This window comes from Boleophthalmus pectinirostris, unplaced genomic scaffold (genome assembly GCF_026225935.1).
Source record: "Boleophthalmus pectinirostris isolate CB_2022bp ecotype Guang Dong unplaced genomic scaffold, ASM2622593v1 HiC_scaffold_23, whole genome shotgun sequence".
Taxonomy (NCBI): Eukaryota; Metazoa; Chordata; class Actinopteri; order Gobiiformes; family Gobiidae; genus Boleophthalmus; species Boleophthalmus pectinirostris.
Window position 1 is genome coordinate 21890115 of NW_026571207.1, and position 57887 is coordinate 21948001.

At 39.5% G+C, this 57887-nt stretch overlaps 1 protein-coding gene across 1 annotated transcript; it reads right to left on the reverse strand.

The window, feature by feature from the left end:
* Positions 1-945: 945 nt before the first annotated feature.
* On the reverse strand, positions 946-55348 carry nexmifb (neurite extension and migration factor b). Its single transcript, XM_020927868.2, has 3 exons — positions 55237-55348; positions 9503-9633; positions 946-5200 (listed from the first exon to the last, which is right to left on the reverse strand). Exons 2-3 carry the CDS (start codon positions 9582-9584, stop codon positions 1068-1070), a joined length of 4215 nt encoding a protein of 1404 aa, XP_020783527.1. The 5' UTR covers positions 9585-9633; positions 55237-55348; the 3' UTR covers positions 946-1067.
* Between the last annotated feature and the right edge of the window lie 2539 nt (positions 55349-57887).

Genomic DNA, 57887 nt, shown 5'->3' on the forward strand with positions numbered 1-57887 from the left:
GAGTGGCAGACTACCACTGCTAGCTGTTGGTGCCTTTCAACACAGACGAGTGAAGTGTCCCAAATAAAATACTCTTTCAGTCTTTGTAAGGATTTCTAACCCGAGCAGCCAATATTCCACTGGATAGAAAAGAGAGGAACAGCCAATATTCACACATATATAAGAGGTCATTTACACAGCATTGTTACTTTTGGCACATTGATTTTAAGATTATAATCATCTTTTTTGCAAATATTGCATGTCCCTGTACAACAACATTGACAAAAATACTCTGAGGGTGGAGCTTTTATGAACTTGCAAGGCATAAAAATGTAAATTTAACCAGTCCTCTAAACTCCAAAGGAAAAAACAACAACTGTTGAAAAAAGAACAGTAGTCATTCCAACTTTGAGGGTAAAATACATATAGGTCTGATATGTCGTCATTACAAAATGGTCCCATCTTGTGTTTTCAAGATGTCTTGGGCTTAATATTGGCTCATTTGCGGTTGGTTTCCCTCTTGAAATGAGCCAGGCAGTGTATGAAGGACAGCAACAACAGGACATCCATATTCTGCATACAAAAACAGATGGGGAGGGGGTGTGTAGATGTCACTTAATGCATTTGTGTAAATAGCTACATCTTTAGGGAAATGGGGGAAAATACAGAATTGAGGGGTGCTAGTTCTGCTGAGAAAATATCAAAACAAAGTTCCTCCAAAAAGGCGACAAAACTGTTATCAAGGCTTAATCTTGTTTTTCTTTTCAGACAAAATAAAAACAAACAACTATAGGAACAAACAAAGCAGAAACAACAAAAGCAAGAAAAATGCAGCCATGGTCGTTTCAAATCTCAATCAAGCTCGACACAATCACTCGATAGGTAGTTTGCAAAGTACAAGAAAGTTTTTCATGCAGATATTAATTTCTTCTTCAGGGGGTCAAAGGAAGTGGGAGTAGTCAGGGAAAGGAAACGTAGTAGTCATGCAGCTCTGGCATAGCGTTGGTGTAGGTATGCATTGGGAGGAAGTTTGAGCAGGTACTGGAGGGAGAGTGAGAGGGGGTGCGACAGCCGCTGATAAGAAAATATTACCTCAGTTTCTCAAAAGAGGTCATCAGAGCTATGTCCTTATTTGGGTCTCTCTCAGCTCGCTTCCCCTTCAGTGTTTCAATGCGAGGGAACTTGGCACTGGTCTTATGGCGGTACAGTTTTTTGTGTGCGGGACCAGGGTTAATAAAGTTGGGTTTGTCAAACATGTTGCAACCAAGAGCGAGCTGAGGGAAAAGCGGGTGGGAGGCATTGAACTTAGCTTGGTTTTTACCCCCTTTGCCCCCTGACTTTCTGCCTCGACCAGCCCCAGCAAGCACCGCTCCTTTCTTTTTCAGGTCGGCCTCAGTGCCCGCCAGGATTTGGAGTGTTTTGAGGTTGAGACTATTGGCCTCAGGGGGCATGCAAGCCTCAGACATGGGGTCCCACAGTGGCTCTATAGAGGCCATCATGAACCTCTGGACTTCTGCCATCCCAGAGACGATATTTGACAGAATATTGGATGGCTCCTCAAACTCTCTCTGGTCATCCCCCACCAGACTGTTGCCCTCGGACCAGCCTGTTCCAGACCAGTCCCCGGTGCTGCTTTCTGTCAGGCCTGCCCCCTCTGCTTGGTTCTTCGCTGCCTTACCCTCTAGCATGGCCTTTATCTTTTTTGTGGAACGTGAGCTCTGTTTAGAGGTTTTGACCTTGTCAGACTTAGGAGCTCTAGGGGTGCGGGCTTTCTTTGGGCTCTGTCCTGCAGGCTGCTTGTAGTTACCTTTTCTCTTTGACTTTATACTTTTGGCACCTGTCTGTTCTTCAAATTCTTCCCCTGGCATCTCTTTTTTGTCCAGGTCCAGGACGTCCTGACTGCTGAAGTTGTGCAAAGAGAACTGTCTGTCCTCTGTTGGATAGGTGTTTGTTGTGTGCTCTTGTTGCTGCATAACTTCACAGTTCCACTTTACATCTCTATTACAGTCCATATTAATGTCGTTCACATCCTGATATTCTCCACCATTTCCAGGAATCTTCATTTCTCTGCCCACCACCTGCGGGGAAAGGTTTGGAGTCTCAGGAGGAGACAGTTCAGATAGTGACGAGTGTCTGAACTTGTCAGGGGTGAAGTTGGAGATATCCAGCAGGTCGGAAGATTCCCTGAGCGGGGTTAGAGCATCCACACTTTGCTGAATCACCACTTTAGGACTGCAGTGAGCCAGGAAAGTGTCTCGTCCCTCCTCCTCCTGCTCGCGCTCACAGGACTTGAGGCTCAGGGAGCTGTAATTGCTAGAGGACGCTGACAGGGAGCCCACTGAGTCATAGCTGATGAGTCTGCCATTGTCTGTGCAGAGAGAGCCTCTCTGGTATTGCACCTGGCCCTCTACGCAGGCTGACTGACACACTTGCAGATCTGCCCCAGGCTGCAAGCCAGCCTCAGTCAGGTAGCTCTTGTCATAAACCAGCCTGTCAGCCTGTGGGCTCAGCTGGGTGTAGTTAGACACTGGCAGGTTGTCATTCAGTGGCACAGCGGCAGGGAAGTTGTTGGGTAAGATTGGAGTCTCGGGGGTCTCGGGCCCAAAGCTCTGGCTGTGACTTGCACAGAGCTGTGGGTGCCACACGGGAGTGAAGCTGGAGCAGTTTTGTGGAGACTGCTGGAGCTCTGACTCCGAGGGAGGGGACAGGACACAGCTCTGTGCGAGCTGCAGAGAGGAGAACTGCTTCTCCTCTAAGGACAGCCCCAGAGGATACTGCTGCCTGGAGGACTGCTGGGGGAAATAGGGGAGGCTGGTGGCAGCAGAGGAGTCTGTGGCATCTAACAGGGTCTGCAGGTAGCCCCCCGGGATGACAGGGACACCCGCCTCTGCCTCGTCTGTAGAAGAGGCTTTGTCAGGGGAGCATGAGGACGAAACAAAGGGGAATTTCTCTTCTCGGGATGTTTGAGCTGTGCTGCTATTATCAGGGAAATTGGGTTTGACTGTAGCTGAGCTCTTCGCTTCCTCCAGCTGAGCAGTGAGCTGCTCTGCCTGTGCTTCTACAGCACAGGCATCCGATTCATTTGTCATGCTCCTCCCCTCCTCTCCTTCTGCCTCTTTCATTTTCAAGCTCCTCAGCCTAGCTTCACTTTTGAATTTTCTTATCCTGATTGTTTTATTTGGTCCCAATCGCCTCCTCTCTCTCTCCTCTCTCACCTGGGAGCGGCTCTTGGCTGTGACTGTGTATGTGATAGGGCTTGTGTCTATTGTGGCTGTGAGGTCTGGTGCTGCTATTATTCCCGCCAGTATGGGGGTGACACGTCCCTGGCCCTGATCAGAGAGACAGGAGCCCTGTGCAGTTACTGATTGCTCCACAGCATGAATTCTCTGAACCTTAAGCCTGTTTGCTATCTTGTATTTCCTTTTGAGATGACTAGAATTAAAAAGACGATGGCGTCCATTTAGATGAAAACCACATTGTTGTTTATCTCTGCCAGCCAGCTTAAGCTGTTCCTGTCTCTCTCTTTGCTTCTGCTGCCAGAATTCCTTCAGTGGAGCGAGTGTCTTATATTTGTTTACCGTGTCTGCATCTAAGCTCACAGTAGCATCTACTGGGGCCAGCTTGCCCAGCTTCACTGACATGAGCCTCTCTCCCTTAAACCTGTTAATTATGATGTACTTAATCACAACTGGAGGCTCTTTACGACAGGATTTCCGTCGCTTTTTGGGACACCAGTCTACATCCTCCTCCTCTTTCTGACCTGCAGGACCTTTCTCTTTTTTCTCAGCATTTTTCTCACTTTCTAATGAATCAACATCATATAAGTAATCATCACTGTACCTAACCTTTCTCTTAGAGCGTAAGCCATAATTAAGAGGGTTCGATGGGCTAAGAAAACTTGAATGACCCTTTTTATATTTTCCTTCTTGCAGCGTGTCAGAGGAAGAGGCCGTGCATGAGCTGTCGTCACTGAACTCCCCTGATTCCTCTGTGGAATTGAAGTCCATTAGGTAGTTCACTTTGGGAGTGGACATGGGGGACCCCTGGGACCCATCAAGAGGGCTCCTACCACTGCAGTCCCCCAGCTTGGCTTCCTGTACGGACTCCAGTATAAGTTCATCACTTTTAGGCTCATCGGCACTCCTCCTCAAAACTGCTGCAGCCTCCTCTTTTTTGGCACAATTGGCCAGGACACTTGGGAAAAAGTTAAACTGGGTCTCCTCTTGGAGCACATTTGTTTTTTCCCTCATGTTATCCTGGAAAGACTCGTAACGAATCTTTAGAGAACAAACATCACTGCTTAAAGTAGAGTCATCATCTTCATCATCAAAGAGGTTGTCAACATCTTCTTCAGAGAAGAGATTGACAGACAGTTCATTTTTTGAACAAAGGTCGAGCAATTCCATCTTGCTCTCGCTGATGAAGGACTCAAAATAGCCCCAGTCCTGGCCTGCATTAGCCAAGAGTACCTCCTCTCCACTCACTTTATCTAACAACAGTCCTTCGTACAGGTTCTTAGCTGTTGCCTCATCCTCTGGGTCGTCACAATCCTCTGTTGTCTTATTTCCATCTGCCCTCTTGCCCTCACCTGAGGCCTTAGGCAGAGGGAAGTTAAGTAGCTGGTCAGAGAGGAGCTGTTCTCCGTAGTGACTCACAGCCTCCCCCGCATGGCTCAGGCACTGAATGTTGATGTTGTTTATGTCAGAGAAGTCCTCCCGGCTCACATCGCCTATCCGCAGCCCTGTGTCTGCATCAGGGCCTGCAGTGTGCTCGTGCAGTGGGTTGGCTATGGGGGCAGAGTCAGCAGCGTCGCGTGTCTCTATGAAGCAGCCGATGCAGGTGCGTGCTGGCTGCAGCAGACACTCCTCTGTGAGCGTGGGGGCACCTCCGGGCTCCATCATGGCAGCAGTCATAGAAAGAGCAGCAGGGACAGGGACTTTACTTTTCTGGGACTGTCCTGACAGGCCCCAGGAGCTGAGAGCAGATGTGGAGGGGGGAGTGGGGTTTAGGTGGGGGGTCACACTTGGAGCGTCATGAGTGGAGGGGCAGGTGGGGGGTGCTGTCAGGCTCAGGGAGGACTCAGTGCCCAGGGGCAGGGGTGGGGACGCTGCAGTCCTCTGGTGCGCTGGACCCCCTTGTGAAGTGGCAGGTGGAGATGGAGGGAGTGCAGCAGCATCAACAAGTCCACACAGACTCAGATCACCACTCTGCTCACATACCCCTGCACAGAAACACACACATTTCACACTTTTAGAGAAAAGCTTTAACAAATGTCAAAGTTTAATTTCATTGTCTCTGTTCTGGAGTTTTACTGACATTTCTTCAACACTGCTCAAAACATTTAGCGACAATTAACCCACTCTCACTCAAAATGTCAATTTCAGATGCCAACTTTAGATGGTAATTATTCTGGTTTGGCTTAAAGTTAAGTGATTTTAGCATGGGCAGGTTGTAAAATGGTAGCTTTAGAGTAATTGATAAAAAGACAACCGCCAATGCTATTTAACAATTATACAAATCAAAAGGGCATACGCACTGCATTTGCTAGTCATCTCTAGTTTAAACTAGAAATAAACACATTTCCTCCCTTTTCCGATAAACCACAATAAAACTACACAAATGCAAGTGTGAGAAAGAAATGCATTAATTATGCACAGGTCAATTGTGACAATATCTTAATCAGTTGAAGATGTGCAACAATCAAACCCCACAGAAGCAGGTTGTAGCAGCAGGCTCATAGCTTTGTTTGCTCTGTATAATTAGACGAGAGCAGCCGAGGCAGGTACGTTACACATGGGACATGGCAGCCCCATATGTTGGAGACTGAATCACCAATATCATCTACACCTGCCTTCTCATACACTGAACAAACTGCTACTACCTCTCATAATCAGACAGAACTAAATACAAAAAATATCATAAACAGGCAATGTAGTGTGCAGTGCTATTACTTTTAACTTCATGATGTGTGTCATCTAATTAAGCTATTCCTAAAATCCTTTACTGATTAAATGGTCTACAAACACACAGAACCTTCCACATAGAACAACAACAACAAAAAACCAAGCAGTGGCATGCGATTGTGCCACTGCCATCTCTAATGAAGAATCCCTCCAGAGAAATAGATCTCTTTTTCCTCTCAGTCAGAAAACTGTTAGCAGCGAGTTGTCAGGGGCTGCAGGAGCATCACAGCGAGGCGTTAGAATCAGCTCTCTGTGTCTGTGAGCCCAAATGACCCCGAGCTAAAGCGTGTTAGTGGCACACGCTCAGTCAGCACTGAGACAGGACAACCAAGTCAGACAAAGGCCTATGATTAACATTTACTTGTGTAATTTGTTGATTACATTTTCACTAGTTTCATACATAATCTGCTTTCAATACTTTATTTTTATCTTTATCATGTTGTAATTTTTATATGTTATTACATTTCTTTGTTTATTTTAGGGAAAGAGGTGAATTTGTTTTCTTTTTTACCTTTTGTCTTTTATGCGCGATTTTAAACAATAATAAAATACAGTTAGTACGACAGCAGTTGACTAAATATTTGTAACTAAGTATAAGTTACAATAATTCTACCAAAGAGGAAGAAAAAAACACTTCTCTTGTTGCCTTAAGCTTGAATGAAATAGTTTGGCATGTAATCTGGTGAAAAAATAACATTACACTAATACCAGCATTAAGTGTTAATTGCTGAGAAACACAAAACCCATTATAAGAAATGTGCATCCCCTGAGGATTTACAAATAGATAAACAAGTATCTCTGGTTTGCACCGTGCACGCTCACAAACTCGTGCACGCTGTAGTGACAGAGTGAGAGTATTGGCTCGGGGGTATGGTGTTATGGAGAGGCCATCTGTCTCCAGCTGGACCATTAGCTCCTCAGCTGTTCAGAGTGTGCCACAGATCAGGCAGACAGATCAGGCAGGTATACACACACATGGGCCCTTACAGTCATGACAAATCCAGCTTGACATCAGAGGTCAAAGGGCATCTGCAGCCTCATATACACTAACATGCCGCTTAGAGTGTCATATCTATTGGTACAGATTCTGCGCAATATATAGAGAATTTATTGTTATTGCAATATCAACAGAGCCATCACAATATCCCCCCTCTCTTTCTTTCTGTCTCTGCCCTTTCTGTCTCACTATCTCTCAGATATTTAGCCTGTTATTGCATCTATACACTATATTAAGGGGCTATGATTCCAATAATGTATTAAATTGGGTCTATAAAATGTATACCAAATTATTGTCAATCATATCCGTTACAATGTTAAGATTTATTACACATTATTTTAGATTTAGCTCTGCCCTAATATCTACCGTATCTGAGTTGGCAAGCCTTCACAATAAACAGTCATAAATTCGCTGCCAAATTTTCATTTCTCACTTGCAGAAAAATCACAGCCCATCTCCTGTTCAAAGCCTCACACATCAACATGACACAGTTGTAGTCGTGTCTCTACGGTGAGCCCTCTTGGTTGGACTCGACCGGAGCCTGGATGTGACACTGCGAGTATGCCCAGTCTGCGAGAAGCATATGGAGGGACCCTGGCTGCTGGCAGGTGGTGCTGATCTTCTGATGATCCCAGGACCCTGCCAAACGCTGCAATGCTAGACAGCTCCTCCACTGCCAAACCAGACCCGACTAGACTGGACCAGTTGCATTCGGGTCTGTGGACTCTGTGGACTCTGGTTTAGCTGCAGTGAGCGTGCTCTACAGTGCCAGGTGGAGTTGTGTGGTAAAATGACATGGATATGAGAGCAGAAGCCCAAAGAACTGCACCTGCTACACTGAATACACAGGAAAAATGACCAAGATTTGGATTTCAGGTATCATGTTTTTTAAATATTGCATTTCTCACAATCACAAAATCTACATTTTCCTTGACCTTACGTCTTTGTTACAAGGTCTATTTTCTTGGTGAATGGCATGTTTGTTAGAGTCGATTAATTCTACAGATACTTAAAGGTCTTACATTAAACATAATTTAAATTGTGAGCTTTAAGTCATGTTAGAATGGTGTTACCTCATCAAAAACATAAGCAGAGTAGTGTTTTGGTTCATTCACAAATGTTTGAATAATCCTGATGTATAAGTCTGTGTACAGCTCCAAAGATCAAAATGCTCTGTTCCTCATTGTGATGCCATGTAGTGGTAGTTTCAAGTTAACAGGGACTTTTCACCTTAGTAGAGACTGGTAAGTACAGGGTTGAAATCATCCAAATGGAGCTTAAAAACCCAGTGGAGCATTTACTACTGCAAAACATCACAAAGTGGAATGTTTTCCATTTGAGAAGAAAACTAAACTAAACCTAAATATGCAGGATTTGTGGGTTAAACATGTGTCAGTTAAACAAAACAACTCCAGATATGTTTTTGATGAGGAAACAACATCATAACATTGATCAGAAAACATTGTTATGTGAGCCCTTTAACAGTTATAACAATCCATGATGATGCCAATGGTCAGTTAAGTCAATGTTCTGATTAGCTGTTGCATATTAATTGCTGAATTATTTATTTATTTATTATTCTCTACCTGCCATTCAACATTTTCTGTCAGTTGTCGGTCTTTATGTGTGTGAGTGCCAATGAGGCAAAGTCTACTCTTTTTAATTCCTGGTTTGCGTGCCTCTTCCTCTTATTCAGTCTCTCATTTTAAACTCATGATATTATCCCTATCCTATCTCATCCTTGTTACAGGCTATAACCTCCATAAACTGCCACCCTAGCTGCAGTAGAGACCAGGCACCTCAGGCGTTTGCTGTCCTGGCTGCAGATGTGCTTGCTATTGCTCTATCTTCACTATATGACATTTTGTGAATGGTGGGGGGAAATCAATCCGGCCAGCACAGGATGTTCATAATAAGTGGTGAGTAAGTGCGGCATGATTCATCGCTGGTCTCTTCGGAGCGCAGGCAATGGAGCCGGCCTCACCTCTGATACTGCAGCTTTTTATACATTACTCTCCTTTCTTTTATTATCATACCCTCCCTCTTCCCCTCTCCTTTTCTCTCTGTCTCTCTCCCTCTCTCCTTCCACTGGCTGCCACAAGAAAGACTAAGCTGCATCTACTCAGCATGACCACAGCTCAAATAAGATAAACCGTAACCAGAGATTATGGAGGCAAACTATAGGGGGCAGCAGGTAATGGCAAAAGACATACACTATTCTCCTTAACAACTGTGGCACTGATACAGGCCCATTGTAAAGCAGGAGAATTCAGGTGATAAAGCAGTTTATGAAGAGATGTCAAGAGATGCCTTTAATGTGACAATGGCTCTAAAAGATATGCAGTTTCTTTTCAATTTTTCTCTTAATGGTAGTAATGCATTTCACGTCCTTGATAATCTTTTTCAAGAGCTTAAACCTGAAGATAAAACATTAATTAAAAGTTCTGCCACAAGTTCTAATGCTATTTACCTTTTAAGGCACACGCTGACAGAGCATTTAATTAAACTATAATTTCACCTGGTATTACTTCAGTTGTATGCTTTATTATGTTGATTTTTTTACCTGTGATTTGTGCAGAGTTAGCAGTCTGTGATTTTGAGGTCTTCACGATCAATGTGAGACTGCTGTCGGTTAACACGTCCATCAATACAAGCTGGAGCTGCTCTTCCTACGCATCATTTTGACTGTCTCACCTGTGGAGGGTAGAGAGGAGACAGAGGTTAGTACAATAGAAATATTCACAGTTCAGGATAGTACAGTTAACTTTAGAGTATTGTAACTAGGCCTGTCATGATAATTACTAAATCAACTTATAATTAAAACAACTTTTGTGCAGTTTATAGTAGGGAGTTAAAGTTAAGCTATTAAAGCTCTAATAATTAACACATATTTGAACTCTATTTCATTGTGCTATGTATGTATTACTCATGATTTATTTAAGGTATTTATTTAAGATAATGTTCAGTTGTTCTGGGGTTTACTAGGGTTATCATGTATTGTTCCAGTGTGTTCCAGTGTTTTTTGTAGTAATATATCACACTTGTGATTGGTAACACTGTGTGGTTGGTTTACAGAAATCACTGAAATCAAATCTCTTTTTTCTTGCTGCTGATAACAGATATGTATCGTAGATTAATTTAAACTTTGCAAACTGAGAAAGTACACAAAGCATCTGGAGCTGAGATTGCTATAGCAACTGTAGGCCATTCTCTCCTATTTTAAGCTTCGTTACACATTTATAGCAAGAGTTGTTAACCTGTGCAAACCTTACATAGGTGGCTCTAAGCATATTTGTTTGTCGTAATTAACTGACTCCATTCGTGGTGTTCAGTGGCGTTAAGACAGAAATATGTCAATGGTCTATAATTTTAAATGCAGCAGGGGAAATGGGGTGTATATTGAGAGATATGCTCCAAAAAAATCCAAACTTTTTTTTTTACTTAAAACTAAGAATACTGATACAATTCAAAACAATACTTGACAATTAATTCTGATATCACAACAATTTCAAAATGTGTTAGTATTACCATAGGTCTTATAGTAGTTCTGATATAGGTTTTTTTTATATCAGTTAGTATCTGGTAACCCTGATATAACATCCTGTACTGTCCCTGATTCAGTGTTTAGTGATTCATCTTGAGTTTTATGTGAAAGCTCCTACTATCAGGCTTAGACTTAGATTTAGACTTTGACAAACTATTGACCCACAAGGGAAATTACTTAAACACGGTAGCTCACACATCAAGAGAAAGAGAAAAAATATAAATGGTAATAATAAATTCTAAATAAGTAGCAAAAATAGCAAGAGACTGGTGTCAAATAACGCATAATTATATAAAGGCTTGGGACAGGTACAATGAGTTACCCCCTGTGGCCGGATTAAGACACAGTACAACTATAAAACACACTTGTGCTTGGCCCCTGGGTTGCCTATATTGTTTTCTCTTCTTCCTGTCTTCAGCTCCATCTCGGGGAGAGACGGGGGAGCAGAGAGATGACAAACGAGGTGGGGGAGGGGATCTAATAACCTCTGCTTGTGCCATGAAAGGGTGAGGAGCGGGAGATTAAGCCCCACAATAAGACAAAGGTAGAGTGCAGCTGACTATAAGAAACAACTTCTGCTCTTTCGACCCATTTCTTTGTAAATGTCATTAGCTGCTCACTGACCGCAGAGGAGAGCTACCTGACGGGCACCCTGCTTTAGGTTACACACAAGAAGCAGATCAGTGGGTAATTACCTTATGAGGCGTTGAATGTGCTCATGTGTGCAGCAGGTACAAGAGGCCTGCAGCGCCACAGCCTTAATCTCAACCTGCTCTTCAACCCAAAACTGACATGCTGAGAAAGGCAAGATTTGATCTTATTTGGTATTATGAGTGCATTTTGGGGTGGGGTTGCTTTTTCTATAATGAAACAATTAACTGTTGTGGACAGAATCTCACTTGCAGAACAATCACAGCTCATCTCCTGTTCAAAGCCTGACACAGCAGTATGACACGGTTGTAGCATAAAACCTGAGTTCTAATAACTTGGTTTGCAAATTTGACTTTGATATGTGATTTTTCCATGAGCCACCATCAGAATCCCCTCATTTTTTACTCTGTGGAAGTGGAATGCTTCCAGACTAAAGGATATGTAATAATATGTAATATATATAATACTATGTCTCACTATTTCCAAGAGGTACTTACTGAAGGAAGACAAAAATATGCTGCACCATCTTTTAAAATGGCACTTTTCAAATAAAATCTTTCACAGGTCACCTCTTGCACCCATATATTGATTGAAATCACATGTTCTCTCTAACAAAAGCTGGTTGAATTTTGTTTAGTTCCTCCTGACCCAGGTGACCCAGTTGAGTCCTGTTTTCTAAATGCAGCATTCCTCTCACAGGAGCAGCCCATTAAAAGGAGCTGCTGAGCAGTGCATGTCCCCACAGCGCCAGTGACAGTTGGACTATAGAGGACCAGCCAAAACCTCAGCACCCAGAGCACAGTGTGTGCATCCACAATGTTTATGGCCAAATGTATGTGTTGGACAGAAGCCCCAAGGCTGTGGCCAAAGCATCCAGGAATCAACAGTGCATAAGAAGTACTCCACACACACCGGAGAGAGAGAGCAGGAGAGGGAGAGAGGGGGAGAGACAAAGGGAGAGATTGAGAATAGAGAGAGAAGGGGAGCAGAGAGAGGCTGAAAGAGGGGAGAGAGGAATGGGGAGAAACAAAGGGAGAGGGGAGAGAGGGGGAAGCAGAGAGAGGGGGAGAGAGGAATGGGGAGAAACAAAAGGAGAGAGGAGAGAGAGAGGGAGAAGCAGAGAGAGGGGGAGAGAGGAATGGAGGGACACAAAGAAAGAGAGAGAGGAGAGTAAGGGGGAAAAGAAGAGAGAGATGGGAGAGAGGCAGAGAGAGAATAGGGAAAGGGAGAAAAACAGAGGGAGAGAGCAAAAGCTCAAATGCTTTTATTTTGCACATTATTTATTGTCCAGCCTCAGAGTGTCCTCAGCAGACTGCAGGAGAGTGCACAGACATTGGAGCAAGGAGCACATCATAAACCTGGTGCCATGAGTACAGTGTGCTAAGACCTGCCGCAGTCACTGTGGCCAAATGAGAAGGTTGTTAAAATACAAACAATATCACTGCTACAACTTCTAAACAAATACTTATATTTTCAAACAATAAACATTCAAATGCATTAAAAACTATAATAGTAGCTGTTTTCTTCAATCTGCCCCAGGACATCTATGGCTGCTGTCAGTCTCAATGTTAAGTGCTTTGGGGATCTTGAAATGCACTATATAAATCTGAGGCATTAGTGTGAGAGAATTCATTATGAACTTAATAATATCTAATTATAATCAAACCTTGATTGTGCATACTACAGCAATGTATAAGATCATGCATAATAATTTTACATGTAACTCTTTAGTGCCCACCTCTGACAGGTTTGTGCCAGCCCTGATTCATATCCACATCATTAGCACTCCACTGAGGACTTGGGTATTTAACTCTACTAGAAGAAACCACTGTTTAAACACTAACATTAATGGCCATGTAAACACTGCATACTCGTATAGAGGCTTGGGCAGGTGTAGAAAAATGACAGCAATACCCTGGTGACCCTGCCATTGTTCCTGCCTGTTCAGTGGGGTCTCTTTGTGCACAATGAGGTACAGAAAATGCAGCAGGAGGGGGGGAAAGACAAACAGAATGATTAGGATTTGATTTCGGCCTTTTTCAATCCACCCCTCCACCTCCACAACGTGTTAATGTGCAAGCTGGATAACAAGATAAGAACATGTTTACCACGCTCTATATGGAACTTATCAGCAGCAACAATCTAATTCCTCCAAGCCCTCTTCCCAGGTCGCCATTTTTTATTTATTTTCCCTGCAATGCCTCTCGATTTGATTGCGTTTCCCTCCAGTGAAGAGCGATGGCTGCAAAGGGATTGGTTGTAATTGTAGGAAAATACAAATCAAGGTGCACTACTGTACGAGCTACTGGAGTATATGTGCTTACAAAAGGCCCATTGTGTGGAAGCTAGGGACAAAAAGGCAGTGGATACACAGCAGACAAACAGCACTGCACCACAGGGACCTGGGCTGATCCAAACAGACAACAGGCAAAATGGGGACTCCACTTTTCAACACAGGTGTATGGTTACAGTCTGACTCTAAGGGGTTTCAGCAGAGAGACCAGGTCAGAAATGGAGGTATGCAGTAAATAGGCTATATACTAATCCATCGGTTTCAGAATAGCAATTAATAATTAAAAATATATATCTTTTGAATGGGAAGAAGTCCTAAAAATGTTGCAGATAACAGGGAGCTACAACCCATAACTATTATTATTAATTAAGAAAGAGACAACAATTTTCATTAGGCTCCTGGTAGTTTCAGTGGCTGCACCTGACTTTTTTCCAAGTAGTTGAGCAAAATATGTTTTGTACAGTACAGATAATTGTAAAAACTGCACTTAACGCTTTAACTAAGAAGTGCACTGTTAGCATGTTATTTAATGTTAGCTTTACTGTGATGGTCTGCAGTCTGGACTCTGGAAATAGTCAAAAGTGTTTAGATCTTGTGATGAATAATTAGGATGCTAGGAATGTGTTCAGAAAGTGAGGAATAACTTTTGACAGCTGCAAACCGTTTAAAATAACTAAGTAATGAACCAGTTTTGTTTTTCATGTTTTAAAAAATCTGGTACAGTGCCAAGTGTATTTTGGTTAATTTACCTGATTTGCCATAAAACTATTTTTGTGCTGTGTTTAGATCAATTTTACACTAATCATGATTCATCTAAATGTAATATCAGCCAACCAAATGACAGGAGACAGGTACGAACAGGTACACCTATAATGGGTCTAGACAACTTATTTCAAAAGCCAAATACAGATTTACTCATTGTTCAAGCTGTGTGCATCCTGTCATGTGTAGTTATGAGTAGACAATGTGGACTCAGCACTGGTGGAAGTAATTATGTACAAATACAATGTTTTATAATACAGTTTCTTTACGACTCATGCTCATGTCAAAGAGGTGCAGTGTGTTAAAAAGTTGATTGTATGGCAGTGACTACACTCTTCATCACAACATTTCTATTTTTATTATTTTAAACCAATCAGACAAATTAGTTATACCAAATAATCTTAAATTGCTAAATAAATGACCAAAGTTCAGGAGTACAGTAGTGATTTGAATAGTGTGTAACTGTATATTTAAAATCCCCCTCTTTGTTATAATAACTGACTGATTAGTGTAGTGATGCCATGATGCTGCTCTTTCTTTGCTTCAGTTAGGTTTTCCCTTTCCTCCTCCTCCTCCTCTTCCTCCTCTCCTCTTCCTCTTTCACAAACATGAGCATTGTTCTACTGAAGGTCAACAGCCATCCTCACTGCTGATATGTCACTGCTCTCCTCCTCTGAGGGCCTGACACATCCAGCCCACTGCAGACGCATGAGTCTAGCAGATAAAACATGTATCATCGCCACCTCATAACTTCGGGGAAATTTTTCATCTTTTGGTAAATATCCGAGGGCTATGTGGCAAAGAGATTGGTTATTATAGACAGATTTAGCAGATGTTCATTTGAAATACAGTTACATTTGTAATTTTTATTTAAGAAAAAAAAGCACATTAACTTTATCTTGGATCTGGACTCAAACTTATGTTTCATGTTGCTGTTTATAGTAGAGGCTAAAACTGTGTCCAGTAATAAACCAATGTGCATTTTTAAATTCACTCAAAAGCATTTGTCAGAAAAATCCAAGTGATCCACAACCCAGGTACTAATTGCTACTAAAGCTAGTTACTCATGTGAACATAGCATTAATGTGCAGCACAGATTCAAATTCTTGACATTATTCATCTGGAATAGCTCTCACTGAAAGTGATCAGTAAGTTGCTGAAAATTTAAATAAACTATTAAAGCTGTTTGGACAAAGTGTCACAACAGAGGATAAAATTTTAGAGAAAAGCACATTCCATCTAAATGCACAAAGAGCCTCCATGTAGGTTTTTGAAAACTAAATAGTTCATAATTTTTATTTAATTTTTTCTTATTTATGTCCATTGATGTTGCTATGTTTGTTTTGGATTGCTGCCCTGTCATTGGACTGGTCAGAGAGTTGCACTCACACATTTTTTATATTGTCCATAATTAAACCGTAATAAAAAAAAATCCATAATTAAACCATAATTAAAATGTGTATTGTCCAAACTTCTAACCCAAGATCTTCTGGCCACACAGCCTTATGTCTCCCTTTGGCTGGCCCTATCTCACAATAACCCAAAACAAACAAGCCAATACCACTCTCTCCTTGTAGCAGCTGAGGATTCTTTCAATGATTCTGTCCCACAAGTACAGCCCAAAATCCCCCTTCTTATCGGTATATCTTAATTCACGATGCTTCTACCTGCGCCTGGCCTTGTGCACATCTTCTGTCAGCTGTTTGCCTCTGTATTTGATCAAACCCCTCACCCCAAAATCTCTGACACGGCCACACCGATCTCAGAGATACACTATCCACTCCAGATAATCATTGTCAATCATGGCCCGCTTAAGAGCCCGGGAAGCGTCTGATAGGTGGAGATTCACTGTGGATCAGGATTAGAGTAGGATTTTTATCAGCGCTGCACAAACCAGCAGAGGTGATGTGAACGATTAGAGATGCTGTTAACTCTCAGACACTGGCAGCTTTCAGCGCCCGCACAGAAACTACATTTTAAACTGTAAGCTAAAGGTTGTTACTATTTTGTAAGTAGAGAGTTGGATATATTGTTGTTTGGAAGATATACAAAATAGTGCTGGGAATCACAGGGTGCTACATGAGTCAATACACAATACTACTACTAACACACAGGCCTGTCATAACACATTTTGAAGTACAATATATATTGCTATTGAGATGTATTGAGATAAATGGTAATACTGAAATTATATATATATATATATATATATATATATATATATATATATATATATATATATATATATATATATATATATATATATATATATATAAAATATTTTATGCCACTAATAAAATTAAAATAAAGAAATATGATCCCAGTAAAATCATTGTTAAATATATGATATCAATAAAAGGCCTGGGCTGCAAAACATAAATAGCCGAATGAAGCAAGAATTAGCCATAGAAGTGACTTATTTAACCCTCTACAGATCAAATCCTTGTGCATGACAACAAAAATAATCTCCTCAATTTTGCAAAGAAAAAGTCCCCACAATAAATATTGAGCCCCAAAATATATTGTTTCAGCTTTCATATACTGAGCCATTGAAAAGTTGTAGTAATTATTGTGACTGGCCTACTAATACTCACAATAATATATCACGATATGGCAATAAATGTGATAATCATTAGATTGCACATACTCTGCAATAAATCCTTGTTATAAAGCGAACAAGTAGCCTATTTGCAACAGTGGCAATAGTAAATATTCTGACTGCTTTATAATAAATATAAACAAGAAACTAAATTGTAATGCCGCTATCATCAAAATATGCTCATGTATTGATACAGCAATTTGATTTATTGATACTCTATGAAATAATTAAGCATTTAACTAATAAACTAATTAAATATCATGATATCTAGATTTTTTGGCACACCACTCAATGCAAAATATTGTCTACAAAAAGTGAATATTCAAAATATACTAAAGGATCTCAAAAAAAGTGTAGTGCCATCTCTCAAACAATCGACCCACCATGACATGTAATGCCTACAGGAAGGTATTAACTACTTAACTATAAGATTTCTGTTATAATTATTCATTTTTCAACACAGGATAATGTACAATTACATCTGCTCAAGAAAAATCATTCTAAAGAATTTCTGCGTCTAAATTAATTTCTTTTTAAAGTTAATCCAACATCAGAACATTAATTATATCTTCTGAAACTAAACTATAAATGAAAAAACAAAAAAAATAAATAAAACTTTTATTAAAAATAGCAGTACTCTGAGGTTTCTATAGCGACAACTTGGTGTAACTCCCTCCTCTGGTGCTGGTGTTTTCAGGGTTGTATGCAAGAATATAAATAGTTGGCCTATACTAGGTTGACAGACGGCACAGTATAGACTAGAGGAAGTGGATGGGAGTTTCATCAGTCTGCAGTATGTGGGTGAATTGGTTATTAATTATATGTATCTTAATCTTCCCAAAGAACTCACTGTAAATGTCCATGGTTTAGAGCTCGAGATAGAACATGTAAAGGTTCAATATTACGCAACATTGACTCTTGTGAGCTTTGTTGCCTCATCATAAACATACCTGTGGTGTGTTTCCTGAGGTGTGTTTTTGTCTCATTCACACATCTTTGAGTAATCCTGCATTATAAGTCTATCTACATCTCCCAAGCTCAAAATGCTCTGTCCTACCGTGTGATGTCATGAAGCAGTTGTTTTCAAGTTAACAGCTCCTTTTACCTTTTGTTCAGTAGAGATTCCAATTCCAGGCTGAAATCAACTAATTAATTTTAGTGAAGGAGTATGGAGTTTAGACACACAGTGGAGCACTTCCTGTTTTACCACATGACATCAAAAGGAGCGTTTTCAGTTTGAGAGAATAACTCATCCTAAATATGCAGGGTTTATGTGTTAAATGTGTGAATGAAACAAAACACAACTCCAGGTCTGTTTTTAATGAGGAAACAACATTATAACATAGATCAGAAAATAGCATAATATGGGCCATTTAAAAGCAACCACTATTGACTAAATGTTTGTAGCAGCAGTGCAAAACATCCATAAAGACGCTTTAGCCAAAACAACAAAACTGAGTGAATAACTTTGGAAATAACATTGGTGAATTTCATAGGTGAGTGAAACAGTGCCCTACTCAGATGTGACTTTATTCAGGCAATTTATTGTCTTCAAGCTTTTATTTTTAAGGCAAACTAGAGGGACCTATCAAATAAGTCATTCACAATATTATAATTATTTTTCTTTTCTCCATTAGATACCACATCATGTCTGCTCCTCCCACTCCCCCTGTGACACAGACATGCTCCTCCTGTGTGCAAATGCAAAATACAGAAGTACTGCAGACTAAATTGACATGAATGTAGTCCACAGAGCAGGAGAAGAGCCGGAGACAGCATGCAGATATCACCTGGATCTGCTGTTTGTAAAGGTCTTAAGCAGTGGTTACGATTGGACTGCTTTATTATGGAGAAAAGTAAAACAATCACAATTAATAGAAACAAAATGTAAATCATGGTTCATTAAAAAAAATATTCTGTATTGTCAAAAGCTAGCATGCAGAGAAATAAAATAGTCTTAATATCATTAGTAATGTTTTGTAATTCATGTTTTAAAACCACCGTAAATTTGTGACTTGTGTCTTCTTCCATGTTTTATTGGGCAAAACGAGCATCCATCGTTCAGAAGAGGATTAAATTAATTTGTTTAGCTTTTTGTTTGTTTTGTTAATTTATCTTAATCTTGGTAAAAAGCGAATAAATGCACGACCTAAGCTCCAGTGCTGTAGTGCATGTATACAAACTAATGGTGGTAGAACTAAAGGTTGAAGCAGCTGTTAAAGTTGTAGTAGAGTAATTGTACTACATGAATTAGCAGCAATAACATTTGTTTCCCTTGTATGATTCGTCAGGTTTTAAATTCTATACAACCAACAGTTTACCTTTATGCTCCATGGCAACATGTACAAAACTCAATCCAGTGAAGAAGGCCATTAATGAAAACAAATAACTTAGACCTTTTATGTGATTTTTCTTCAAGCTGCACTTCATAAGGACAACCCATTGGCACTGCAGAGATTTCAGGGCTCATGCAACAAGAGCTTCTATGTCTTCCAGACTATACAAAAATACATCCACTTTTGTTCAATTGCACACTTTGTACCGATGTAGAGCAGCTGTATTATGCCAAGAACTGTCACATTTTAAAGTAACATTTTTTAGCTTATTCTACATCCTGGAAGCACAAGATAAACAAAAATAACAAAAGATCAAATAGAAGATGGAAAAAATACTTTGAAATGCTATGGTTTGTCAGTGCTGTAAGAAATTGGGAAAGAAAGGAGGAAAAATGATCTTCTCACTTTCACTATGCAGATTTGGGTTTTGGTGATCAAGTAAACAAAATGTTGCTGGGCTGTAGGGCTATCCTGTATCAACTTTAAACATAGTTTTTATAAGCAAATATGTACCTTTATGTAGGTCTATAAAAGCTAATTATTTCATCCACATTGTTACAGTTGAAAAGGTAATTTGCTTTTTTGTTACATGACCTCTGTAACATGATTAGTTGCGTATAATATACAGTGTAGACCTACAATATATGTATCTTGTCATATCTTATCAGTGCACAGCCTTGGCCCTCACTGTTCAAAACCGTTTCAACAGAAGTCATAAGATTGGATTGCATTTTCTTTAAGGTCATGTTAAACGGCCCCATGTTAATGCATCAGTTGCTGTAATTTACTAAAGGACAATTTCTTCAGGTTAACTGCTTCCATTAAATGCCAAAGATGTCACTTGGAAAGAAAACAAAACAATGCTGCCAATTCAAGATTCACTCTGTTTAATCCATTGTAAATTAATCTATTTTACAACTGCGTATAGAAACACAATTTGGGTGCGTAACAAGCTTGGTGCTGGCTGTGAAATCAACTGCAGCTACTGCTGCTATTGGCATGTTTGTGTTTATATTTGCATAAGTCAAAAGCAGAATTAGGAGAAGAAAAGAAAAGGGAAGGTCAGGAGGGAGCATTGAGACAGAGGAAGATAATAATGATGTGCCTTAAAAGACTGCGGCTGCCGTGTGTGCGATTTACAATCAGGCTTCATTTAGACGCATGTTACTGAAGAGCATCTAAAGCCAGGCTCTTGTCTAAAACAAAAGGCTGATGGGGTTTAAAAGGGGGCCAGTGCCCTGTGAGTGAATGGCAGAGAGAAGAATGGCAATAAGGCCGGCAGTAGGGGAGGTGTTAAAAGTTGATTAGGTTGTTAAAGGTCACGTAGTCAGGCCTCATCAGCTGTCCCAATGGAGCAGGAGAAAGCAGCTCCGGGGCACGGCACTGCTGGTAATGAGACACAAGCTATGGCATCCATGCTAACATGGATGTAGCACTCTTGCTTCTTATTGTACATGAAAGTCCACACAATTTAATATCTGCATGAGGAAACAATAACAATCACATCATGTAATTAAATAGTGATGTTATCGGTGGATCTTATAGTATAAGGGTAAATGCTCTGTTCATTTATCCACAAAGCACACAATGATAACAGACCCTGTGTGGGTGGAGCCAGTATAATTGGCTCATTCATGCTATCGTCCACATTCAGCAAATCCAGGATGCCACACATGTTCAAACCCATAGGAATAATCATCACAATTTCAACTAAAGCCAAAGATCACTGTTAACCTTGTTACCAAATAACTGTTATACAAATATACTATATCGTATAACCAATAGATGCATAATGTAGACAAATTAACAACAACAATAATGATCATAATTATTATTATGTTGACATATGTAAATATTTTGTAAACTCTTGACATTAATGTTCATGCACTAATCTTTTAATGTGGTTATTTTCACCCAGTGCAGTTATGGCCTGAAGCGGCTGTAACAAGTACAGAATCTGTACCCAGGCCAAATTACGTTGGTCCATGAAGAAGAAATGAGATATCAGAGGACTGTACACAGTAAGGCTGTCACATACGCAGCACACTAAACGTCTACATTCATTTGCACAGAGCGGTTATTGGTCCACCCACCGCTCTTGAAGGGTCAGAGTCTTGAAACGCACTGTGTTTTAATGAGGCATACAAGCAGTTCAGTGCACACACATATTCACCATAGACATATTGCAAACAGTGCTCCCACTCACTTACAGTTTAAAAAGATGCTGATGTATGAGTAACTGCTGATAAATACAGAAAAGCAGCCACCCCCAACAAACATGGAGCTAAAACTACCAGAGACCACCCCCTTTGACGCACCCGAGCAAAGCCAACGTCAAATAATCTTTATCGCAATAGAAAAGGTCAGCCAACTGGATTACAATTATCATATTTTCAACAGGTTCATTTATTAGCACTCTGCTTCATTTGCTTTGCAGAATCTAAATGAGGCAGTCAGGGCAGGGGGGGGGGCATTACGCTGCAGTGATCAGTGCTAATACAGTGACATAATGTCCTGCAGGTTTACAAGCTCGCAACAGCACTCCGTCAATGCCTGCTTCTGCCACAACAAAGCCTGTCAGACACATTATTGGCAAAAGCGATCAATATTTTTTATTACCACAACTTGTTCCACGTCTCTCGCATAAGCGCCAGAATAATTGACATTTATGCAATTTTCAGGGCCAGTGCTTTTCTGTGTTCTGTTCAGGGTTTTATCCACTGAATAAATGTGTGTGCATGTGTGTGCGCTTCTCCATAAAAGTGAACAGGCAGCAAGGTCTCGCTGTGCTCATGACATGCAGGAACAGCTAGGTGTCTTACTGTGCACAAATGACTAACATTATGTGAATTACAAAGTGTACGCTGTGTCTTTGTCTGCTCATAACTTAATTCTGAACTCTTCCTATGCGGCTTTTAAAGGTGAAGTTGAACAGCTAAAGGGCAATAGATGAAAAAATTATGATGGTTGCTGTGACTCTGCCTTTCAAAGTAGCCAATCACAGGAATAAAAGAAGCAACACATGTGCCACTGTAACCATTTTTAATTCTGGGTGTTCCAGCCTTGACATGCATAGACCTGCCCACTGCAAACAGGCAGGGGATGAGAAAATTCACAGTCTGTATCAGCAATGGCTGCAACCACCATCAATGTATGATCAATGCAGCAGTGCACCTATGGGAGGCATGTTCCATTAGGAGTGTGGGTCAATGTGTTGGCCAACAGATAGGGTCGCTTTATTTCCCTGACTCTTGTCCCTAGACCTATAGCACACATGCTTGATTAGCTGCCCTGCGTGGCTCCATTGATGTGTATCAGTGCTCACCCTGGAGTCCTATCAGTCAGCTATGTGCACTGGGCACACAGGAACAAATAACCTTTGACATCCACACTCTGACCTCGGGTGACCCACAGTTAATTAGGAGTGTGTGTGTTTACCAAACATTTGTTCTGCACAAATATCTATAAGCTTTTAAAAGTGTGTGATATTTTGGTAAGTAAGGACCTGGTGCATAAACAGGCAAAAATAATGAGAGTAAGTTTGCAGCATTTGAGCTGTGAGACGAGCCAAATGTAAATAATTATTAGGCTTCACTTAACTATTGTCTACAAATGTAATATTTGTCATGTTGAGTCCATTTGTCACCACACACAGAGCATCACAAAGTCAGAAGAGAGAGTGTGAAAACACATGCAACACAAAAGGCAGTAATTAATGGAATGACCTCTGAACAGTGCAGCACAGCAGCCTGCTTTCATCACACTCAAACACATGCGCGCACACACACTCAAATAGCACGGCTGTCTGGAGCTGCTGGAACCTGCCAATTATTCTGTACTTTACTGGACCGTCGCTGCATCAGAGGTGTGATTGGAATAACAACCATTCTCCGAACTAGGCAATTCTCTATTCCCTGTAGGGCAGCTCTGAACCAGCAGGGGGAAAACCAAGGCAGCACGATGAGATGCCAGTGACACAGAAGAAGAGGTATAAGGCAGAGGAAAGGAGCATGCAGGAAAATGCAAAAAAACAAAAGAATTACATGATGACAGAGAAATGGGAGGAGAGGAAGAGTGAGCAGGGGCTCCCTGGCAACATGCGGTGCAAAGCTGCCTGAGTGACACTCACTGTGATACCCCCCCACCCCCCACCTCCGGGGAAATAACCCCCTTAATCCAGCATGCTCTTTCAGATAGACAAGATCCCCTTCTTCTCTCAGCACGGATATGAAACGCTCCCCCTTGTGATTCAAACACTGGGTATGAGCGATGGAAATCGAATAGACAACAATGTGACGTAGTGCTGCTGGAGAAAGACATCATGCTCAGGCTGCTTATTCCCTGTCACACAAGGAGACACAAGTCATTGGTTAAAACTGGAGGAAGTGGACTGCAATTGGCTGTTTTTTGGGAGGTGGCGTTACAATGGCTGCAGAGCCACAACAGCGAATGAAGACAGGTGGGTGAGACAGGCAGAGCTATCAGTGCATTTAGAGTCATGAAACAAGTATTTTGACAAGTTTACATAAGTGTTATACGATAAACGTGCAATAATGTTTATTGACATGGTAAATACATATGTGATATTGAGATGGCTTTGAATAAAATCATCTTCTTTGCCAAAAGCATCACTGGACTGAAAGAAAGTTCACACTGAAAAGAGGTTATTGTGCAGCCCAATAATTAATTAAAAAACAGCTATTGCAGAAAATTCTCGCTCTATTTCAGCTGATTTAATGCTTATAGTCCTTTGGTAATAATCCTTTGCATAAGCTCACACACAATGTGACAAATGCTCAGAGACAGAGTTAATTAACAGTATACAGGGCTGGACCAAGCGCCGAATCAATAAAGTCAAGGCGGGCCCGCTCGCAGCAGGCCGAGCAGCAGGACCACGAACCACGCAGCCTTTTCACTGTGAGCTAGGGGAGGTCTTTTCTCTCCATACTGGTAAATCACTCCACTGCCATGGTGCTTGGTACACAGAGCGGACAGCAGAGCTCGGCCGACACAGTGTGATATTATATTAGCATTACAAAGGCTTTCCCACCATCTGTGACATGCACTGGAAAAAAAAAATCACTTTTCTCTTTCCAAGCCCTTAGTGCTGATGTTTCCATAGGTTTAGTGATTGATGGGAGACTGGCTTCAGATGACAAACAGTACATGCATTTATTATAACCTTTCTAAAATGCATGGTACAGTACCAGACCATCATTACTGACTGTGCTTTAGAGATGTTAACTCAGAGTCAAGATAGGTCTGCTTTGAAGAAACAAAACTTTGGCTTCTTAACTTATGCTCTACTAAATTACAGAAACAAAAACAAACCTAATTTAGTTTAGTATTAGTAAGGGTTATTAGCAAATGGCACAGTAAAGAAATAGTTACTTTATGATATATTTATTATATGGCAGAATGTATTGTATTTTGTACGAATGCACCAATCCTGCTTTTCAGTTATAATACAATTCTGATATTATAGCTTTAAATATCTGCCGATACCTGATAACAACAGATACCAGAGCAGTACTGTACCTGTTATTTATCCTCTGGGCAACTATGACCAGTAAATATTCTTTACATCAGATTATATGTTTAACCAGGATAGCGACTGAACCGATATTTGGAAGCTGACAAAGCCAATTTTTTGGATAGTTGCCAGGATCCAGTATTGTATTGGTGCATCCCTAGTTTTTAGTTACTTGTTAAGTTGAGCATTGCTCTTGCAGATATAGGGATGAAGAATGTATAGGATAAAGAATTAGAAAATAATGTGGTTGTAGTTCACCCAGTTTCTTGGGTCCAAATAGCATATACTGGGTTGCTTTAAGTAATTCCACCAAAGCATATGACAAAAACATCCATAAAGCCAGTGTTTCCCTCAGAGCAAAGTGAGTTTTGTGTCTCTGCAGGGAATGAATAGACTTGGCTCCATCACACAGCTCTCTCCTTGCTTTCCACTGTAGCCTGTTGTCACTAGCCCCTGGTCCAATGCCAGTCGCCTACTTGGCAGCGAGAGGTGCCGTACAAAGCAACTGGCAGGTCTGGTAAATAATGCTGATGGAGTGTGATAGAGAGAGAAGCGACTCCTTTTATTCAACGCAGCTACTATCGGGTTGAGCCAAGGAAAGGACAAATGCTGCCTTCGCTCATCCAATAAAAAATAGACCTACCTAGTTCAGTTTTTCTGTTATCTTTCATGATGGTTGCGAGCTTAAGGAAAACCAATAGCCCTTTAGAAAACGGCTTAAGAGAAAGCGTGGTACAGAGACCTGCCAACAGCTGGGATTTACAGAGGAAAAACTTCATGCATACAATTACGCAGATGAAGGAGCGACAAGTGGACAATAGCTATGCAGCGTCAAGGAGAAACACTCAACCAGGCAATCATGCAAAGCCCTCTACTTAGTGAGTGCAACAGGAAAACAGTGTTGGGGAGGCAGACATCATTATCAGTCTGTATGAATAGCTGCGCAGTTTCGTATCAACAAAACACAAACAATACTACACACTGATTACTTTAAAAATTAAAAACAAAAATGAAATATTCAAATAAGTACTTTAAAAGCATAAAGTGGTTTTCAAATGTGTATTTTGTTGCATTATGATATAGCTATATGTTTGACTTGGTGGCCTATAGGTAGCATTGATTCCTGATCTAGGGGACCTGCCGTGTGAAGATTACATGTTGTTCCTGTTTCCTAATCCATCAACCTAATACACACAAGTTATCACTTAAAAATCTGGAGAAAGGTCCCTGGGTGCTCCACTGTTGTTAATGCTGGTAGGTTGCCCCAGAAAACTTGAGAGGAGTTTATTGTCCCCATAGGGAACTTCATCCTTTGCATTTGAACCATCCTTCAATGCTGCTGGGGCAACCTGTCAAAAGAGGAAAAGGGGGAACACAGCTCCATCTTGAGTCAGGCTTAGTCTGGGCTATCTGTACCTGTACATTTTAGGTTGATGAGGAGAAAACCACCCAGACAAGAGGAGAAACATACATACTCCACAAAGAAAGGTCCTTGAAACATTAATGACCTGAATACAACAGAGGAGGGTACTCTATCCTCAGTGAACAAGACAAAAAAAAAAAAAAAAAAAACTACTACTACTTATTATTGCACCATTCAAAGGTATGATGGTACAGGAAAATAATGATAGTACCACTGCTTCTTCTGATAACAAATTTTACCTGAAAGACAGTACAGACAGCACTAAAAACAGTTACTGTGTGAAAACAACTGGGTAAGAAATGTAATAGTGGAATGTAATTATGGAATTTATGAATTTATGGAATTTATGATCTAAATGATTTTGTGGTTCTAACGATTAACACAAGAATAGGTATGGAAAAAAAAGTATTGTTCAAGACAAGTACTGAAAACCTGGTTAAAAAAAATTATAATAAAAGGAGAGGTATCCATCCCTAATCTTAACCACTGTCTGTGGAGACTGGTTTTACAGTTACAGTACAATACAAAGAAAAATAGCAGAAGAGCTCGATTCATTTTCTACAACCGTGCATAATCCATTAAAAAGGCTTTGTGCCAACATGTAACCCATACATTTGGCCACAGTACATCCCTGACATGAGGAAATTATTAACGCAATACAGCGTGCATATAGGCACAATCACCTGACCCCCAGTGGGACGTCCCAGGTCAATGAGGTGCATTGCTCTGTGTAATATCCCTGTCGCCGTGGAAACACCTGTAGAGGCATCACTTTTTCTGTGAGTAATGCACATTAGCATATGGCCCAGAATCTCCGACAGCCCAGGTAAGCGGGGTGAGCTCGCTTGTCAAAACCAATACCTACATCTTAAAGACCAGACGATGGGAGAGGCAGCCAAAATTACCTGCATAACGGAGAGGTACAGAAATCACCGCTCATAAAGTTCGACAGGGGAGCTGGTTAAAGCATGATGAAAGGAAGGGAACCCAGCGCAGCTCACTGGATGCCGATAATAAAACAACCCTGGCACTAAAAGCGAGGCATTCAAATTCAACTGTGAGTCTAGAGGAAAGGAAAGACGACGCAAGAGAGGGAAAATTACGCTCCTGTTGTTTTGAACTATAGTGCATCAAAGATGTGTTTTAGTATGCCTCCCATTAGGAATAAAAACATGCGCTCAATCTGTTGACAGTACAACCTTAGAGTAACATAAATGCAGGGAGACTACAACTGTAATGTGTCAATTATAAATGATTATGAGTGATGCACTGAAAACAAAAAAGAATGATTAAATGCAGGTGCAGAAATGATGTCTTGATATCTTGAGCAGTTCTGCAGTGTGACAGCTCAGCTAATCCTCCAGGTAACCAACAACCCAAGATATTAAGAGTCACAGATGACAATAAATCACATGCAAAATGAATTAACCTGCAAAAAAAGTAAACCTGTAAATATATATGTTTAAAACATATTCACCACTTTCTCTCTGTAAAATCCTTTAATTACGAAACAGGATTTCTAAGGGGTCAGATGTGTACAAATTGTTATTTTTAATAGTTAATTGATAAGCTCCCTCTATTCATAGTTTTAGGTCTGCGCTATGGGGCTCCCAGTCTAAAATCACATAACAAGCTGCAACACAAATTCCACAATTAATTTCACAACAGGCTTTGAAACAAATGTTGAAGTATTGATCCCCAGCCTGTTGTGTCATGTTTAATTAATCTAACATTTCTTCAAAATATTTTGTTTTTAAACAATGCATATTAAAAGGCAAGATAATCCAAGTGACTAAGATAAAACAGAAAAACACAAAAATAAGCACAAACAACAGTGCTTTCATTTTTGTGATAAAACTGACTTTTTCTCAGAGTCTGCACAGTGGTGGTACAAGGAAACAGAGAGAGTTTGAAAGCCTTATTAGCGTGTGAGGAGCATCCAGTACTGTGACAGAGGTAGAGGAAAGACCCACAGATCACATGACACAGACCATAACTGTTTAACATCCCAAACTGCAGACACAAGGAGCCCTCTGCTTTCTGTTTAAACACTCACACATCCAGGTCCATATGAACTCAGCTACTCTGCTGGCACTCTAAAATACAGAAATAAGCATTGATAAAGTCAGAAAAACATTTACAGTATATACAGATACTAATTGATACTAACCCTAAAATTGGAACTAGATATATAGTGAGGTGAATTGGTCCATTAAATAAAAAAAAATAAAAAATAAACAAGACAAACTTCTCTTTTTTTTTTAAATAACTGTGCTCTGTAACAGAACTAGTACAAGATCAAATAGAATGAGAGAAAGTGCTAATCTTTTGTGCTGAAATCATAGAAAAATAGTGGTCATTACCACTGTGATATTTAAGATACTAAACATCAAGTTTTCTGTCCTAAATACGAACATAATGTATGTAATAGGCATAACTAGGACACATCCACACTACTTCACAAAGTAGATCAATCAATATGGTAGCCCCAAGCACGGCAAATAGTGAAGAAAATAAAGGCATCTATGCAAATCATTGCACATCAAGAGGTCAATGCAGGTGTATATTTTCTATATTACATTACACACATTAGAGTACCATTACTGTTCATGGTTGCAAAGGTATAGTTATGGCCCTATTATCTACAATATGGGATTCATATGGGTTGCTGGTGGAGTTACTGAAGAGGCACTATATGAAATCCACTTAGCATATGAGTGGTTGAGATGTCATGACAGCCAAAACAGGCAAATTGAAAAAAAGCAATGTTTTTCCTTCTTAGATATTTATATGTTCTACAACTGAATGATCGCAGTACAACAGCATTACTAACAATAGAACAAAGCAGGTTACGATGATTGCCCTGTATGCCTTGAAGCTATCTGGAAACTACTGTTGATCTAGAATATCAAAAGTACACATATAGCCCAATTAATACGAGAAATAAAGCGGCGCACACTGGCTCTGACACATTAAGAGTGTGTGATCTTCGCACACGGGTGTATCTTCAAGGCCCCTGCTCTGTTTGTGCATGTGAGAAAGCGTGTGGGCGTATTTGCTCCACTATATCTTTGTGTAAGGGAAAAGGCGAATGACGCGGTGATGAGAGAGGAAGACAGAGACGGGATGGCGGCGCTGGGATCAAGGAACAGAGGAATAGGGGTTTTGGACACTGCCCAGGGGGTGGCGGAGGTAACCATGTACACACAAAATGCTCCAGAGCACAGGCCAGGGGCTGAATAACAGAGTTGCCATTTCCGGGAGCTCAGTGCGTCCCTTGTTCTGCTCAATGCCCAGGGCGACCATTCATGAGACTCTCCCCCAGCCGCAGATCTCATACCCCAATAACACCACTGCTCCGACTGTTCTGCTCTGTTGTTGACGAGGCTTTAAAAAACACCCGGCGCACAGAAATCCAAGGAGAAAGATTGCATTTCGGCACTTTATTTGTCATCAGCAGTGGGCCCTTCTGAGTGCACTTCCAGCTGGTATCCCCTTTTATAACATATTTGGCTGGCTTTTATTTTTCCACCCTGTTTTTTTTTTTTATTCTGAAGTGCCAGGCTAGTGTGTAATTACGCCTGTTTAGCCCTAACTTCCATTGTCATTAAAAGCAGATTAAGCGATAGTGCATTTATTAGAGCTGCCATGTAAACATACGGCCTTGTGTTCAGTAAATGAAGGTAAAGCAATAACATGATTAACCTGGATTATGCATAACTTCCAGTGATTTAAACTGGCATGTATGGAGCTTAGTAGCACTTACTAGACTGGACTTCTAGTATTGACACAAGCAAATAAAACCAGCTATTTCCAAGAGACCAATTGACTAGCTAATTCAATATAAGGATGAGAAAATAAACAATAATATTTCTAATTGCAATAAAACAGGAAGGCAATATTCATTCATGGTACATTTTGTATCAGCATGATAATCACCAACAAAGATTATCGCCAAAACCAGAGCTATCTTTACTACATGATGTGTGTAGTCATTTGAATATACAATTTTTTCATAGCATTTTAATAGTTGTTACAATATTATCTTTAATTACAATTATTTTGTCCATAATTGTGACAGAAATTTTCAATATTATATCATGCCTAATTAATTACAGAGCTTTGTCTATTTAACTGTGGCATTATTAAAATAGAAGAAAGATTTGCAAACAATTAGTTTCTGTAACTATTTTCATCCAACCCACACATAACTGCAGTGCAGATGTATCAACCTCTGTGTGGAGACTGAAGGGCCATGTGGTGCAAACAAGTATCGACAACCTCAGAATAATATTTAATTTGTCCATATGACCTACAATATATGCTTCTGCTAAAGGCTTCATACATTTTTTTTTTATAGTTGAATCCAAAGTACTGCTCTTTAAGTATACTGAGTGTCTATCCCAACACTATGCCTACAGTTATTGTGTAGGCTATTGTTACATAAGCTATAACTCATTTCATTGAGCTGGGATGTTCTCAAACAGTGACAAACTCTAACTCCAAGTACAGTGCAGTTCTAATGTGTGCGTAAGTGGCGGATATAGAAACTTCCAAAACAGTAGCCTACTTTTTAATCAATTTAAATTATAAATAATAGCAAGTGCCAAGACTGCCTTTTATACTTGCAAACTCAAGTATGTGAATAGAGGAGGTTTTATGACACAATGACACAGGAAATATTGTGCATTTTGTATGTAAATATAGCCTACTCCATCTGAATGGCTTCAAGTCACATTACTTTAACTTTCAAGTTCAGTACAAATTTAGAACAAATTTTATATTTACAGGTCTTTCACAATCTAAACAACTACAATTAATCAAAAGAATAATAGCTGGATTCATCTATTAGCAATATAACCATTAGTTGAAGCTATAATGTTGTCCTTTACTTTTTTCCTGTTTAAGGCTCTCTTCTTAAAGACTTGCTCTGTTCTAAATCTTGGCTCTCATATGAAAATGACCTTAAAGGGTCGATGGCTGAACATTTCATGTAGACTGTTGAATGTCAGGCCAAATAAGCCTGATACGGAGGAGGTCCTCAGAGGAGAAGGAGCTTTTAGGCAGCCCGAGTGTGCCAGCTGTTTCAATCACTGACTGAAAACATGGAGCTGTGTGCCAACAGGAACCAGCCAGTCAGCAGGTGTTAGCGGTTAGCATGCACCACTGTGTTTGTTATGTATGCACAGGGGATCTGGGTAGGGCTGCAGGGCTGATCCTTAAGTTATTGAAGTATATGACAATATTCACATGATAAGACACTAGGCCTGTCATGATGGCATAGTGCGATATATTGTTGAAGTGAAAATAGACAATAAACTATAGTATTGAAACCAAACCATAAAGCAGAATAATCCACAAAAAATGTCTAAATGTAGGCCTACTAACATTAAAAAACACAAACTGCAATAAATAAATAAATAATTAACAGAGTGCAACACTTTGTGTCATATAATTTGTGTCATATAATGAGTCATAGAAATTTATAATTTGACCCTGTACAGCTTAAATCTCACCATAGACCAGAAAAAACAACCTTTAAATACCTTGGCATCCAAGTGAACATCAGCCTAGACTGGAGGGACAGCTGTAATGCTGTGTACAAGAAGAGCATGAGTAAGCTGAGAAAGCTCAGGTCTTTCAATGTGTGCAGCAAGTTACTGGAGATCTTCTACCAGTATGTGGTGGCCAGTGCCCTGTACTTCACTGTGGTCTGCTGGGGGAGCAGTACCCATAACAGACACTGGGGGACTGACAAATTGAGCCGCAAAGGTGGTTAGGTCATCAGCTGTGAGCTGGAGACATCTGTCACACTGAGGGACAGGAGGACACTGGACAAACTGCTCTCCATCATGGACACTCCTGCTCATCCACTGCACACAGACTATAGAGGCACAGAGGAGCTCATTCTCTAACAGGCTCCTACAGCTCTGCTCAAACAGTGAGAGATACAGGACTACATTCATACCATAATCCATACTCCAGATAATACTCCCTACAACTGTACAACAACTCACGCTTATGTAACAGATAACCCTATGTTCTGTCAATCATCATATTGTCGCACTGTCTTCCTGTGACTCCTTGTATAAAGCTGTGATTTTATATTTTATTACTTATTTTTCTATTTTATTTTGACTTGTGCATATATGCAATTATGTCTTATCTGACACCTGTCTCTTGCTACCTTTTTAGCTGGTTAGAATGTATTATGACCATTTATATTTTTTACTCTTTGTTATTAAATTATATCGTTAGGAGTGAGATACTGTGTCCAAATAATTTCCAGTAAAAAGTACCATAATAAATATTGACCCCCAAAAAAGCATCTTTCCATACTGAATGATAAGTCGATAGTCATAGTATTTATAGTGACAGCCTATTAGAGAATAATTAAATCATACTAAGTACAATTAGAAAATATAAAAGTTTGATCTATTTCAAACCATATTTCAAAATTCTGTTAAAGGAGCAGAATTATGCAGTTTTGCTCTCTTCAAAGCTAGGTTACTAAGGTATAATCTGGTAATTGTGTTGCATTTTCAGTTTCAATGCTGTTATGATTTAATGAAAAATTTCGCTCTAAACAAAACCTCCATAAACTTGAGAGAAGTACTTGTAGTTCTTTGTAGTTCTGTAGTTCTTTCTTGCAACTTTCTGGCATACTCCTATAATAAACATCCCTCACAAAAGCCCTGACACATTTGACACAGATGTACAATGTGATTCCCATTTAGCCCTCCTCTCGATCCACTTGTGTCTCTCATCTGTGTGTTCAGTTTTAACGCTGGACCAAAGGGCAGCTCTGAGAGTCTTGGCACGGGCACATCTATGACACACTACAATAGCATGTTTTATTCATTGGATGTAAGCAGAGACAGTAAATCTTTCATTTATATGCTTATGGAAACACTCTAAATATCTTATTGCAGATTACGTGATGATTTATGCCTTCAACAGTGTTCCAAATATGTGACAGGGCCATCCGTTGAGCAGGATTAGCATTTAGTAAGCTACTCTTAAAGTTCTTCTTGTGTTTTAGCATTATTTAGCAAAAAATGTCTCTACTGAAAAAAGAAGCAAATTATCTAAATCTCTAAATTTCAGTAATTCAAGACAAATGAGGTCTTAAAGGGAGGGTATGCGATCTGCTCTCTGGCTGTTTTAAAAAAGGTATCTTGACTGAAGCTGGGATGCCAGTGCCAGACCAGAGAGATCAGAGAGAGAGTCCTTTTAGGTTTAAAGCAACTGGATTTTAGCATTGAAACTGGCAACCCAAATGAGAAGCTAATTTTGTTCACTCTCTGTATAAATTAACCAAAACACCAAATAATAACATAAACAACTTGGCCATTATGTGCAATGTTTTTGTTATTAAAAATAAATCAACATTACAGCTGTATTTGATTTCAGCATATTTAACTCATATTTGGAGACACAGATCTTCGCCATATTAATAAAATTTGAAATACAAGTTCTATCTAGACCAGTTTAAGCTAACTTATACTTATAAATGATAAATCAATGTACATTCGTTGTTTAGAGAGAGCACATGATTTGCTTTGGTCATGCCATATTAGAAAATCCAAAAGGAAAAATGCAAGCACTAGCTTCTGAGCCACCTTCTGATCATTAATATTTATGAATGAAAAGAAAAATGTCATCCAGGACCTTGAAAGTACATTATTGTTATAAAATCAGAAATATTGACCCTAATCATTATGGGTCAAATCTGAGCACAATCTATATACAAGCTAACGTTTACTCAGAAAACGCATATTCTTTTCTATGCAAAGACGGATATCTGTTTGATTCCAAATTAAACTTCCATATACTGGTTTATCATTCATATTTTATTTGGCTCTCAGTCCATGCAACAGTACGTGGAATGCAATAATATTAGGATTACCATATACTGAAATGCAATAGAGCTGATGGCAAATACAGTCGCTGTTCAAACTCATAACATCTGCTTTGTCTTTCATTGTTTACAGCTCATTAAATTTAGCTAAGTTAGTGATCCAGTGTACACGCTGGTGTGAAACATGGCCGTTCAAACTGGTGTAGTGTGATATGCATAGAGAGTAATTATCCTGTGTCCTCAGAGGTATTGGTGGAAGTACAGCTGTCGCCCAGTGAATAGTGATGATCAGAGAGGGAGAGGTCAAACGCAGGTGGAGCATGTGTTCATTATCCACTGACGAACAACACTTTAAGGTCAGAGCCAACACAAGGAGAAGCACCAGACAAACAAACCACACTTTTAAATTGGCGTTTGTTTAACACGAACTTCTGAGACCTCCTCTCTCTCTTTGCATGTACAGACCAGAGCTGTGAGCTTGAACGTCTAAGAATGACTGTTATGAACAAAATCCGACATTTTTGTAGCAAAAGTGCAAGGCATTCGCAGAGATGGCAAAACATAATAAAAAAAGGAAACAAGAAAATTGTGGAACAACCTGATAAACTGCTGGGTCACTACTGGTAAAAACATTTCCAATCCAACTTTTCTATTTCACATTTTACAAACAGAAGCTTCATATACACAATAAAAAACAATATAACAAAATGTGTGAATGAATGCTAAGTTCTAAGTATTTAGCATCTTCAAACTGCAGTTTTCAGTTTGTTATTGGTTTAACAAACTACAAACTGCAAAAGTTATTACATCAATCCTGAGCTCTTGTTATGATCACCTCATCATAGTCAAGGGTTTAAGTAATGTTATATAAAGAAAATGAGTCATCAGTAAATTTTGCAAATAGATTACTTGTGTACAAAAGAAAACATTTACATTATTAACTGTTACTTCAATACTGGCGGCCTGGTGGCTGAGTGGCTAGCACTCATGCCTCACAGCAAAAAGATTCACGGGTCACGCGGGCCTTTCTGTGTGGAATTTGCATGTTTCTCCCTGTGTCTGCATGGGTTTCTTCTGAGTGCTCCAATTTCCCCCATCAACACAGTACATGCGACAGGTCTCCAGGAACAGTAGATAGTTAAGGTCAGTTAAATACAATCAATCAATAAGTCAGGTGGAAATTAGCACTGATGCTACAACCTGAAGTACAAGTACCTCCTGTCGAGGTTGATGTGAAAATTGTGCACTGTCTCAAAATAAAATAAATAAAATACTACTACAAATAAAGACTACAGCTTTACTATTTTTGCAATAACCCGGCATTCTATTATCAATGCTGTGACAATAAACATCATTCTTTTAGCTTGAATCAGTTTTACCTCAAACTACCAATATTTCTCCAATTGCCCAGTGTTTTTCATTTGTCATTACTACATTATGTTTTCTGATTAGCACAGGTGAGTGAAATTGCTTTTAATCTGTATCTTCTTGTTCTGTCCCTTGGAAATCAAATAGCAATTTATGCACCACACAAGGCAGGTAGCTTGAACTAATTTTGAACCTGTTTCTGATTGTTGCCATGAGATAAGAAGAGACCTCTCTAATAAAGCCATAATTATATCAGTAGTATTTATTAAACACAGCCAATCGATTATATGTAAGAGTAAATGTTTTAAATAAGTATACATGCGGTATGCAGTACAATTAGCATTACCAGCCCTATAAGCTAAATGCTACTTAGAAACTGTCACTCTTGACATGGAGTGAAGTGAAGCCAGGTCATTTTGTACTTGTCAACAGCATAGGCAGGTTAATTATGTCAGCTATACTTGTTATACAGCTGTGGCCAATGTGATACAGCCCCAGTAAATACACCATCGTATCTACAAGAATGTCTAAAAACAGGTGCAAAGAAACAACATAGAATTTCAACTAAGGCTGTGCAATGAACTGAATGATCACAATTTTGATTTGTGTGTCAAACGATCTCCAAACTCATATATAATTGAGTTGAAACGGTTTCAAACTTAACAAAGTTTATTTTGAGTTTTATTTAGGTTTAGGTTTAGGTTTAGGGTTAGGGGTGAGTATATTTTTATATGAAGTAAGTATAAGTATAATTATTTTGTTTTATAAATATAGAAATTGTAGAACAGCTGGATATACAGTTTATTTTGGATACATTTACGTTTTTCTATGCCTTATTTCATGTTCAAAGTATATTTTATTCATTCTGTGTTTTATACATCGCAAAACTGCTCTAAGGTACATATTTGTAGCCTATATTTATTTTCAATTTGAAAGTTTTGCATAAATTGTCAATAACAAAGTGTTTTATTTGTTTGTTATTTTTTAGAGAAATGCTAAATAAATGCATTGTGTAACTAAAAAATAATCCTGATTTCAAAATTGACCAAAATAATGATCATGCTTTTTTCCATAACCGAGCAGCCCTAATTTCAACACATTATGTTGTTATTGTGAACTTGAACATACTTTCTCTGAAATTAATATAGTTAACATTCACAAAAATATGGTCTTCCTTAAATGTGCACAATGTAACTCTTCTGGTAGAGGGCCTAATAGTTACTTATCTCCGTGGAAATATAATTACTTTACCACCAATATTCAAAAGTATGGCATTAAACTTTTCAATCTCCATAGAAATATGCAACTGACGCCACCAGAGCAATTTATAAGTGAGATTTTTGAAGAGGTGACCCCACTCATAGTCAGAATGCATGTTTTTAAATGTATTTTTGAGCAATAAAAACACTCATAATTGAATAAATGATGTCAGGCCAAGTTACAGATTCATTCCTTCATTTTCATAAATGCAAGATTGATATTCTTTATGTCAAAATGGAAAATAGACATCTCTATGGAGCCAAGCAAGTGTCAAATGGAGCCAGAAAAGTTACATAGTGCACCTTTAATTAAGGAGTGGAAAACTTGCATTTTCTGTACACTTTTCTATATTATCGGATCCACATCAAGGTTATAGCACAGTGCATCTAACTTTGCCATAGTGCCTCTGTGACCTTGTTATGGCTTTTTTCTTCCCCAAACAATTACAAGCCAGTATTAAGCTTTTGTCCTGTGCTGCGCTGTGGTGGCCTTGTTGCCGCTGCAGCTTCTCCCTGTGTGAATGACAGCTCATAAAAGCCCTTTTTGCTTGTGCTTGCGTCACCGTCACTGTGTAATTCCACTGCAGGGGTAGTAGTGTGCTTTTAGCCACAAGTGCACTAAAGACATAGCCACAAACCATCGCCAAATTGCCCTGAAGCTTCCACAGATCTCTCCTGACATTTTATTGACAGAGGCAACTATTACTCTTCCAACCATCTGTTAGGTATTCTATTGCCACCAGTGTAGAGAAAAAGTGAAATGGGGAAAAATTATAAAGAATTTCAGGAATGAAAGGTTATTACAAAATTGCAATATGTAATTACAAGCAAAAGCTTGTTTATTTTTACTGTTAAATGCTCTACTGAGTGTTGTCACAATACCAACATTTCAAACATTAGACACTAAGGTAAAGCTTGATACTCTATACCAATTTTGTCACCACATTACTTAGCAATAGAATCCAATCTCCAACACAAAATAATAGAAGTTTCTTTAATATAACTTTGTGGTTTTATACTAGTTCTGATATAAATCAAATGATCTATGTATTTCTAACATTTTTTATAAATCTTTTTAACTATCAATACAATACCCACTGAAGTGACTATTTAGTAGTTTCTAGCAGTAACTGGGTACACCTTGATTTTTTTACAGCTCATACTGGACAGATTTTAACTGAAACTAGGACCATTCAAAACAAAATTTAACGTAAAAGATAGCTCTAAACAAACCAGAACAAGCAAGACAAAAGTTATCTTAACTATCTGAAATAGGACTAAATCAGGTCAAATCTACAGTATTTAACCAGAACTATTAAAAACAATGTCAGCAGTCTATATAAGAGGCTCAGTAAAAACAAAACACTGATCATACTGTTATCCTATTTTGAAAAATATGTATTTTCCCTGAAGATGATAATATCATTATGTTCGTACCTACAGATATTGCAGACAAGGCAAGAACTATAAATTAGCTATTTCCCAACGCTGCTCTGTCAATAATTCAGCTCAATAAAAATACATTTCCACAGTCGAAAAGCTGAAGCAAAACAGTGAGTGTAGATTATTTGTACTGTAAGGGAGAGGAGCAGAGAGAGACCTTGAGTGAATGGGAGGCGTGGATGCTGCAGCAGTACAGCGTTCAGTGTGAGCAGAGCTAACAGTGAGTCAGAGCGTGTTTTCCTGTGCGCGCTTCGACCCTTTACCTCCCTCTCTTTCCAATTCCACTTTGCCTCTGTAGCTCGGCCTCTCGTAGCACTTAAGCAGCTGCCTCCACTTATGCAGGCCACATTTTCAGATGACAGGAGGGTGGGAGGAGTGGTGAGAATGGGAAAAAAAGAAAAAAGAAACAGGGGGAATGAGGGATGATGGAGGAGCTCTTAGGGGGGTGGACAAAAAGGTCGAACAATGATTGCACAATGACTCAAAAAAGCACACTAAAAATGTCCCGGGACTACAGGCTTGGCCCTCCTCTTGCTATTTTGTGATCTTAAATAAAACAACATGGCTATACATCACAGTTGAGAAGGTTAACTGCTGGACACAGTAACCCCAATATAGAACCGTTTTCTAATGACCATCACAATCTGTTTACTACCACTGGTTTTATGATTGATGGCAGTTTGCATGGGGCCTGTATTACATTCTCAGCATGGCTTTAAGCAGGGAAAATGACACACTCCATTCTCATTGTCTAATATCCATGGACATAAAAATGATATCTTGTGTAATACAATATACATTACACTAAAGTATCAGTAAGTGCGTAATTACTGCAGTGTGGCAGACCAGTATGTGCACAGAATGTAATATGCCAAAGCAATTACTGTTTGTCATTTATCATCTAAAATTAGACTAGAACAATCAACAATCTCATTTTCCATCTGCAACAAAGATAGTACTTCACAGCACAGCAACGGGCTACAGTTTCACATTATTTAATAAATTCACGATCAGGCTGTGATGTTAAAAGTGGTCACATGAAGAGGGAATGCCATTAGTGTTTGTGACTTTGCTGTGATGTTGGAACCCAAATCCCACATGTTTTTAGTCGTCAGTGATTTTAAAACAAACACCTGGTAGTTTAACACTCTATACATGGGTTTCAGAGTGTAAAAAAATAGAGGAGCAAATGTAGCAGCAATTAAAAATGCAAATGAACGTATTCTGTCTTTTAAACTGAGACAAACTTTATTGATCCACAAGGGAAATTTTTTGGTGACAGTACCTCAGGCATCACAATATATTAATAACAAAGTGCAACAATACAAATGGTAATAACTCAAAATAAGTAGCAAAAGACTGGTGTCATTAATTATATAAATGTATATGTAGAAGTAGAAATAAAATAAAGACATTTAGAAAAATAGAAATATAGTCATGAAAGGTGCCTATAAACAGATAGTTGAAACCCATGATTTGGTGTTCTAAGCAACAAAAAGCATATGTATAACAAAACTATCCATTGACTACTGATATGTTTTCAATACTATAGAACAGCCTTGGACAGCCACCATCTGTCATATTTATTAAAGCATCATTGAAAGCTCTATAAACCATATCTGACCTGTCTAGAGTGTAATTTTCCAATGCATTTCCAGGGCAATATACATGCAATTCAAAACTGGTTTCCTATATCGAGGTACACAACACATTTACATATAAAAATAATGGTCTTTTGAATTCACGTCCCTCTGAGTGTCATAGTATGTCCACGTGTCAAGGACAGACCAAATAGCGCACATTTTAATTATTTATCAGTATCACTCTAAGCTTCCCCTGAGGTGCATCTTTAAACACACACTCCATTCTCATTATTAGCAACCAAAAGTATTGGCATTTCCCCCATTGCTTAATGTACAAGAATCCTCCACAGCCAATAGCACTTGTATGAGAGGAAAAAGCTGTGATTTTCCATTACAGCTGTGTAAAAGCAGGTGTTTAGGGGGAGGAGAGGCTGCAGCAGTGATGCAGGACAAGATGTTGCTCAAACTATTTGTCTGCGGCACTGCACTGCTACTTACTCCCTGTGACCTCAAATCAACTGCACTTGCAACAACAACCAGCTCCCAGATGATTACAGCTAAAACACTTCAACAAAACCCATTTGCATTTAAAATAAATTACCGTTGAGCCCAAAAGCTAATTTCACATTACGATTTCACAGTCAGAGAGAGTCCGCTTTGTTATAACCCCAAAATCAACAAATCAGAAATCAACTCTAAGAGGGGCTTGCGTTAACACTGAAAGAGAAGGGTGAGGCAAGCGGTGTGGAGCAGACTGCAATCACAATGCTCTGAGCAAAATCCAGCACAATGTGTACCAAAGGAGGACTGTACTGACAATGTGTTTAAACAGATGCATTTCAAATACATGGTAAAGGGGTAGGAAATAGGATCACTATAGAAACAGCACCTAGGCATTCCTCACAGACTTTACAAAGGGTCAATAAAGTGCTTGTTAAAATGCTTTTACAAGGCTTACTTTTACCATTTCACTCAGCAGTGCACTTAACATGTACTTGTGTCTAATTGCTAATGGTTCTGTGGTCAGGGTAAGAAGCTTCAGTCTAAATGAATGAAAAAAAATCACAGTAAATCCTAAAACTTAACACATTTTATTCTCCTTTTAACACTGTCCATCTAATATGCCCACAGTCTCTGGAGCCAAACACAAAGGGAGCTCATTGATAATGACTCAATAATGGTGCTTGAGGGGATCTCAGAGGGAATGTTGGTCAATACAAAGCCATAATGGACTGCACACAGCACATGTTAAAACTTACATTTTACAAATTGGACATAATTGCATACCAATAAAATGTTGCTTAAAATATATTCTGTCCTCTCTTGAAAAAAATCAAAATTAAAAGAACAACATTTTGAATTCAGTTTCACTTAAGTCCAAGGAATGTTTTTATGGGTTGGGGACAGCAGCCCTGAGCAGTGTGTCCTTCAGTGTCTGCAAACATTCATCTCAATATTCAGCCGCTATCTGCACTTGCTAATACACAGCCTTCCTTTGATATTTGTTTTCCATTTTAAAGTCATTGATGTTATTAGTTTTTGAAACCAGGCTTAGAGGCTTATTGATAGGCTGAGCACATGGAAATATAAATGGCCACACAGACAACAATCCCTCAGCCCCAGACATGTGTGTCTGTCATCGCATGGCACAGTCTGACACACAGTTAAGCCGCATTGGCCTTTACCAGGAATCATACAGACAGCATTCTGGTGAAACACTTCATAGCCGTATATGCAGAGCACTGTAAAGGGGAGCTCTGTCACAGCTGCCTCTGCTCTGATGTGTCTCTGCTGAAACTGGCACAATATCAGTCAAAGCCAGCAACACAATAAGGCATTGCAGCACATATAAGAAAGATGACAGCTCAAATCAAAAACACACACAAGCGCACACACACACACAGAGTGGCCCTGTGTGTGTGCGTCTAAATGTTTTCTTTACAGCTGGGTCAGAGCTGCACATTAGTCTTGACTCAGGCAGCAGCATTTGTTGTCTGACACCATCAGATCCAGTCGTCTGTGCAGTGGGTTAGGAAACCTTCCTCTAATTCTGTTTCAGTGACTCTAAATGGCGGCCAAAGGACACAGCGAGTGTGGGGTGTGGGGCTGCCCAGATGTTTTAGGGGCATCTCTGCTGTGGACATATTACAACAAAGGTCTGTTCCCTCTTTGTAATCAGTGCTATTGATTGGTGCAGTGTGGGCCCTGGTTGCAGGCTGAGGTGCACATGCACATGGGTATTAGGCGTGCTTATTCTCCAGGCCTATGGGACAAAGCAGGCTCTGACTGAGGTGATTAAAAGGCCTGAGCTATTGAGCTTCTTCAATCAATGCACTCCTGTGCTACAGGACCGAGCTGGAGGCCACTTCCTCCACACGAGCCACACACATGCACCCACCCATCCTCTCCCCCAGCCCTATTAAATCACAGCCCCCCATTAAGATAAGACCCCCACCATGCAGAATGCTATGCTGTCCTGATCACAACACTGCAGAGAGGCTTACCATTTTCATCATGTGCATTGGCCAATTAATAAAATCTAATGGAGAAGAAGAGGGTGCGGGTAAAAGCAGGAGCCTTTCATTTATATGGATAAGGTTAATGAGTTATTTGTATGGTTGATATATTCCAATGGTTTAAAAGGTTAGGCACATCCACACCGTTGCCCTTTGAAGTGATCTCCTCGCTTTCACGCTCCCTCAAGCAGTAGTAATGAGAGGTCACTGTGCACCGGGAGGACCCTGGGCTCCAGTGGCCACAGCCATGTAACCACAGCACCATCATATTACTATTTTCTCCAAAATAAACAGGCTTGGGAGAGGGCATTTTGGCCCTTCTCTTAACGTGCTCTCTCTCTCTTTCAATATCCTGACAAGTGGTCTGCTCTCAGCCCGCTCGGACCACACAACACTCCAATCTCTTGTTTTTGGAAAATCCACTTTCCTATTTTCAATAACAGCTCAAGTCTATTTTTGCTTCATAATGGAGCCTCTCTCTTTCCCTCTCATGTTTATGTTCTAGTTCAGAAATGCTGGACCGCCTTTACATCCAACTGCACCATGCCATTTCTCCAGCTATTTCTGCTTGTGTCTCATCAACACCTTGATAATGCCAGTCAAAAATATTGATAACACATAATCAGTCTCAGAAAAACAAGTCAATCATTTGATTTGAGTGTGGCATAATTCCAATGGATCCATATGATTGCTTCACCGACCCTGTAGATTGGTGAATAATCTTGCACAAGATTACAACTGATACAATCAGCAATGTTGCTTAAAATGTAAATAATGATGATGTACTGTAGAGCTGCACAACATGTCACAATCAGAACAAAATCGCAATTGGACTTGTAGCAACTTTCAAATCGCAAAGGCTGCAATTATTTCGTTTATAGAATGTCCTCTGCTAAGACCAAAATGTTCTGTCTTTTTATAGAAAAATCTTGCTGTACCTGTCATTTAGACCTCTACAAACATGTTTTGATATTCATGGGATTCTTGTTTATCAGTTAATATTTCAGTCTTCTCTCAAATGGTGATGCTTCTGAGTTGTTTACTATGTGCACTTTGAACAGAATCCTACTTTTAAAACATATATCTCAAATCTAATTACAATCGCAGAACAATTACAATGACATTTTTCTCCCAAAAAGTGTGCAGCCCTGTACCATACCAAACATCTACAGGTTGATGATATCATGCTGGTGGTTTTGTAAAATGTGAATGCTGTTACTCCCGGGTGAGGACAGGCTAACTGAGAAGTAGGCAGCCCAGTGCATTGCTGTCCTGGGGCCGGGCAGAGTGGACAGGGGCAGTGGGCTCTGCTTAAGACGGAGTATTGGACAAACACAAACAAACGAGGCAGCAGCCACTGTGACTCAGTGCTCTAATGAACCAGCGTATTGACTTGCTGGCTTTCTCTTTCTCTCACACACATTTCTGCCTCTCTCTCTCTCTCTCTCTCTCTGTCTGCTGCATTTGTATGGATCCCAGCTGCTACTCAGAATACCAATTACGATGGGCCCAGGAGAGGGGGTACAGAGGGGGGTGGGGGGTAGTGAAGAAGAAGAGAGAGCTGCATAGGAAGAGGCTGTTGTCAGTCCTGAGCCGGTCCTCACTTGGTGGCCACAGTAGCAGCAGACCAGAGCTGAGGGGAGCAAGAGGAGGGAAAGAGGGGGGATGGAGGGGGGATAGAGGAGAGATGGGGGAGAGGAAACGAGGGAGAAAGGGGGAGAGAGGGAGAGGAGGGGCAGCTCGTGAGGAGGGAAAATCAAACGCTTACATCCTGATGCTGCTGTGACACTCCTGCCGCTGACACTGGAGGAAATATCAAAGAGGACCTTTGTGTTGGGCCTCAAACAGGAGCAGCCCGAGCAAAAGGAGGCTCCACACAGTCAAGTGTCTAACAAGCTCCACCTCTATGCACGGTACTGCATGTGCACATACATTGCTCAGTTGTGCAATCTATAATTAATGTTGCTCGATAGTTTGTATGATATGCATGATGAGACTTTAATCAATCAGTCACTTCATAACTATATTTGTGCTTGATGGGGCAATTTAAAAAGCACAGAAGTAGATTATAAAATGATATATAACCAAAAAACAATGTTCTATTCTCATATTCCCCGCTCATAGTCCAAACAGTGAAGTCATTGTTTTGACCATGTGACTTTATAAAATTGTAGCAATTTGAAATATGTTTACAAACATAAAGTGCAATGTAAATAACATATATTACTATTATTATTATTTATAACAGACGATGCTACAGTCCCTATAGCTGAGATTGAACAACAATGCCAGCTACAGCTACAGTGATTAAATGCTGCATTTGTCTTGCACAAAGTGCATGTCTTCTGGACCAAGCAGAGTTTTGGGTTTCTCCCCTAACTCCTTTCTTACGCTCCTTTCTTCTCTACCATCGCAACAATTCTCATGACAACCATAATGAGCATGCTCACATTCTGCACGATACCACTAATTTGAGAAATTTCCAGCACAAAGACATAATTAGACAAACTAATTAGACGAAGACTTCGCAGCACAGAGATCCTCCGCAGTTCAACTCATCCGCCTACCTGCCCATGACTAAAATAGGAAGCTGCCGTCAAGCCCATCGATGCCTATTCCCCTCAGTTAGTATGGCCGGCAAGATGTTTGTGAGACTCTAGGGAGGGCAACACTACCCCCCCGACCACCCCCCAAAGACCACTCCTCACAGTGTCTCCATTGTGGCTTTGGTGTCACATAGGCGAACAGGTCCTAGCCAGCTACAGATTGCCTTCCTATTTATATCCCCAGCTAGCGACAATGTCTGAGAAGAAGAGAGAAGCTGCCAGGAAACAATCCACACTAAAGGTACGCCACGTCAGAGTTGATATAATAAATCACCCCACTGCACTCAAATGCAAACACTTAAAATACAGAGCAGCGGTCATGGTGGATGGACGTAGTTGATAGTGAGCTATAGGTGAAGTGCTAGGATCCTAATGAAGAATATGAGGAGAGTACTTAAGAGTTGGAGAGGTGCAGAAGGTAGAGAGGTAATTGATTTTCAAAGTGATGGGAAAAACCCACAGGTCTCAGGAGGGAAGCTGCCTCACAGGAGATAGAAGCCCCAGTCATTTTCACAATACAATGCAATTAATATGTGGCCTGATTTAAATACTGCTGACATGGGAAAGTTAAATGAATATTTCCCACAGTCTGATGAGGAGTTGGGAATGTACTTTTTTATTATTGAGGCGGCAGGGGATCCAAGAAACAAACAACAACAATTCAGTTGCCAACAAACTGTTCACAATTGTTGTTGAACAAATCTATTGCTCAATGGTTTCTATAAACAATAAGTGTTATATCTGTGCTGATATAGAGAAGTCAGAACTACTGTCCAAGTTTGTTCCATTTTCAGAATGCTGACATTAGTAACTAGTTTTGGGGAACAACCGTATCTTTTCTAATTGGGTAACACTATTTTCTTCACTCTATCTACACAAGTCTACCATTCATTTATACAGACAATATGACATACCTCTTAAATAATGGAATTCATGGACATAGTTAATCAAAATTTGTAGTGTGTAGTTTGTCCATTTGGATTTGCAACCCCACCTAATATCCCTTAATATATTCATTTAGTTTTTTCCCTAATAGCAGCATTTTCTCCTCTTGTGTACAACCACCATATTCATCCAAGAATGCAGATTGACTCATGAATACACAAAAACAAACTTAATGCCCACATAAAGCTCAGGGGTCCAAATAAGCAGGAGCTCATGCTGACACACACGCACACACACACACACACACACACACACACACACACACACACTTGGCAAGCTGTCACTGTATTCACGACACAGTCTTAACAGTTGTAGGCAGATTTGTGAGAAAAGGGTACAAGTGACACACGATGCTATTGTTGCTGCTATTGTTTCTTGTAGGTCAGAAAATCAGGCTAGTATTAAACATTTCTGAGGCATTTAGCTGTCTCTGGACTTTGGCATTAATTGGTCTAAAGCTAAAGATATAATGGCATTTGATATAAGAACTTTTATTTCTCATGTGTTTGAAAAGGTTCATCTTGATTCTTTGTTTTTTATAAAGTGACCTTTATCATTACAAAAGGACTTTGGTGTCTTTTTTGATCTCTATAACCTTTTTCAATCATAAAAATAGTGTAATACAATTGTTGTTTACTGGTCACTATTCTAGGTGGATCTCAGGCAGTGTTATGATCAGCTACAGTCAGCCATAAACCACACCAAAACTAAGCAAACATTTACATGTTATTGTAATGAATATTAACATTAAATAATATATATGCTAATAGCTATTGCACATCTGAATGTATAATGCATCTATTGTATATAATGTAAACATATGATGGGTCTCTTTAAGAGACCCCTATAGTCCCCACAAGTGACTACAGATGAGCGCCTTCCCAGAGTAATAAATAGATGTAATAAGTGCACACACACAAACTAAACAAACAGGCTCCTTCAGAGACCTCTTCACTGCAGCCACATACATCTTTTACATTGGACTTAAAACTATTGGATCATATGGCCATATGTATGCAGGGCAGCATCACAACAGCGCTCATCTGACAAAGATTCTCCCTCCATGGAATTAGCTACATAAATAAAGCATGCGCGAATCCCAAATAGTGCACGCAGTAAATGCTGGGGTGTTTTAATAAGTAAACGAGCAGGTTAGGGAGAGCAGTGTTATAAATAAAAGTCTGGTATCTGCAGTCACACTGTGTTGTTCATTGTCATGGGAACATACAATAAAATTCCTGTATTGAACACTGGACAGATTTGTATTTCAAGTTAGCAAGTTCGATTCAGTAACTCAGCTCAACTTCATCTTCAAAATCATAGGTTGCATTCAAATATCCACAGTATTCCCCACATAAGGCTCTGAATTGGGATCACGCCATCTTGTAGTCCCAACCGAGTGTAAAAAAACAAAAAAATAAAAATATATATATATATATATATATATATATATATATATATATATCCTACAGTGAAGCTGGAAAAATAGTGCATTGGCCATTAAAACGGTAAATATAGACCACAATGCACTGCAAAAGTCATAAAAACAACAGAGGCAGCGACAGACAGGTCTTTTGCTGAAAGTAGATAGAAGCACAGTTTTAACACACTGTTGACATGTGATAATGAATAAACCACTCTAAAATAAACAGTTTAACTTTTAAGTTGCTAGTGTCACCTGATCTGCAGTGAGGAGAACTGTACTGTGTCTGAATCACTCACTGAACCATGCACTATAGAGTGTAAGTGTACCCCTTACTCACTATGTAGTAAGTAAGGGGTTAGGAGCTAGAGTGTACATTCATATTCAACCATTGTATTTATTTTTTAAGATAAAACGATACTTCAAAAGGTATAGTAAAAGTAATATTTTAGCAGTAGCTGTTATGACAGTAACACAGTAGTTTAGACTTAGTGTCATTTATGCTTTTTACATGGAGTTTGATATTTGCAGCTTTGAAGTAACAGTCCTTATACTTAACTACAATAATGAATATTTTGTATACTGTGGCCATGGTTTCTGATAAGATCTCTATATAATGATCCTCTGTTAAATAACTACTACTTTGCAATTCTTTAAGTGGCAAAATGCTTCATCAATTCAACTTAAAGAGGCAGGAATTATTCAGCAAATACAGAGCTACTTGGAGACTCTGGCAGTACACACATTTTCTCTGCATCTTTGTGTGACGAAGTGATGATTTAGCTCTTTTATCGTCTGTGGCTAGGCTGAGGTGCACATCTGACTCTGTGTGAGCTGCGTTAGTGTGAGATAGAAGCTCACTGTTTCCTGACACAGGCGCTGAGCGATGACTTAGGGAAATGGGTTAGAAGAGAGGAGAGATAGTCGTGTGAAAAATGTCTGTTTGGGGAACCTAATTTGGAAGAGCGCTGAGAGCCTGTAAGGCAGACACTTAAAAACAAATGCAGAGTTTTCATATGCCACTAACTGCATTAATGATACAATGATTTGATATTTGAGTGATGGCAACACACTGGGTCAAAGCCAATATGTTGAGTTCAAAAAACAAGTCAATAGATAATTTTAAGGTAAAGGTAAAATTATACCAATAAACAACTTTACTAGTACTTTAATAATACTGCCATCATTATCAAAAACAACTTCAGTAAGCAATTAAATCCTGCCAATGCTGCTAGAACCAAAGCAAACACAGATAACTATGCATTTCATTAACAGATAATATGTGGAACCCTCCTAAAAAAGTGGAGTTTGCCATGTTTATAGGCACAAGACAAGTGTTCAACAAGTGTTCAACTTTTTGTTTAATCAGTGACAATTATTATTTTGGTTTACCAGTGCATACAAACATGTTTTTATATTATTAGTTAACAGAAAGAAGTGATCATGATAATGCCCCTACTGGCCTGGCGTGGACACTACACCACCTCTACCATGTGGTGTAAACAGGTCCCAGACGCCAAAGCTTGACACTGCACTCAGGATGCTTTCTGTCTGTGATGCATGTGAAATGAGAAGTCCTAATTATTATTTCCATTGTGCCTCACTCCAGTGACAAGGACCACTGGCTGTGAATGATTATAATTATTAGCCGTACTAGAATGGCAGTCATGCTGTTGTATCATCAGCAACATCATCCAACAGATCAGGGTCAAAACCAACTTGAAATTCATGTATGCAATCCCATACAGATCATGTGTTAAGGTATTCAAAAGCATTTTTCTCTCCACCTGCACTCTGCTGTGTCGTGCATGAGTTAAAATTTGCCTGTGGCATGAGATTGTAAATGGAAGTGAGGACTGCATATGACATGAAGGCTATTGCATCTGCTCAATAGGCAGAGATCCTCTCTCTATAGCGGCTTTAGGATGTGATAAAACAACAATTAAATTCAATTACCACTAATGTTTGATTAGGGGACAAGCAGGACGGCATCTGCAAACAGCCACAAAATCACACTCAGGAAAATCACAGCTAATGTTAACACAAACAATGTCAGATTAAGCATTTTAATCACTTGACTTTTACACTGAGAAAGATGTACGGGATGTCTTGCCTGTCTTATTTTCTATCACATAAATTCACAACATTGTTTAGAGTAGCAAACATGGCTGTCTTGAATGGATGGTAATTATGTACTGCAGCAAATAAAGCGTGGTTCTATTCCAAGACACTGGTGGCTTGTTAAGTGGTGCACAAACAAAACAGCGTTTAGAAAATGAAAGGTGCAGCTTTTCTCCCATTACAAGCAGCACTGTCCATTTGAGAGAAATGTGTGTGTTACAATGGACAGCAACCCCCCCCCAACCTGGCGTATTCAGTCTATTCTAATTGTCCTTCAGCGTATTATTAGCATCATGTGAAACATGATGTGTAGGAAAACCATACTATAAACAAAATCAGTAACTATACCAGTTCTAAACCACGATTAATCTTAAACACAAACAGCTAATCTGGCAAAATTACTATGAATCAGATTACAACAGTGAACAAAGTGTCACCACGGTAGGGTTACACAGTAGGGTTCTTAAAACTATTCAACAATTAAAAATTGTGGTTATACAAGTTACAGTGATCGTAATAATAATTAAAGCATCTGGCTTCACATCAACTTTATGATTCAGAAAGTTTGAGCTCATAAAGCAGGTATACTTTAAGAAAATGTGAATAAAAGAAATTTCATTTTTTGGTCATTATGTTGATAATTATGAATAAATGAAATCACAATAGTCTAAACACTAAAATCTGATATTGTGACATTTCCCAATCAAGCAATATATAAAAAAAAAAAAAAACAACTGATTATATGATAGGTCTATTCAAAATTTCATGCTATAACTAGGCCTGTCACGATAATTATTAGTAGTTTTGTTTTTATGGTTCAGTATAAGATAGCTGGAAGAAAACATTTTTGTATTCAGTATTTATAGTCTGTACATTTTCTTTGTAATAAAGGGGAGATTTTTGTTATTTTAGTTGTAATACAATGAGAATTAAGCTGTAGCGGGTTCTATGGCTTATTATTATTTAATTGTGCTATTGGAATATTGCATCTCATGCCTTTTAATGTCTTTTAATTATATTGTCTACTTAAAAAATGGTTTACTGGGATTATCTTGCTTTATTACTATTGTGTCAGTAGCATAATGTAGTTTCATTAATATCGTTAATCATTATACTTCTCTGTAGCAATATGTTCAAAATTTGTTATCGTTACAGGCCAAACCATAACAATTAATTGGTGACATTATCAATATAACTACGACTATGCAAATACAGATATTCTATTGGCTCACTACATAATCACCTGTTTTTGTTCTCATCCCCAACCTCTCTCTCCATTCAGGGCCCATCCCCCTTTCCTCTTGACCACAAATGAACGTTATGACGCTAATGAAGGTGACTTGGAACTCCTGTTTTTCTACACTCAGAACATCCCCGGGCCTAAATATAACAAACAAAAACATGTTCAGGCCATTGAGTCTAATAGTGATATTATATAACAAAGACGTTTTAGCCACTGTGAGTTATTACAATGGGAAGAATGCATGGGGAGCGCAGCATGTGAAACCAATTAAAACCAGCCTTGTCATATTGCCTGCGAATATACAACATCCACAGCACTGATGTCTATGCACCTGTGTCCACTGTATTAAATCCACACCAAATTTTTCTTCTTCTCAAATTTCACTATCAATATCACCGTGAAGAATCCTACGATGAGTTAAAGTACCAAAGGGGAGGTGGAAGAACCAGGTGGAAATTTCACATTATCTATTCATCTGTGATGTAAGGGGCTGGCTGTGGAGGCAGGAAATGAGTTATGAATGTGCAGCCAGCGTATACTTGTGCTCCCAGCGGCCACCAACCTACACACAACCAGATCAAATACACTAAGGGAAAAGAGCTTTAATAGACCCCGCTGTAATTGGACTTTTATTTGTTAATGGTAGAAGTCCTGATGCATCACTTTCATTATCCTGGCACAACTAATTTAGAAGAAAAACATACTTACACAAACTTTGATAGAAATAACGGCGCCTGAGATGGCTGTTTTTAAATGAATCTACTGCAACTATATCCAGCCCTTGTGAGACATGCAATAGTTCAAACTGTTTCTCGCTTAAGCCTGCCAGCTGCCATAAATGAACGTTTTCTTGGACCTTATCCAGATCTTATTATACAAACTTTCCATAAGACTGTTTGAAACACAATTTTACATTTGTTATATTAAAATGGTTGTGGATGGAAATAGGACTGCAAGATTAATCGTAATTTGAATGCTTGCAATTACCAAATGGGAAACGCGGCAATTATTTAGGTAATACAATACTGTTCAGTGCATAACAAAATATCCAGTCACCAAGGGAACTTATTATGAAAACGCCTGCCGATGACCACATAGTGTAGTTTACAAACGTGTTATGAGCAGCATGTCATTCTTGGATTAGTTTAGCAATTCATATTTTAGTGTTACATATCATTTGAGTGAAAACTTTAATTTAGTATAAACATAAAGCATTCCTACAATACTTATATTTTATTATAATGCGCAATAAGGTATCTTTGAGCCTTATATGGAAGCCTACAATATCATATTACAGTGTTTTATCATGTAGGTCATGATAGGTCATCTTTAATGAATGGGCTGTCAGCTACTATGAGCAGTTGCATCAAAACAGTTTATTTGAATGGCAAGATAGATACACCCTAAACCACTTAGTACTGGTAAAATGAAGAATATGCATGTGTGTATATTATACTTTAAAATATGTTTTAGAATATGTTTATCAAACATACAAGTAGAAATCAAAACATAAACTATTATTCTGTCAAATTTTGGTCATATAAGCACAAAATACTACTGGAAATGTTACTACTTTCTATTCCATCCACGCAACAATGTCTGCACTGGTGACCAATCTTGAAGACATTATGGCTATAGGATTATTGGAACCTGTTTCAAAACATTTAACTAGATGCAGTGTTTTGCATATTATACGTGGGCCATGCTCCAAAGCGTTGGTGGTATTGTCAGCAATCACTGTCGATAGCCTAAACAATTCTGGCATATATTTACACTATATTTGCCATTCAATTGCTATAACACCGACTAACTATGTACAACATCTTTGACATGGCTACCTCAAAACCTTCCAGACAGTTTAGGCTGTTACCGTGGCACACCTCAACCCCATTCCCAGTGAACGGTGCAGTGACAGAGAATGCTCCTAATGTCTTCTTGATTGCTCTGTTTCTAATTCATTACTGACTGAGCTGTAACAGTTTTGCCTCAGCGCTTCTCGCCTCAAACTGACACATATTTCCCCTAAACAGGGCCATTCTATAAAGTAGATTAGCACAGTTTGCCTGTCAGCTACAGATGTAATATTTTTTGCCTGCCTCAGCCACTATCCCTGTGCATGTCTTGAGGCCGGTCAGTGTATGTGAGCACAAATTTGTGTGTCTTTTCTTGAATAGCTCCTGTCTGGGAGGCATGGCAGGCAGCAAAGAGCTCAGCAGCAGTAGCAGCGCCTCAGTCCCCCAGGACACGCTGCAGCTCTTTCTCCTCATAGCCATGAAAAGCAATCAGGGCCTGGCGGTCTCCCTTGGACATACCTCTGCCTTTAATTACAGCACAGAGAAGAGTGACTATACCAGCGTGTCGTGGCTCTAAAGCAGGTCTCTATGCTCCAGTGAAGCCCAATCAACAACAAGAGCTGCACATTAGGAAAATAACCTATGTGATAGTCACCGTGTTAAATATAATAATAATAATGATTACACATATTTGATACAAGCTTACTAGGCCTGTCATGAAAACAAAATTTGAAGTAAGAATAATACTGAAAGCAAACTATAAAGCAGAATTATCCATAGCACATAATTATCCACAAGTATTCTAAATGCACAATTATTGTTAAAAATCATGACCTGTATTAAAAAATAGCAGAATGCAACAGTAGGAATTAGTCTGTATAGTTTTAGTTCTTAATTCAACCTTCTATAGCTGAAATTTTATCAGACTGCAGACAAAAATAACAAAAAATTCCCACTAGTATAAAGAAAAAAATGCTCACGATAAATATTCACCCCCAAAAATGATTGTTCCATCCATCATGTATTGAAGGATAAGTCAAGTATTTATCATGACAGACCTAGTTACTACAAACAATATAAGCATCTGTGGTTGTTCATTGGGGACTGTATACAATAAACAATGAATACATAACGAGATATAATACTTCAATATTAATACACACTGATTTCATATGTGTTTTATTTACATCAGTGGGTCTGCTTGGATAACTATGCTTACCTAACTGGTGACCCTACAATTAATTATAAAATATCAGGACTGCATCATATGTAAAAACATTAAAAAATGAAGATTCCGTGTATCATTATCTCAATTACAAAAGATTACTATATGTCAGTGTAGTAAATCAAAATGCCATCATAATGTATTTAGCTTCACAAACAATGTATCTGTTGACTTAAACATAAGGAAATATGCGATGTATGCCTAAAAAGAAGCTCTGTCCACTATTTGGGAAAGTTTGACTTCATAACAAATGCAGGTAAATCACAAATGTATTTTGTTGTAGCATAACAAATTCAAAATATTGATCTATAAATATGTTTAGCATATATAAATAACAAGGCTATCAATTGTCAAAAAGGTGATTGATGATGATCGGTTTATTCTGCATAATTGAGAGTCACCTATGAGCTTACATGGAGGAGGCCTAAGGCTGTGGAGGAGCACACATGGGCCAGGGAAGATAAGAGCCATGTACACAAGCTGCCCGCTTCACTGCAGCAATATAAGACCCGGATAGCATTAGAAACACATTTTCTGTATATAAAAAACCTGCAGCTCTGTCCTCACTAATGTGAAACAGAGCCCTAGTGCCAAAATGTGTCATTGGGCTCAATTTCTCACCCAATTTAAACTGAAAGCAGGCACTTAAGCAAAGGCAATGGTGTCTGACCAGAAGCTGTGATGGTGTTACTCTGAATGGTCCATGGCAGGGGCAGACGATGGTACGCCAAGATACTGTACACATTTGTGATCTGTGGGCCCCAGTATTAAAGTCAAACACTGAATTATTACTTCTAGAAATAGCTCCCTTGTCAAAAGCCTCACAAACTACTTATTGTGGTGCCTAAAAACATAACAACAAAACTACTCAATGAACAATTACATTTCAATTAAAACCCCATTTATAACAACCCAAGAATTTGAACACCTTCACAAACTGAGGAAATAGGATGCCAATTCTCCAGGCTACAACTCATCATTTCTATAGCACTGGCTTGTCTGGGCTGCAGGGTGGCTGACTGGGACATCCGGTAAACATCTGTGAGAAGGCAGTATCTTTAAAGGGAGCAGAGACGCTAAGCTCCAGCTGAACCAGTGACCCCACAGTGCAGGCATTCACTCACGCCTTGCTGCACCTGGGTGTCCTCTGCCGTCAGCATGCTTAGACCAATTTGAGGACTTTGTGCTTATAAACCGTATATGAATCATTTATTAGCCTTATCACAGTAGAGGGGCCTGGCTAGCTGTAAGATGATGTGTTATCCCATTGGGTTTCAATGGCCCATTCATGAATCATTCATCAGTTTAGGCTATAGATTATTCCCCATTTATTCATTCTTTATTCGTTTTGGGAAGCTTTGCTCCGGGTGCAGAGCGCTGATTCAAAATGACGTCCACAGGCCAATCTCCAAAACACAACACTCGGGCCATGACTGGCATCAGTATAAGCGACCACACGTGGCACGTGCACTTAGCCACTATTTATGATGTTAACGCATGAACTAACATACATGTGGCTATTGCAAGGAAAGGATACAGCCAAATCGATTGAGCAAAGCGAATGAATGTAGGCTACAACAGCTGTCCCACAGAGGTAGGGCTGCTACTACACCACATGCTTCGAGTGTGGATGAATAAATGTCCTGCCTATGTGATGAAAATGTGCAATATGCATCGCAGAGAAGATATTAGGCTGTCAAAGCTGATAGATCCGACTTCATATTGACACACACACACGCTCAAATATAGCAGCATAGTATCGTTGCCTACCTTCAGAGCGTGTGCGTCCAAACTGCGATTTTTTTCTTCCTCTTCTCCCCTCGTCGCAATGGGATCCTTCTCAGAAGCTTTTTGGACAGTATCGGATATGCGTCTTTTTTCCCCCGATATGCACACACTTCCCCTGCATGTTAACCCCCCGCCCTCCCCGCCGCCGCCTCAGCAGCAGCGGTAGCAGCGGTAGCAGCCTGGGCCTGGCCTCCAGAAAAGAGCAGGTGGACGCGCCTCTCAGTGATGGAGACAGCGCGACGCTCCTCTCCCCCGCCGCTCCATTTTCAATTACGGGCCGATTCGTATTCCAGGAAACGCTCTACGGGGCAGCCAGCATGTCCTAGCGTCGCTGCTTTTCTCGTGCCGTCGCCTGGCTGTCACGCTCCTTGTTCGCGCCACCTCCTGGCCTCCTTTCTGTTTTACGAGCTGCTTGATGTTGCCATTGTCGCGGCGTATTTTTTTTTTTTTCTTTCTATTTTTTTGCAGCTGGACCTCTCCTCCCCTCCTCGTAGCGCGCAGTCTCGTAAGCGCGCTCTGAGCCTTCTCTCTCCTTTTCGTTTCTTCTCGTTTTGGACCTATGAGCGCGCGCACAGCCAGTCGACGCAGGGCACGCTGGCGTTGGTTCGCTCGTGTGGACGACGCACTGAGCAAATCAGGTAGAGCCCACACCGAACAGCACTGTATCATAACAGGGCAGCTGCAATGACATGAATAATGAATAGATTGCTCGTGTTTGCTTGTGCGGCATGATAGGTCTTACAGCGAGCTCTCTTCACACCCATGCAAGCCAAATTTGGACACTTTCTTTTCCAGGACACTGCACGCTGACGACTAATTATAATACTTAACTACACTGCTGGAATTAGGCAAATAGATAACAGAAGCACGTCAATAATCCACACAATAATATGACATGGAAATAAATTAGACTTATGTTTTATACGACTTATACTGTCGTATCCTCTCAAGTAAATTAAGTCAACTAAGGACATGGGTAAATCCGGGACCAAAGGAGTCAGGACTGAACTCCAACTTCACATCAAATTCACAATTGTGTTATACTGTTATACTGAGTCAGCATTTAGCCAAAATGTAATCTCTTGTCTATGACCAAAAGACATTAAGAAAACAATTAGACAAATGGAAACTTTCCAAACTAAGCATATTACAATATCGAAAAGTATTAAAAATATTAACCTGGCCCAACATTATTTTATACAATCCCTCACTGACTCAGTCATAATCTGTAGAAAGTAACAAAAGTTTCAAATAATATTTTTAAATATAGCACCTTGATTGAGAAAAAAGTGTCCATTCAATGTCCTACTATTTTAGAATCCCTATATCCCCAATCAATGGACAGCTGACACCCAGGACCTCCACATATTAGGGTTGCATGGTCATTTGCATTAATGATTTTTTGATTAATCTTTAAGTAGCATGAAAAGAAGCCCTGGGGACTTATGAATTTTGACTGGTCTATACTGGGTCCAATAGAGACAGTGGAGGCTCCACAGAGACCTATGTTTAATTGTGCTGCTCTGTTGTCAGTCTGCAGCCTAATTACTGGAATGTGTTTGTAAGACATTCTGTAACCCTATATGAGTTCATATATAAATATAAAAACCCTTTACAACTTTTGCAAGTTTGTTTAATGTGCAGCAATTAACACACTTTAACAAACTCTATATTTGAGATATGCTGTTGTGTTTATTGGCAGTCTCTTTGGACACTTTTTACTAATTCACTAATTAAAACATGGGTAATATAGGTTCACAATATCAGCATGAGTAAATCACTAGCCTTAAGGTCACATGGTCTTGACACTTTTTTCTCCAAAAAGAATTATTATTCAATTTGGAAAATTGTATCAGTAGTGCCCTTGTGTGGCACACAGGGAAGAATAACCCGTGGCTGCATATCAGTAGGAATGGAAGGGTTTAATTGTAATAATTGTATAACCATAGGAACCTAATGGAGCTAATTGTGACAGTAGGAAAAGTAGCATTATTATTTGCATTATCATTAGTATGAAAATACTTTATACGGAAACTGCCTTAAAATGTCAGCCTGTTTTCTATAAGCAGTTGTGGTAACATAGATGTTTGTAAATTTGTTATAGCAGTAGTTTCACTGAAGCACAGAATTTGAGGGCATCTTCCATGTAATAATTGTTCCATGAAACAAAAGATAAAAACTGTGACTGCAGCAGATAAACACAATTTATCTGATTAGCTTTGTTTTTTCTTTTTACTTTATGTGACTTGTGCTAATGATCTCCATAGTAACCTCACATTTTCTATAACCGCAGCTCCAAAAATAAATTCTTCTGTGGGAAAAATTGACAGACGACTTCACCTTTAAGCTAACAAGTAAAGAGCTGTACTGTGTAGTTGTAGTTTAATGAAGAAACGTGAGAAAATTATTTTGGACCTAAATTTTCTTTATCATGAATAGAACAATTGATCCCAACCCAGAGAGTGGACCAGTGTGAACTCCACAACGACAATAGTGAACCAACATCCTTTCTGACTCAGTCAATTCAGTGGCACAAAATCAATGTGAGTATTGTACCATAATTACTGTACATATAAAAACAGGAATATATCCATGTTATGTGAAATGGCTTTACTCTGTCATAGGAAATAAAG

Bases quoted from the DNA above. Each gene is read 5' to 3' on its own strand.
- nexmifb (XM_020927868.2), bottom strand. From the start codon at position 9,584: ATGGACGTGTTAACCGACAGCAGTCTCACATTGATCGTGAAGACCTCA. The intron at 5,201-9,502 runs GTAAAAAAATCA...GTTTCTGTGCAG, and splicing joins TAACTCTGCACAAATCACAG to GGGTATGTGAGCAGAGTGGT.